At 36.1% G+C, this 72089-nt stretch overlaps 1 protein-coding gene and 1 pseudogene across 1 annotated transcript; both read left to right on the top strand.

Annotated features, from left to right (window-relative positions):
* Positions 1–29159: 29159 nt before the first annotated feature.
* Positions 29160–55694, top strand: LOC129889708 (peptide chain release factor PrfB1, chloroplastic). Its single transcript, XM_055965476.1, has 7 exons — positions 29160–29451; positions 29829–29900; positions 36177–36397; positions 36949–37152; positions 43024–43239; positions 54476–54662; positions 55270–55694. Exons 1-7 carry the CDS (start codon positions 29238–29240, stop codon positions 55572–55574), a joined length of 1419 nt encoding a protein of 472 aa, XP_055821451.1. The 5' UTR covers positions 29160–29237; the 3' UTR covers positions 55575–55694.
* A 12264-nt stretch (positions 55695–67958) lies between these two features.
* LOC129904263 (5S ribosomal RNA) lies at positions 67959–68078 on the top strand (annotated as a pseudogene).
* Positions 68079–72089: the final 4011 nt, after the last annotated feature.

Raw genomic sequence — 72089 nt, 5'->3', positions numbered from 1 at the left:
TTACGTGTCCTAAGATACAGGTACAGTAATTTGTTAATTGTTATACTTGTCCCCTACATCCCTATTTTAATTATGGTCTTAGTTATGATGTGTTATGTGTTACATACTCAGTAAATATATCATACTGACCCCCCTTTTCTCGGGGGCTGCATTTCATGCCTGCATGTACAGATGTTCATTTTGGAGATCCGTCAGCTTAGGAGTTCCTCTCAACTATGTTGGAAGTGCTCCACTCTTCTAGAGCCTAATTTCTGATATTGGTCATTTGATGTACATATTTATTTATTCAGGGGTACGGCGGAGGCCTTGTCCCATCATATGATGCGGTTATTACTCTTAGAGGTCTGTAGACATGTGTATGTGGGTTATTTGTAAGTTCGTTTCAGTTGTGCTCATATGACGTATTGCAAATGTTTTCGTAGTATGGCAGCCTTGTCTGCTCGCGTGCCCTTTCCTGTTATGATATAGGTAAATGAGGCTATAGGTTTATGAAAAAAGTTTTAAACCATTGAGGTTTTTATGTATAGTATCACATCACACACGGTTCAACTTAAGTGTAGTTGATTGGTACGTATAGGGGGGCAGGTCAGACCCCAGTCGCGACCTACGGGGTTGGGTAGTAATATTTTTACTCGGAATAACCTTGCAATCCTTATAAAGGCCTCTATACATGATGCCGTATACAATGATATGATGAAATAAAATGCATGATGATATGATTAGAGTGATACATTTGTGACCCCGAGCCCCGTAGTGAAATGGATGTAATACAATGACTATATGATAAAATTATACCGTATACGATGATATGATGCTGTATACGATGATATGATGAAATAAAATGCATGATGATATGCTGACATGTGAATATGAGTAAATGATTATGACACCGAGTTCACTAAAGGGTTGGGCACGACATATGATGATGTATATGATTACGTGTCCTAAGATACAGGTACAGTAATTTGTTAATTGTTATACTTGTCCCCTGCATCCCTATTTCAATTATGGTCTCAGTTATGATGTGTTATATTTTACATAGTCAGTACATATATCGTACTGACCTCCTTTTCTCGGGGGGCTGCATTTTATGCTCGCAGGTACAAATGTTCATTTTGGAGATCTGTCAGCTTAGGAGTTTCTCTCATCTATGTTGGAAGTGCTCCACTATTCTGGAGCCTAATTTTTGATATTGGTCATTTGATGTACATATTTGTTTATTCAGGGGTACGGTGGGGGCCCTGTCCCACCATATAATGTGGTTATTACTCTTAGAGGTCTGTAAACATGTGTATGTGGGTTATTTGTAAGTTCATTTCAGTTGTGCTCATATGAATTATTGCAAATGTTTTCGTAGTATGGCAGCCTTGTCGGCTCGCGTGCCCTTTCCTGTTGTGATACAGGTAAATGAGGCTATAGGTTTATGAAAAAAGTTTTAAACCATTGAGGTTTTTATGTATAGTATCACATCACACACGATTCAACTTAAGTGTAGCTGGTAGGTACGTATACGGGGGTCCAGGTCGGACCCCAGTCGCGGCCTATGGGGTTGAGTAGTAATATTTTCACTCGGAATAACCTTGCAATCCTTATAAAGGCCTCTATCACCCTTTCAGAGTAGCAAGTAACAATCTAATTCCTAGCTACCGGTCTATTAAAGGTGACCAATTTATTACCCCTCTTCAAAAAACACGAGTTAACAATAACCAACTCAAAAGCTTTAGTAAACTCTAGAAGCGATACCCTGCCGCTATTTCTTTCCCCAAAACCAAAGACTCCATGAACATCATAAAATTCATCAAAAGTTGTACCGATATGACCATTGAAATCTCCACCAATGAAAATCTTTTCGGTACTAGGTATACCTCTCACTCCTCATCTAAATCCTCCCAAAAAAATGTTTTGACTTCTTTATCTAGGCCCACATGGGGTGCATACGCAATAACAATGTTCACAATAAGCCTGCCTATGACTAGCTTAATAAATATCACTCTATCACGGATCCTCTTTACCTTCACCACATACTCTCTAAGGTCCGCATCGACTAGAATATCTACTCTATTACTATCTCTAGAGCCTCCTGAGTACGATAATTTAAATCCATCTACATTCCGAGCTTTGGAACCTACCCATCTAGTCTCCTAAATACAGTCTATATTAATCTTTCTTCACTTAAGACTCTTCACTAGCTCTATGGACTTCCCTGTAAGCAACCCTATGTTCCATGATCCTACTCTCAACTCATGAAAATCCATCTCCCTCTTGCCACTATTTCCCCTCGCCTTCAACTCCAATTAAGTACATGACCCTAGTCCACCATAAGTAATTAAAGCCACTAAAATAATTTGAACTACAAAGTAAAAAACTGATAACAAATAAATCCAAAAGATACAAGAAATGAGATAATAGTTGACAATATAGAATGTATAATAGAGAGACAACACACACTAGCTAATAGGAAAATCAAGAAAACTAAGCACTAAGTGAAGAAGGAAAATGAAGAACAATAACTAAACATTGATGGTAAGAACTAATAAAGAAGAATAATAATCAAACTATCAAAAAGTGGTACTAAAATATAAATGAGGGCACAAATAATCAGTTGAGGAGAGGAAAGATAGAACCTGGCCCAAAAAGGATATGACAAAGATTCTAAAACTCGCAGGGAAGTCACCAGAAAGTTCGACAAAAAGTTCATCGGGAGAGTCTCACCGGAAACCACTGGACATCATAGAAAATCAATAGATCTAGGTCATATCTGACCAGATCTGGAAGTATTTTACCAAAAAACGAGTAAAAACAAGAAAGAAAAAGAAAAAAGAGAATTTTGTTGTAGGTCTCGCCGGAAAAAGCCAAGGAAGAAAAAGAAGAAGAAAAAGAAAATGGCCTCCAACACCGGTTAATGCAGATCGCCGATGTTGTATGTCGACGAAAGTTCGCCGAAAGAAGTCCCACGGTCACTGGAGTAGCACAAAAATCGTGAAGCAGCTACCTCTTCAACAGGCAGAAATACTATTTCAAATTGGCGATGAGGAAGATGAACAGTCGGCAGCAGGCCGCGACAACAAATATTTCTCCAATTCTATGCTTTTCCGAATATATGTTCAGTAGATTGTTCTTAAGTTCACCATAAACTATGCTTCTAATATTCTACCATATGGTTTAAAATACTTCTCTATGTCTCTTGTCTAAGTATAAACTCTCACCATAACTGTTATCAAATTGCAAAAAATTGTCAAAGATTGATGCTCACAAATACTGAAAAAGGAAAATGGATTCAAAACTAATTCTTAGTTGAGAATTAGTTCTAGGAATCAAGAAAAGATAAATTAAGAATCAAGGAATTAAAACTAAGAATTAGATAAGATATCACCAAATAATACCTCACTTGCCGAATGAGGGACGTCAGTGATGATCTATTTGATAGTCCGTCAAATGTGTGACGGGCTATCAAACGCATCATCAAAAATGGCTCTGAAAATGGGGGGTTTACTGGATAAGGATGATGCCCAGTGTGATAGGTCATCTTTTGTGTGATAGGGCGTCACTTGCTCTGTCAAAAAGAGGGTTCCAATCACGAGTTTCTATTTAAGGATCATGCCCAAAGTGATGGGACGTCACCCTCTCCGTCACTCCTCTTCAGTGATTTTTGGACTCTTTATTTTATGCTAAAATTTGATTTTCTTGGGCCCACTTCTCTTAGGTCTTACCATTTTTGACTCAAAAACACCTTTCTTCAAAAGAAATTTAAGTGTTTTGGATCAAATTACATTTTCTTGCTTCTTCTTCACAAGAACTTTATGAAGATCACCAAGAACACCTCCTTAAAAATTACAACTCCTTCAAATCAACTCATATGAAGCTCAAATTTAAACCATAGATTCCTTTCAACGTAGACAACAAAGCCCACTAGAAATCGCAATCCAACCAATACTAAATCAAACAAACCCTTTCAAAATCTTCAAGTTCTTCAAGCTTTCTTGACCCAACAATGGTAGAACTCAAACGCATTACTCAAACTTGGTGAAATCTCGTATCTAGGCTATATTGCTACTAGATAATGCAAATTTAGTATTAGAAACATCAAACAAGACTCAAAAAAACAAAAACAAATTGGAATTTCTTCAAAAATGAGATTGACCTTTTGTTTTATTTTCTTTCAATACCACAACCCCAAGCCTAAAATCATAAATATGAATCTAAGCTTGACTCTCATACCAAATGATATGGTTCGGACTAGGAAAATAAGAACAAACACAGAATCAAAAATAAGAAACAAAAATGATATATAGATAGACATAAGGTAGGAAATCGAAAGCAATTAAAGGGTATATTAAACGTAATAACCTCAATCAAATTAATCCAACAAAGAACCTAACTCTTATGAAGACCTCAAAGGAATTAAATTCACCCTTCAACCTTCGTTTCTAAGCAAAAAGTCAATCAAAGCTTAACCAAACTCTCAATCTCTTGCTAGGGGTATTTTTCATCAATAGCAAAAGAAATCTACCTAAGAATGAAGACTAAGCTAACTATTTATAGTGTTCGGCTAGTTATTACAAAAATGGTCTGAAAGTGGCCCCAAAAGATTTACGAAAATGGCCATATTCTGGCCGATGCTCAAGTGACGCCCAAAATGACGGGCTGTCATTCATTTGACATTGCATCATTGCCTCCGTCGCCGCTAGGTAGTGTGATGATAACAACCTTCCAAACGATGCTTATATTGATGGGTCGTCACCCCTTTGATGCCCAAGTTAACGGTTGTCACGCCTAGTCAGTGAATAACTTGCCTTCTTTTCTACCTCTAATCCAACCGTCATGTTGTGGAACCCTTTGTATGGTCTCAAGATGGGCTCAAAGACGTCCAACATGGCCATCTTCACAAATATGCTTTGAAGAACTTATAGCTCTCACACTTGGATCCTTGTAAATGGATTAGAAATGACTTGGGTCACATCACTTATTAACTTGATCATCAACTAAAGCATCAAAAGGATTTTGAGAAATGACGCCCTCCTCTAGGCTACTACCTTTTTTAGTAATTTTCTCCCTTAGCGATATTTTACTAGTGGGATGCCACCTTTTGAAATGCCTACCCATCCTTATAATAGAACTCTACACCAAGGTTTTATTAGTAACTTCTTCCACCTGTTTCCCTTTTTTTATCATCCTTCAGTGGTTTTCTCAAATTTGGATGTAGAACCCAGAAATCATGCTCAGTATGTCCTTGTAGTAAGCATTATTTACAATATTTTGGTAGCATATCACATTGAATCTTTACATTTTCAATCCTAGATGTTTGTGTACTTTTATTAACCACTTTTAATTCCACAAACTTTGGAAAATTAGATAGCAAATCCACTTGTCAGGACCCAACCTAGGTCCTAGCCATAACACGATGATCAAAAATCTGAAGGACCCCAACCAAGCCTCTTAGCATAACATTCATGAGCATACACAAGGTAATAAGAAGTCAAGCTAAATAAAGATATGGAAGCAAAATCCTTAATAAGAACATCAGTCTCAAAAACATGGAAATAAGAGACAACATAGACTCTCACTATCTAACATGCCTCTATTACTAGATGGGGGCATGAGACAATATCTCAGCTCACCAATAGACAACATAAGGTAAATAAATTAAAAACAGTCTAAGTAGGAAACAAGTGTCATGCCCTCGAAGAGTAAGGACTCACAAATAGTAACAAGCTAACAACAACACTATAGCCAGGAGTGGGAGGAGGATGAACATGATTGCTGAACCCTACATTATAATATAATAGAGGCAAAAAGTATGTGTTAGTACGTTGGTGATCCCATCTTCCATGTATCAATGCTTCACAAGTACGTAAGTGATCCATCCCGAGTATATACTGTAGATGTTATCCAGGTCACTGAGGAGTTATCCTATGAAGAGCAACATATCATCATCTTGGATCAGTAGATTAGGAGACTGCGGGCTAAGGACGTAGCTTCCGTCAAGGTATTGTGGCGAAATTAGAATCGCAAAGAAATAACCTGGGAAGCGAAAGAGGAAATGAAACACAAGTATCCATACCTATTCTTTATGTCTACAGGTAATTCCAACTTCTGAAACTCTTAAGTTGATGAAAGTATGTGTTATTGCAATAGAAAGGAATTTTCCCTATAGTCTATGTAAGATTTTGAAGAAGGTTTTGTTTAACATTCGAGGACGAATGTTCTAAATAGGGGAAAGATGTTATACCTCATACTTTTGTACCTTGGAAGGTTCTTATGCTTCTTAATAGGCTCTTAAGTTTCTTGAAAGGTTCTTAAGTTTCTTAGAAGTCACCATGTGAGCCGGATACTCTACAACGGTACCAAACAACTCTAAGGAAGGGAGAATGGGATACCCCATAGTAGGGAAGATTGGAAATATGGTTATAAAAATCCAGAAAAAGTTGGAGGCCAAGAAATGAGTCGTAGGACTTGACTTACATACGTAAGCTACCTACTTGAAAATCTTACATACTCAAGCTACTTGAGTACATAACAAGCTTATGTATCAAGAATTATATAGGTTCGTAAAGTAAGATGAGATTACGAACCCACAAGGGGAAAAAAAGGTGACACGTGGAAGCATGGGAGAGTTCCACATGAAAGAAGCTGGAAGTGCCATATGGTAACAGCTGGAGCAAGAGGTGGGCCCCCACATGCCATATGGCAGCTCAAGGTTGGAGGAGGTGGGGTGTTGGCCCAATGAGGGCTTGACGCGTGAGACCACTTAGGGGTTGACACGTGTCACCCCCTAAAGTAGCCTATACATATAAGTTGTATGATCATCCTTATCCAACAATTCATTCTTATCTTCAAAATTCTATAAAACTCTAGAGAAAAAAAGAAAAGGAAACTCTAGCTAGAAGAGAAAGAGAGCCACGGTTTTGGGAGGAAACAAAAGGTAAGTTCTCCGATTTTGTTACGTGAATTAGTTATCTACGGTATACCATGAAGGTATGAAGGTGTTAGTAATATAAATTTATGATTTGGTGCAGCACCAAAAGAACAACAGGCAGCCACAAAGTTTTAGTCGCGCTAAAGGAACTTCTGAGGTGAGTTTTGGCGAGTTTGGCGAGTTTCGGGCAAGTTAAGGTTTTACCTTTCAAATTGGATATTATGATGATGTTATGAGGTATATTACATGTCATAAATAAAGTTGGAAGTGGAAAATTTGCATAAGGATGCTTGACGTTAGAAATAAACTAAATTGAAGTTGTTATAGTCAAATCGAAGTCGAGTAGTGTGTTGTGATTGTGGTGTTGCGGTTGTAGCTGGTTTGGTTGTGAGGTGCAGGGATGGATGGTGTTTTAAAAAATGTGTGGGTGCTTCTGTTTACAGAACATGACCCTCTGTTTCATATTGTTAAAGGTTTTATGAAATGAAGATTAAAAACTCTATTTTGATATCGTAGTTTTAAATGAGTTGTTTGGAGTTTGTATTGTGTAAAGTTGAAGTGATTTACTTATAAATATGCTGCTGGTTGTTTTTTCTGGTATGGTTGTTGATAGTTTGGCCGAGTTGAAATCTCGGAGATGTTTTAGTTATAAGGGAGATGTTGTCCAATTTTTGGTAACTTCAGAGCTAGTAATAAGCTAGTTAAGGGAAATGGATAAGAAAATGATTCCTATGGATACGTGGTTGTAGAGTTGGAAATTGGAAAGTGAAAGGTTATTAATCTTAATATTACTCTCATGTTAAATAGGTTCAAAAGACGACGAGGCGAACATGGTGAAGGGTAATCCATAAGAGGTATGTGAAGCTACCTTCTTTTTCTTGGCATGTTTTTGGCATAAGGATGTAGAGCTATCCTTCTTTTATTTTGGCATATCGTAGACGTAAGTTATGAATGATATGTATATGAAGCTTGGGTTAATTCTATTCATGAGCTCTAAACATGATGCATGACTCATAATTCTGGTTTACTTCTAAATGTTAAGGCTCTTAAGGTAGTTGAGTTATCACCCTCGAGTCTCCTTTATGATGAATACTAATTGAATGCATAAGCTCCTATTCCTAAGGGTCTCTACGATGATGAACATCTCTAATTCCATAAACTGATTAGCTTTGTCTCAATACACGTCTGCGATTCCTGAGACTCCAGTTGACATGATCCCTAACATGTTTAGAAGGTACTCAAGACGATTACTACTCTGGTCTTCAAGTGACGGTTAACTTGACTGTTTCATTAAGTCTTGGATAATGATTTAAATTGCATATGGTTTCTCACTACTCCACTCGTGTATGCTGTAACCCTTCTTTCTCTGCGTCCCATGATAGGCTAGAAATTATATTAGGCGCAGCTTTACTACTCCTTCACCGAGTCCCGGGATGGCTATATATATATGTATGAAGTATACAATGATAAAATATCATATATGATGAAGTAAAACATACGATGACGCCATATGTGATGAAGTTATTCACCGAGTCTCGGGCCGAATATATATATATACGATGATATGTTTTAAAATATGGATCAGACCATACGTTCCTCGGCACTATTTTTAAATTATGGATCAGGCCGAATGTTTCTCGGCATATTTTATTATATAAGGATTGGGCCGAAGTTCCTCGGCATATTTTACTATGTGATAATGGCATCGAGTCCCATAATGGGCTGGGTGCGGTACTACATGTACACTACTCTTTCACCGAGTCCCTCACTAAAGGGCCGGATACGATAGATAGGCATATATATGAAAACATAGTGATGTACTGATGATATCGTATATGATGGTATGATGCCGTATACAATGATATGGTAATACCGAGTCCCATAGAAGGTCGGGAGTGATATGTGAGGATGATATACATGACCTCTTTTCATAAGATGCAGGTATCGTAAATTATTAACTATTATACTTGTTTCCTGGATCCCTATTTTAGTTGTTGTTTCAGTTATGATATATTATGCTTTATATACTCAGTACATATATTGTACTGACCCCCCCTTTCTTCAGGAAGGCTGCATTTCATGCCCGCAGGTACAGATGTTCATTTCGGAGATCTGCCAGCTTAGGATTTCTGCTCAGCTATGTTGGAAGTGCTCCACTATTTTAAAGCCTAGATTTTTGGTATTGGTCCTCCTATATGTATATTTCTTTGTTCAGAGGTACGGCGGGAGCCCTGTCTCGCCTTATGTTACTGTTCTTACTCTTAGAGGTCTATCGACATGTATGTGGGTTGTATATGTATGCGTGTACAGTTGTTCTCATATTCTATGATAGCCTCATTGGCTTATATGTAATCTTGCCTGTTGATAAATTATAACTCAAACTGGGGATAGGTTTACTTATAGTTAGCAGGGGTATATACGAGTGTCCAGTTCGGGCACCCATCACGGCCTAAGAGGTTAGGCCATGACACATATACCTTGACCTTGATGAGCCCTAAATTGAAAAGAATGGAGGCTTGACCTTGAAGAACCCTTGAATTTCTTGTAGAAGAAGAACACCTTAGAGAGAAAACTCGGGAGATAAGGCTTTGGGGATTTGGGAGTTATATTGAAAATGAGAGGGTTAGAAGACTTTAAAGTAGTTAATAAGTAGGAATCTAGTCCCAAAAACTGTCTACATTCATTAATGAAATTATAAGGAATGATCAAAATACCCTTCATTTCACTGAAAACTGGGACTCCACGAAGGACCCACCATGATTCATGAATAACACCATAGCCCGTGATGGTGTCCGTGGTTCCTGCCTTTATCTTGGTAAAGAGAAAAATCTAGAGGGCCTCCTTCACAGCGACCATAACAGACCATAAAGGTAACCACAAACCATGGTGAGGGTCGTGGTGAGGAATCTGACATAAAAATCTACAGGGGTACCTACCACGGACCCCACCATGGTTCGTGAAGTGAAATATAGACCGTGTTGGTCAAGCGTGGTCCCTGCCTTGGAGAATTTTCTGACAGGGAAAGGGTCACCACGGAGGGCACCACAGCTTTTGGTCCATTCCTTGAAGGACTAAGTTTTAGAATCCTGACCACGGTAGCATACCACGAACCGTGGTGAAGAGCAAGGCGCGTGATGGCCCTCATGGTCATCACCTAGTGCCAAAAGTTGAGTGTTTCTCAAATTTCATCTTTTGCTCCTCGGTTTTCATCTTTCCAACTTCTAGGGTCTTACAATATCTATTTAATGGGAACATTCATTCTCGAATGGGACTCAAGCTAGCATGAATAGAATACGAGAGGAACATAACAGCCTAACATGAATGCAAAACATCTCGATAATGCATAAAATATGAAATCTTTAATCTCAAGATAAAACATGACTTTAAAAGTCATTTCATGAACATGAAGCATAAAAAACCATCATAACAACTAAAACATATGATTTGGGATGATTGAATCATGAATGAACTAAATATCTTGACTAGGAACGGAAGGAAAGAGATGAGGATATCGGGACATCATATCGGCTTTGTCTTCCCATGTATCACCCTCAACCTCTTGGTTCCTCCATAACACTTTAACTGAAGCTATTTATTTGTTCCTCAACTTTCTAACTTGTCGGTCTAAGATCTCAATCGGAACCTCTTCATAAGAAAGACTCTTTAACTTCAATTATTTCCAATGGCACAATGGAGCTAGGATCACCAATAAAATTCCTCAATAATGACACGTGGAACACCGGATGCACCAATGCCAAATATAAAGGAAAATCCAACTCATAAGCCACCTTACCAATCTACCTCAAAATCTGATATGGGCCAATATAGTGGGGACTTAACTTCCCTTTCTTACCAAAATACATCACACCCTTCATGCATGAACTTTCAAGTAAACCTAATCGTTAACCTCAAATTCAAGTGCCCTTCTTCTTACATTTGAATAGGACTTTTGTCTACTTTGAGTTGCCTTCAATCTCTCTCTAATGAGTCTAACCTTCTCCAAAGCGTCAAATACCAACTCGGGTCCTATCAAAGCAACTTCACCTTCCTCAAACCAACCGATAGGGGATATACACCACCTACCATACAAAGCCTTAAATGGAGCTATCTCAATGCTTGAGTGATAAGTATTATTATAAGCAAACTCTATTAATGGAAAACGATCATCCTAATTTCCTATAAAATCGATAACGCATGCTCTTAACATATCCTCTAATGTCTAAATAGTACACTCAAACTGACCATCTATCTGTGAGTGAAAAGTTGTACTAAGTTTCACTTGAGTACCAAGACCCTTTTGGAAGAATCTCCAAAACTGAGATATAAGTTGAGTACCTCGATTTGAGATGATAGACTATAGAACACCATGAAGCTTAACCAACTCTCAAATATGCATATAGTATAATCCTTGACTAAATATAAAGTATTAACATGAAGAAAATGAGACGACTTAGTCATTCGAAACACACAATCGGCCTTGATATATCAAAACACCATCTCCCCTTGGGCGAAAGCCTCAATGGCTTTTCTAGAAACTGTTTTCTTTATTTCAACCAAAGCAGGATCACTGTCTTCTTTTGCCTTTACATTTTCCATAAGAGATGATTTGGAATGATTTTTCAAAACAACACCACCATTTTTAGAATTAACCAATCAAACACCCAAATAGGCTAATCAATGCACATCCTGAACTAGCTCTTTCTTCTCATCCTCAATATGAACAATACTATTCATGGACAACCTACTAAGAGCGTCGGCAATTATATTTGCCTTACCCGAATGATATATCACGCTCATGTCATAATTCTTCAATAGCTCAAGTGATCTCCTTTGTTGAATGTTCATGTCCTTTTGAGTGATCACATATTGCAAACTCTTATGATCAGTGAAAATATCCACATGGACACCATAGAGATAGTGTCTCCATAATTTCAAAGCAAAAACCAGCGCTGCCAACTCCAGGTCATGAGTTGGATAATTTTTCTCGTGTGCCTTGAGTTTCCTTGAAGCATAAGATATCATCCTACCATTTTGTGTTAGAACACAACCAACACAAATTCGTGAAGCATCAAAATACATGATAAACCCATAGAAACATTCCGGTAAAGTCAATACCAGAGTAGAGGCAAACTTATCCTTAACTCTTGGAAGTTTTTCTTACATACCTCGAACTATTGGAATTTTAACTTCTTTTGAGTCAAAGTAGTCAAGAGTGATGCAATGGGAGAGAAATCTTCCACAAACCATCTATAATAACCGGCTAAGCCCAAGAAACTTTGAATATCAAAAAGAGTCAATAGTCTAGCCCAATCTTAACCACCTCGGTCTTCTTTGGATCAACCATAATTCCTTCTCCAGAAACAATGTGACCTAGAAACGCAACTGATCTTAACCAAAATTCACATTTACAGAACTTTGAACAGAAACTGATGGTCCTTGAGAATTTAAAACACAATCCTTAAATGATCGTCATGCTCTTCCTCATTCCGAGAGTATATCAAAATATCATCAATGAAGACAACCAAAAATATATTCAATTATTGCTTGAACACCCTATTCATCAAATTCATAAAAGTTGCAGGGGCATTTTTTAGTCCAAAAGAAATAACCAAAAATTCAAAGTGACCATACCAAGTTCTAAAAGTCGTCTTCGGAATGTCACACTCCCTTACTCGGAGTTGATGATAACTCGATCGAAGATCAATCTTTGAAAAGTAACTTGTTCCTTGTAGTTGATCAAATAAGTCATCAATCCTTGGAATAAGAAACTTATTCTTAATTGTGACCTTGTTCAATTGCCTATAGTCAATATACATAAGGAGAGAACCATCCTTCTTTAGGACAAAAAGAACCGGAGCACCCCATGGAGAGATATTCGGTCTAATGAAACTCTTATCTAATAAATCTTTCAACCAATCATTTAACTCTTTTAATTCTGTCGGAGCCATTCGGTAAAAAAGAATAGAGATAGGCTGATTATCGAGGTAAGATCGATACCAAATTTTATTTCTGTTTCGGGAGGAATACCTGAAAGATCATCGGGGAAAACTTTCGGAAACTCATTAACAACCGAAATTGACTCAAGAGTAGGAGTTTTGGAGTAGTATATCTAACTCGAATTAGATTATAGATGCAACCTTTGGAAATCATATTCTGAGCTTTAAGGCATGAGATGAATCTACCCTTAAACACGGAATTGCTACCTTTCCATTCTATTACTGGCTCATTAGGAAACTAAAATTTAATCACATATGTTATATAACATAGAGAGCCATAACATGCAATTCATACCAAGAATTATATCAAAATTGGTCATATCAAGCTCTACAAGATCAACGGAGGTAACTTTATGAAGAACAGAAACTAGAAAATTTCTATAGACCCTCTTTGCCACAACTAGATCACTAATCAGAGCATAGACCGAAAAAGGCTCTAGCAAGATATCAGGACTAACAATGGATCTCATAGCAAGATAAGAATTAACAAATAATAAAGTAGCACCCAAATCTAATAATTCATAAACATCAAAGTCAAAGACTTTCAACATACCTGAGACCACATCGGAAGATTCCTCCACTTCTTGCCTAGACTGAAGGGCATAGAACCTATTTTGGCATGGCCCGCCACCTTGTGGAATTTTTCCACCTTGAGTAATTTGTCCTTGAGGATGCCCCTCCCTTCCTTTGTTATGACATTCAGAGATCTTGTGCCCCATTTTACCACATCCAAAGCATACACCTATTCCAACCAAATATTTACCTCCATGATTTCTCTCACATTCAGTATATTTAGGAAGAGTAAGTCCACCAACACCACCTTGTGCCTTAGGATTTGGAACTTTATCCTTCTCAAATTTTAGAGTCGAATTGTTTCAAGAACCTTGGCCTTGAAACTTTTGTCCTTGTTAGAAATGATCATTTCCACAACCAGAGTTGTTGTGAAAAAACTCACCTTCGTACCTAGCCCTCTTAGACTCGCTTGCATTTCTCTCCTAAAGCTTCTCCCCTACGATTTTCTCAGCATAAGTCATAAGCCTAGAGATATCCATCTCCTTGATGAGAACAGCGGTTCGGCATTCTTTCATAAACCAAGTCTGACACTCCTGAAATAAACTTGCTCATTTGGGCTCAAGAGTCGGCTACCAAGGATGGAGCATACTTGGATAATTTCGTGAACTTGAGGGAATACTACCTCATATTCATGTTCCCTTTCTTAAGTTTGATAAATTCCAACACCTTCGCCTCTCTTAGCTCAAGTGGGAAGAAGTGATCAAGAAATGCAACTTTGAACTTTTCCCAACCTATGGGACCATCCTCAACCCTTTCAGCTTTCCATTGACTGTACCAAACTTAAGCAACACCCTTGTGTTAGTAGGCCGCCAACTCCGCATTTTCCTCTAAAGACACTCCCATAATCTCAACAATCTTGTACAATTCATCAATGAAGTCTTAGGTATCTTCATCAACCTTGGATATATGAAACTCAAAAGGGTTCATCCTTGTGAAATCTCTAACCCTTGAAGTCGGAATTGACACATTGGGAGGAGCATCTACCTCTCGATTCATTTGAGTAGAATAGCTTAGGCAAGCATTTGGAAAGCGGCTCTAAACTCCAAATTAGTTAATTGATCATTCAAAGGAGAATTTGGAGCTTGTGGCTTCTCTTCAATATTTCTTCAAACGGGAGCTCTTCGTGGAGGCATGATTCTGTAGTCGCAAAGAGAAAGTTTTAGAGGAGGAAACCTTAGAGGTCATATTTATAGCATGATGAGATCATGAAAGAAGTGAAGTTTTTCCTAAGATGTCTTATAGCCTCCTATCCATAGATGTGGTGCTCTTAACACCGATGAACAAGACTCTACTTGATGAGGCATGTTAGACTCCCTAAGACACTTAAACCTTGTACTCTGATACTAAGTTTGTTACGACCTGACCTAGGGCATAGACGTAACACAGCGATCGAGAAGCCGAGGGACCCCAACTAAGCCTCTTTGCATAACATTCATGAGCATACACAAGGTAATAAGAAGTCAAGCTAAATCATGATACGAAAGCAAAATCCTCAATAAGAACATAAGTCTCAAAAATACAAAAATAAGAGACAACATAGACTCTTACTATCTAACATAACTCTAATACTAGATGTGGGTGTGAGACAATCTCCCAGCTCACCCAATAGACAACATAGCGTAAATGAATTAAAAATTGTCTAAGTATGAAGCAAGTGTCATGTCCTCGAACTATAAGAACTCACCAATAGTAACAAGCTAATAGCAACACTCTAGCCACGAATAAGAGAAGGATAAATATGATTGTCTAACCCTACATTATGATATAATATAGAAAACATATATGCGTTAGTACATGGAATACACTAAGTAGGAAAAAATATGCATGAACAATAAACATGGGACATAATCAATATGAATCAAGGGGTGTAAGACCAATATCTTAAAACATGAGTAAATTCACGAAAAACATTAAAACATGTATATCATTGGTCAATGCATCGAAACTTTATAATCATCATAAGAACTTACATATGTGGGAGATAACCGTAACCAATATTAAGATCATGTAAGCTATTACAAGGAACTTGATGATCCCCACATCGAGAAGGGGGAGGCTACTTGCCAAGGTAAGATCCGTCCAATTCATATCATCATGTCTTATATGTGGATCCACTAGCTAGTCCATATTGGCAAACCTACGGTGGCAACTTAGTTTAAGAGACTAGAGGTTGCTACTCGGGCTTAGGTCAAGCCCCCATCTCAAAGTCCAATTGGTGCTAAGTACATCATACTACAGAATACATATCATGTCACAATCATAAATCATACTTGTATTAATCATAAAATTTTCATAATCATAATTCATAAACTTGTTCATAGAAATAACTCATTATTATGTGATTCACGTAATGTGGATGTAGGCCTTCCATCATTATGAATCTCTTTCATTAAACATAATTAGAGTCTTAAGTCACCTTCTTCATCAAGGATATTAAGTCACTCTTTCATTAACTTACTTGAAACATTATTAAAGCACTATTCATAAACTTCCTTGCAGAAAGCATCTTACAACGCATTCATAAAGTTTTCATGAAATTAACTTGAAAATCATGATCAAATCTCATAAATCATAATTGAAACTAGAATATAGCATGGGTCATTAAAATTCAACTTGAAATCATGCAACATGAAGTGAATTATGCATAACTAGAAAAATAACATAGATACATACCATAATTATAAAAATCCAATGCAAATTATGAAATTAGGGCTTTTAATTTAAGAAATCATAAGAGAATTGAGAAGAATTCTTTAGGATTATGTGGGTGAAAGGTACACATGAATGAAGAACCACATACCTTGACCTTGATGAGCCCTAAATTGAAAAAAAATGTTTGACCTTGAAGAACCCTAGAATTGCTTGTAGCAGAAGAAGACCTTAGAGAGAAACCTTGGGAGAAAAGGCTTTGGGGTATAGGGAATTATGTTAAGAATGAGAGGGTTAGAAGATTTTAGGGTAGTTAATAAGTAGAAATCTATTCCCAAAAACCATCCATATTCATTAATGAAATTATAGGGAATGTCTGAAATACCCTTGCCATGACCTAAGCCTAGGGCCTAGACGTTACATGGCGATCGAGAACCCAAAGTATCCAACAAAGCCATCTTAGCATACATTGCATACATAAGTTAAAGGAACATGATAATATAAGCGGAAAAATCCATTCAATAAGAAGTCAAAGTAAACTCCCACCATATGTCCAAAATGGACTTACATCAACTTGAACATCTAAACATGCCTTTGATCTAGACTTGATGGGAGTTAGGACAAGATCCTAGCTTACCCAAATCATAAGAGAAAGTCAAGGTAATAACATGAAAGAAAATTCATGTCCTCGATGAATAAGGACTCACCAACTTTTGAAAACTAAACCAACTCTAGCCACGAATGTGAGGAGCGTAAGTATCATCCGTCCCTACATTATGAGATAATATAGGTAAAATATATATTAGTAAATAAAAGGTACTAAGTATGTGATATATACATGAATGAGTAAAGGAGCGTGAGCAATATGACATAAGATGAACAACCAACATAACGAACATGAATAAAGCTTAAAGCACTTGAAAACATATGAAAACTTTTGATCAATACATCATAAACTTCATATTAAAACATATATCTGTGCATTCAACTTTTGTGAACCGATATCGCGAGCTATAACATAGAATCCAGTGTAACTCCCACATCGAGAAGAGAAAGGCTACTTGCCAAGGTAGACTCCTTGAGAATAACTTTAACTTTGTGAGTTATATGTGGATCCACTAGCTAAGTCATAATTCAACCTCTAAGAGCATCATAGTTTGGGACTTCAGGTTGCTACTAGGATTTCCTTGGGTAACTACCTACTTTACCAGACCAAACCCCACCTACAAGTCCTCTCGGTGCTTAGTCAATATCCCAATGGAAATCATTAAATCATAGAAACATCATCATTATTAACTTCATCATGAAATTAACCTTTAGAATAGCTTGTTAACTTTAGTGATTCATAGGAATCCATAAACTTTGATGAGAATTGTCCTTATCACCATCTTAAACATGATTTGTGAGAGAATTGTTTTTATCACACCATAATAATTTTCTTGGATCATCATTGATCATCATTATAACTTTCATCATTAAATCATGAATCTCAACTTTATTCATAAAAGCTTTTCTTTGAAAATCATAGAACTTCATAATCAAAATTCATATAAACTCATCTTTGAGCTTCATAATCATGATTGAAATAACTTAATGCATAAGCATTCATAATTCAACTTGAAATCATGAAATTAATGTAGAATCATGTTCATAATGATCATTGATACAACTAAAATGTAGCTTAAACAACCCAATGTAATTCATCAAAACTAGGGTTAAAAAGTAATTGAAATTCAAATGATATTTTGAGGAAAACTTGGGACTACATGAGTGAAAAGAACCCATGGATCAATCCCCACATATCTTGGTGAAATCAACCCAAAATTGAAGAAGAGACTTGATGGAATTTGAAACCCTAGCTTGAAATTTGGAGAAGATCTTGAGAGAACCTTGAGGGAATTTGATTGATCTTGCCTTAGAGATTTTTAGATGAATAAATTGCAATAGAGGGAATTTTGAAGGGTTGGGTAGTTATAGTATTGAATTTGGTCATAATAGTGTCTAGGTTCATTGAATTGAACTTGGGAAAAGACACAAATACCCTTTATTAAATATGAAACTAGACCGTACAAGTTTACTCCTATGAGTCATAGATCCATTGACAAACCGTCATCTTGATTCGTCCTACAGGGTATGAAAAATCACTGAAGTCTTGAGTCTCTAAATTTATATCTATGAGTCATTTCTATGACTCATCATAATGATTACGGGTCATCGACTCGACTCATCCTGCAGGTCCAAAAACCTACAAATTTGAAGGTCTTTGAAGATTTATTATAAGTCATCCTTACGACTCGTCGATAGGACTAAATGTCATAATATTGAGTCTAGGAATTCTCCTGATTTTTCATCCTAGACAGGTTCAAGAGCTTTCTCTATGACTCATCCCTATGAGTCGTAGAAAGTGCTACGAGTGGTAGAGTGACTCGTACGCTTAAGGCCAGTCAACATTTTGAGGAATTCTCTTGGGTTCCAACTTACCAACTTCTAGGGTCTTACAATATATCACCTTCGAAACATTCTTCCTCGAATAAGATTAACTTAGCATAGAAAGGAAACGGAAAGAGGACTAGCAACCCAACATAAATTCAATGACACTTTAAAATGCATCAAACATGAGATTTTTAAAATTAACATAAAACATGACTTAAAAATCAACTTTCATGAACATGCATGCATATGAATGACATCGGGGGAATTGAATACCTAGGGATTCAATAGATTTGATTAAGAACAACTTGCTACTATAGGCTTGACAGGGAAAGAGATGCGGGTATCATTTCATTATATCCACCTCCGTATCCCAAGTAGCACTCTCCACTTGTTGATTTCTCCACAATACTTTGACGGACGTAACCTTTTTGTTTCGTAGCTTCTTCACTTTTTGGTCATAGATTTCCACTGGAACCTCTTCATATGTCAAATTCTATTCAAAACTCACATCTTCCAATGATACAATGGAATTTGGATCACCCACAAACTTCCTTAATATAAATATATGAAACACCGAGTGAACCATAGCCAACTCCAATGACACATCTAACTCATAATCCACCTTTCCAATACACCTCAATATCTTATAAGGTCCAATATATCTAGGACTCAATTTCCTTTTCTTACCAAAATGCATCACACCCTTCATGGGTGAAACCTTCAAATAAACCCAATCTTCCTCATTAAATTCAAGTTGTCTTTTTCTAACATCTGAATAGGACTTTTGACGATTTTGAGCCATCTTTAGCCTCTGTCTTATGAGTCTCACCTTCTCCATAGCCTCTATTATCAAATTTGTATCAATCAAGGCCATGTCACCTACTTCAAACCATCCCACTGGGTACCTAGATCTTCTTTCATACAATGCTTTAAAAAGAGCCATTTAGATGCTAGAGTGCTAGCTATTATTATAGACAAACTCAATCAATGGTAAATGCTTATCCCAACTTCCTTTAATGTCAATAGCACATGCCCTCAACATATTCTTTAAAGTTTGGATCGTTCTTTTGGCTTGACCATCGGTTTAAGGATTCAAAGCGGTACTTGACTTTCGTACCAAGACCTTTTTGAATCGACTTCCAAAAGTGAAAAGTGAATTGAGTACCTCGATCCGATATAATAGACAGGGGAACACCATGCAGCCTAACCAACTTACGAATATACAACTTAGCATAATCTTCAGCACTATAAGAAATCTTAAATGGTAAAAAATAAGCCAACTTAGTCATTCGATCCACAACAACCCAAATAGAATCATAATATTTCTTAGTACAAGTCAAACCCATTACAAAGTCCATATTCACATCTTCCCACTTCCAAGTAGGAATTTTAATGTCTTTAGCTAAACCTCCCAGTTTTTTATGCTAAACTTTAACTTGTTGGTCATTTGGACACCTAGCCACGAACTCTGTTATATCTTTCTTTATTCCATTCCATCAATACACTTCTGTCAAATCGCAATACATCTTGGTGGATCCTGAATGAATTGAATATCGTGAACTCTGGTCCTCTTCTAATATCAATTCTCTCAAACCATCAATATTATGCACACATAATCGGCCTTGATAATGAACCACACCATTTTCCCCTTAGGAGAAAGCCTCAATGGCTTTTTCAGCAACATATTTTGGTAATTCAACAACACCAGATCATGTCTTACTTAGCCTTGAAATTCGCTACAAGAGATAATTCTGAACCATTTTGAATAAGCGTAGCTCCATCATTGGAGTCAATCAAACGAATACCTAATCGAGCCAACCTATGTCTATCCTTAACCAATTCTTTCTTGCCTTTCTCAATATGTGCAACACTATTCATGAAAAGGCTACTTAGTGCATCGTCAACCATGTTAGCTTTATCCAAATGGTACAACACACTCATATCATAGTATTTCAATAATTCAAGCCATCTTCTTTGCCGAAGGTTCAAGTCCTTTTGCTTAAAAATATATTATAGACTCTAGTGGTCGGTGAACACATTCACATGGACACTATAAAGATAGTAAGACCCCAGAATTTGAAAAGTCAGAAAATGAGGAACAAAATATGAAATTTCTTAAACCTGTAATTTTTGGCATCAATGATGACCACAAAAGGCCATCACGGGTCGTGGTATGCACCACACCTCATGGTGAGCCACCGTGGTAGTGATTTAGGAACTCAGTCCTACAGGGTAAGGTCCATGATAAGAGACCAAGGACCGTGGTATGCATTACGGGCCATAAAACCCTCTGTGGTAACCCCTCCCCTAAGACCATAGAAAAGGATTACCAAGTCTAAGATCAACCACCACGGGCCGTGTAGCTCTTCACATACCATGGTAAGTTTCGTAGTGGTCACTCCTGCAGGACACCCTGTAGAGCCTATACAATGATCATGGTCCATGGACTGTGGTGCATTCCACGGACCATGGAGGATTCTATGGAGGAAGTTCATAAACTTTCCTCTGCAACTACCAGATTTCAAGACCAAGGCTAACATCACGGATACCACCACAGGCCGTGGTGAGCATCATGGACCGTGATGGGTCCTCTGTGGTTAGTCCCATTTCTAATTAAATAAGAGGTAATCTGGTTATTTTCTTATTCTTTCATTAATATATATGGACGTTTTCGAAACTAGATTCATTACAAAAATATCTTAAATACTTCTAAACCTATTCTTTTCCCTCATTAATTTTTAATCAACTTTAAGACTTCTCTCTCAAGGTTCATTCAAGGGTTCATCTTCTACATTAAGTTTGACTAGGGTTTCTTCAAGAACAAGTCTCCTTTTTTAATTATATGGTAAATTTCAATCAAGGTATGTAGGGATTGATCTATGAGTCCCTATCACCCATGGAGTCCCAAGGTTTTCTTTCAAAATCTCATCAATTTCAATTTGGGTTTGTAACCCTAATTTGATGAAGTGCATTGGGCTTTTTAATTATGTTTCTTAATCATTATACATGAGCATTATAAGTATATTTCTACATGAATTACATAATTTTAAGTTTAATTATGATTGCCCATGCATGAATCTATTTTCAATGATGATATTATGAAGTATGAATATAAATTCAATGATTTCAAGGTATTATAATGATTTTCATTCAAATTGACTATGTATATGGGTTTTACTCTACATTTAAGTATGAATTATTATTATGAATTACAATTATGTTCAAGTTATGATTTTTATGCAAATTATGGAGAAAGGTGACTTAGGGTCCTATGTGGTGACCTAGGAACCTAATGACATGAATTATGCAAGTATAATTTGTAATAATAAAAGGACAATACTCACATTGCAATTATGTTATGAAATGAGCTATTCTATGAATTATGAAGTTTATGAACAAGTTATGATATATGCTAAGCATGATTACTATGTTATGTATTCTGTGGGATTTGATTAGCACCGAGTGGACTTTGAGGTGAGATACCTATCAAAAGCCTTAGTAGCAACCTCAAGTCTCTTAAACTATGTGCCACCGTAGGTTGCCTTCATGTCTTAGCTAGTGGATCTAGATATAGCGTATGTACATGACCTGCCTAGCGGGATAGAGTCTACCTTCATTTATATTACATGAGACCAAGAGAAAATGGTACTCTGAGATCTAGAGCGAGGTTTAGTAAAGCATACATTCTGAGATTGGAAGGATATGAATGATATACATCTAAGAAGAACCAGGAGATGAATTAGATATTACATAGCTCGCTAGATTTTACATGCAATACATTGAATGATATCATGAATACAAATTGTCTGTTGAGTTACATATCATGGGGAACACAATCCTAGCTAAATTTTCATATTGTTCACAACGTAATTGTTAGTTACTTTGTCAAAACATCATTAAGTGATTACTAAATTAAACAACAAAACCCCCCATTTTACTTTATACATCTTTATTTTATGGAAGTAGCAACTATGACTGAATAGTGATAGCGAATAGAACTTGTTTCAACCTATTCCATGTGGGTTCGACCCCGACTCTTAGTTGGATAAAATATACTGCTAATAATCATCTATCTCTTTCGAGAGGTGTAATTGAGCACTATCAGGATTCACGGTCCGTTGTGCTCACCACAGCCCGTGGTAAATAACATGGGGAAATATTTTTGGAGTTTGTAGGAAAGTCTTTGAACTTCCTCCACGGAGACCTTCACGTCCGTGGAGGGAATCACGGTTCATGAACCGTGGACATGGTGCTAGACCTATAGAAGGACCTATATGAATGACCATCACAGAACACACCATGGTCTGTGAAGAGCTCCACGGTCCGTGGTGATCACTGTGGCCCTTGCTATGAAAAGTTTTCTGAGGTTTTAGGGGAAGAGTCACCACAGAAGTCACTACGTCCCCTGGTGCTCACCATGGCCCGTAGTCCCTTGATGTGGTCCCTTTCCTATAGGGTTGGGTTTCTGAACTGCCACCACGGTGGCTCACCACGAGGCTTGGTGCGTACTACGGCCCATGATGGCCTTCTGTGGTCACTATTTGGTGCCAATTTTCTGCATTTCTGTAGAATTTCATTCTTTGTTCCTCGTATTAAGGCTTTCTAACTTTCGGGGTCTTACATATCTCCCCTTTGGGAATATTCATCCTCGAATGAGAATTATTAGCATAGAAAAGGAAATGGCACGAGGACTAGCAACCTAACATGAAAAATACAATGACACTTGAAATGCATAGAACATGAGATATTTAAACTTAGCATAAAACATGACTTTAAACTCAACTTGACGAATATGTATGCATATGAAGACTTAAGAAAACTGAAACGTAAGAGCCTTTAACGATTCATGAATAGCTTAGTACCTTAGGCTAGAGTAGAATGAAAGAGATGAGGGTAACATTTCATCATATCTGCTTCCGCTTCCCATGTAGCGCTTTCAACTTGTTGATTTCTTCAAAGGACTTTATTGGATGCAATTTCTTTATTTCTTAAACTCTCAACTTGTTGGTCCAAAATTTCAATCGGTACCTCTTCATAGGTCAAGTTTTCTAAAACATTCACTACTTCCAATGGAATAATAGAACTAGGATCACCCACATATTTTCTCAACATAGACACTTGAAACATTGGATGAACCATGGTCATTTCCAAAGGCAACTCCAACTCATAAGAAACCTTGCCAACACATCTCAAAATTCTATAAGGCCCTACATACCTCGGGCTCAATTTCCCTTTCTAATCAAATTGAACTACACTCTTCATGGGTGAAATCTTCAAGTACACCCAATCATTCTTATTAAACTCAAGATCCCTTTTCCTTATATCGAAATAGGACTTTTGGCGAATTTGAGTCGTCTTAAACCTTTCTCTAATGAATCGCACCTTCTCCAAAGCATCAAGCACCATATCAAGACCCAACAAGGTCATCTCACCTACTTCAAACCAACCAACTGGAGATCTATATCGTCTCCCATACAAGGCTTATAATGGTGCCATCTCAATGCTAAAGAGGTAGCTATTGTTGTAGGCGAACTCAAGGAGCATTAGATGATCATCCCAAGGTGTCTTCCATGAGGTGTAGTGCATACAACGGTCCGTAATGGCCTTCTATGGTCACCATCTAGCACTAGTTTTCTACATTTCTCTTGAATTTCATCCTTTGTTCATTATATTAGGGCTTTCCAACTTTTGGGGTCTTACATAAGATAAGCGAAAGAATCCATTCAACAAGAAGTCAAATTAAAGTAAACTCCCAACATATGTCCAAAATGGACTTATATCAACTTGAACGTCTAAACATGCCTCTATTCTAGACTTGATGAGAGCTTAGGAAAAACTCCTAGCTCACCTGAATTATAAGAGAAAGTCAAGGTAATAACATGAAACAAAATTCATTTTCTCGATGAATGAGGACTCACCAACTATTAAAAACTAAACCAATTTTACCCACGAATATGAGGAGCGTAAGTATCGTCCGTCCCTACATTATGAGAGTATGTAGGCAAAATATATGTTAGTACATAGAAGGTACTAAATATGTGAGATATGCATGAACAAGTAAAGGAATATGAGTAATGTGACATAAGATGCATAACCAACATAATAAACATGGATAAAGCTTAAAGCACTTGAAAACATATGAAAACTTTTGGTCAATACATCATAAAATTCATAGTAAAACGTATATCTTTGCATTCAACTTGTGTGGGATAAGAACTTTAACCGACATCTTAAGACTATGCCATCTATAATATGGAATTGATGTAACTCCCACATCGACAAGAGAGAGGCTACTTCCAAGGTAGATTCTGTGAGAACAACTTTAACTTTGTGAGCTATATGTGGATCCACAAGCTAAGCCATAAGGCAACCTCTAGGGGCATCATAATTTGGGACTTTAGGTTGCTACTAGGATTTCCTTGAATAACTAACTAAATTATTGGATCGAACTTCACCTATAAGTCCTCTCGGTGCTTAGTCAATATCCCAATGGAAATTACTAAATCATAGAAACATCATTATTAACTTCATCATGAAAATAACCATTAGAATAGCTTATTAACTTTAGTGATTCATAGAAATTCATAAACTTTGGTGAGAATTGTCCTTATCACCATATTAAACATGATTTGTGTGTGAATTGTCCTTATCACACCATAATAACTTTCTTGGATCATCATAGACCATCATTATAACTTTCATCATTAAATCATGAATCTCAACTTTATTCATAAAAGCTTTTCTTTGAAAATCATAGAATTTCAAAATCAAAATTCATATAAACTCATCTTTGAACTTCATAATCATGATTGAAATAGCTTAATGCACGGGCATTCATAATACAACTTAAAGTCATGCAATTAATATAGAATCATGCTCATAGTGATCATTGATAACAACTAAAAACATAATTTAAATAGCCCAATGCAATTCATCAAAACTAGGGTTAAAAAGTAATTGAAATTCAAAAGATCTTTGAGGAAAACTTAGGACTCCATGGGTGAAAAGAACCCATGGATCAATCCCCACATACCTTGGTGAAATCAACCCAAAATTGAAGAAAAACCTTGATGGAATTTGAAACCCTAGCTTGAAATTTGGAGAAGAGCTTGAGAGAACCTTGAGGGAATTTGATTGATCTTGACTTAGAGATATTTAGAAGAATGAATTAGAATAGATGGAATTTTGAAGGGTTGGGTAGTTATAGGCTTGAACTTGGCCATAATAGTGTCTAAGTTCACTGAACCGAACATGGAAAAACACACGAATACCCTTCATTAAATTTGAAACTTGACCCTATGAGTTTACTCCTACAAGTCGTAGATCTATTGATGAATCGTCATCTTGATTCGTCCTGCAGGGTATGAAAAATCACTGAAGTCTTAAGTCTCTGAAGTTGCATCTACAAGTCATTTCTATGACTCATCATCGTGATTATAGGTCATCGACTCAACTTGCCCTGTAGGTCTGAAAACCTACAAATTTGAGGTCTTTGAAGTTTTGTTATGAGTTGTCTTTATGACTCATCAGTAGGACCACGAGTCGTAATGCTGAGTCGTAGGACTTCTCCTAAGTTTTGGTCTTAGACAGTTTCAAGATCTACCTCCACGATTTATCCCTATGAGTCGTAGAAAGTGCTATGAGTCGTAGAGTGACTCATAGGCTTAAGGCCTGTCAACATTTTGAGGAATTCTCTTGGGTTCCAACTTTCCAACTTCCGAGGTCTTACAAACCTTCATTTAACTAAAAATTGGGACTCCACGGAGGACCCATCATGGTGTGTTAACAATACCACGGCCCGTGCTGTGTTCGTGGTTCTTGCCTTGATCTTGGTAAAGAGGGAAATCTAGAGGGCCTCCTTTATGGCGACCATAACAGACCGTGAAGGTCATCACGACCGTGGTGAGGATCGTGACGAGGAACCTAACATAAAGGTATGCAGGGGTGCCTACCACAGAACCTACCACGGTCCCTGAAGGGCAACACTACCCGTGGTGGTCAAGCGTGGTCCCTGCCTTGGAGAATTTTCTGAGGATCTCAGGGGAGGGGTCACCACAGAGGGCACCATGACTCGTGGTGCTCACCACGGCTCGTGGTTCCTTGTTGTGGTCCCTTTCATGCAGGACTGAGTTTCAAAATCCTGACAACGATAGCATACTACGAACCATGGTGAAGAGCACGACCCGTGATGGCCCTTGTGGTCATCACCTGGTACCAAAAGCTGAGTTTTTCTAAGATTTCATCTATTGTTCCTCGTTTTCCTTCTTTCCAACTTGTAGGTTCTTACACCACTTGAACCTTAACCTAGCACAATTCGGTCTAGTTTTGTTGATAGTAGCCATGTCTAGATGAAGGTGCTTCCCTACTGCAGATGCCAGTGAAAAAATGGATTCCTTACTAAAATATAATCCGGAAAGGAGATCCAATCCATAGCCTGAGTAGTCTCTTCTTCAACTTTGAACTTAACATCATAAATGAGGGGCTTCATCATATACGAATATCCATCCTTAGTCAAAATATAGTAATTAGGTTTAGACATAATATTAATGAAATATTCATCTCGAGTGAATCTCATAAGAAGATGTCTGTTTCGCAGTAACCTAATTTTACAATCACCTTTAATATTACATTTCTTAGGAATTCGAATTCGAAGCTCCTCTAATTCCGGCCATCCATAAGAGAATTTTCCAACCACAACATATTGGAGATTCTCTGTAGTATTCATACGTTCTACTTCCTCTTCAGTCCATATTACTCTAGAAACAGCATTGTTATAACATAATTTCTTAACTGGGATAGGCTCTACATCAGGCTTAACTAAAATAGGAATGTTGTGTCCCTTAAGAACATTCACATATTTATTCAAAGCAGGAGCAACATCACTCTCCAACTTTTCGGTAGGCAATTGTGTAGGCACGGTAGGCAATTGTGTAGGCACGATAGGCAAACTAAGGTTTCCATTCAAGCTCGTGTTGGGGTGTAGCAGGGGCGAAAAATCAGAAAGACTAGTCTGGTCAGCCGCGAAGAGGACTGACCAATGGCCATCAATGACGTCGTTGAGGCCAATATTCTAGGTCAACATTCTAGGTTAGAAAGGGTCGTCTGTCCTCACGTTTCACACAGTTAGTTAGATATTAGTTTTTCAGCTTTATGATATGTTTGGGTGAACTTCATTGAGTATATATTTTTATGATTCATACTTCATATACCTATGACGCTTAACTTCCGTATTAGTTATTTTTAGTGTTGATTATGCAAATCTTAGTTCCAGGCTAGACCATGGATCACTTGTGGCTCTAAGCACCATGTTACGATTATGACGTAGTTTCGAATTGTGGCAATATTCTATTTAATAACTTATAAACCTGACATCATCAACATTGTACAATATATTGTTGGAGTAATTTGCAGAATGTGAATTTGTATATATCCACATATTGAATTTGATTATAAATATTGTTGTTGCTAATAATAATATTTTTATCAATCTTAGTAAGTTTATTAGCTGTCAATATTTATATTTTTATTTTATAATAAATATTAATTCATCTATTATTATTTATATGGTGTATTTGATTGGATATAAAGTTTGGATGCAACGTTTAAAGAATAAAAGGAAAATGTCAAAATTTGTAATCATAAATATTTGTGTTGTTATAAATTATTTCACTAAGCGTAAAATGAGAAGTTTAAAGTTAAATAGAGTAGTGTTATAGTGTGTTAAATATCTTTTTTTTAAACTAACACTTTTCAAAATTTGTAATTTTAAATATGTTATAATATTTAAATAATGGTAATTTTTTATATATTACTTTACTTTACTACTTTCTTTATTCTATATTAACTAAATTTGTGAGGTAATGCACACTTATTAAGTAAAATATTCAAGTACATAATTTAAATCATACTTTACATATAATTTTGTAAGTAGTGTAATTTATCTTTTAAAAATATCAAACTTCATTAAAGAAAAGGACAAATATAAAAAAAATTCAAACATCTATTTTGAATTTTGAATAATTTAATTATTTTAAACATTAAAAAAAATTAAAAATTTAATTAATACAAAATAGAGGGAGTATACTACATTACATATAGGAGGTTACAAGTGCTTGCAGCCAAGGTGCTTTTTCTAGAAATGCGTGCGGCCCACTTTTGTACTTTTCCAATCACAATTTTTTTTAATTTGTTATATATTTGAAACAACAGCAATCCAGTAGAATTTCATAATGTGAAATCAGCAATCCAGTAAAATTTCATAATGTGAAATCTGAGAACAGTAAATTATACACAAACTCCTATCAAGGTATGTTATATATTTGAAAATCATGTTAAAAATATTATAAATTATTAATAATTTAAAATGTTTGATTATATTTTTAAAAATATTGTAAAACTTATTATAAATTATAATAAATAATAATTTATAATACTAAAAAATATTTTATAAATTTTAATTAACTCTTAAAAATTTATTAGTACCATAACATATATTATTTAAAAATTAATAAAAAATATCATGCATTACAATAATTAATAATTTAAAACTTATATAAAAAATTTGGCAACTCTTTCACCCTTGTTTTGGGAATTATGGATTAGTCGGCAAATTGTTCCATACACTCTTTATCCCTTTGCAAGGCAGAGACAGCTTCTCTCTTTCTCCAGCCATGGAGATTGTGGTTCAAAGTTCAGTTGGTCAGTATTCGAAGCCCTTCCACAGCTTAGCCAGAAAACCAAGAACGGCAGCAGCAGTTCCAATTCCAAGAATAACAGCAATGCATAGGAGAAGACAGAGAATTTCACAAATCAGTTCTCATTCTTTTTTTCCTGCAATTAGGAGAATGAGAGCAATGCATAGGAATATCAGTTCTTCTTCAACGGGTATCTACTTTTTTATTCCTGCAATTACTTGGTCGTATTTTCCTCTTTTCCTCCCTATTTAGCACTCCCTCGTCTTATAGAGATTTGGTTACTTTACCTTTATCGATTGTAAACTATATTTAACTTTTATTTTCAAAATTCCACTATTTAATATAGAAATATTATATTAACACGATGAGTTTATGTACGTCAAATTCTATTCTTAAAATTGGTGTAAATTGGGATGGAAGGAGTAATTCTGAGTCTTGAATTATAAATTGTCACCTAGCTTCCTAGCTTCTCACAAATATCGCTGTTTGGGCCTTTAATTTCCTAGTATTTGTACTTATCAGAAAAAAATAATTTGCTTACTATGTGGTTCATTAATTCCATTGAAGGTGACACAGCTTCTTTTGCAACACCTGAGGTGGGAGTAAGCAATACTGAAACGCGTGAATGGGCCATGCAAGGTAAATTTATACCATGCCAAAATGTTGTCTTTATGATGAAGGCTTGAGTTTTTCTTTTAATAATTTTGATAAGAAATTTTGGTTATATTGGATCGTTGTAATCATTTAACGACCAGGTGCATTCTGAACTTTCTTTAAGCTTTTCTTGCATTTTGTATTATGTTTTCTTTTGGATAATGGTGGTGTCTGGGCAGCTTGTGTGCACCTCGACTAATTTCACGTGATACCTGCATTTTGTCTTATATGTCTTGTCTGGATTTTGATAGAGCTTTTAAGTTGAGACATAATGTTTGGACCATCAAAACAAAACAATGTGTTATGGTGAAGTATTTATGCTTAGCTGCATCTAGGTTGTTTACTTCAGCAGTATTTACATGTATGTTCTTCATTTGTAGTGGTTGTGTGGCTGTGCTTTTGTAACGTTGTGAGAATATGGCGTAGATGATTAATATGCTCTCCTGAAGTTACCTGTGGCGAAAAATCCTTCCGAGTACCTGAATAAACATTTTTCAGTAATGCCAACCAGTGGAGTATATTCTACCGCCAACCCAAATAATAATCTTATAACTACAACAACAACATATCCACAATAGTCCCATTGAAATGGTAGAGTGTACGCAAACCTTACCCCTACCTCAGAGGTAGAAAGACTGTTTTTCGATAGACCATCGACTCAAGGGAAAAATAGTCCAAAGTAGTATAGAAAAAGAAGTGACCGAAATACAAGAAATAACTGATAATAACAAAAAAAACACACACTAACAACAAAATATTAACTAAAAAAATAATACTATGATAATTGAAGTACAAGAAACAATAAATAGTAACAGAAACCGAAGGACAAGAAACTACAGGAACAATACTACAACTACTAGTATGGATGGATAACAAGACAACAGAATACTACCTACTAACCTTCTATAATCCATATACTTCACATCCTCCTATCTATAAATAGGAACAAGAATGTATATACAATTCTTCTAGAATAGGAATAGGAATAAAAATAGTATATAAAATCCTTCTTGGAAAAGGATTATATTGTAGTGTCCTAGTTGGAAAAGCAGTCTAATGTAGTGTCTATAAATGAGGTCTCAATATAATAATGTAGATACACAATTCAATAATGAATTTCTCCAATATTTCTCATAGTAATATTGCACTAGCAAAATTTTAGCTATCACTCCACCAAAATTTTTGTACTTATAATCTGAAAGAAACGTAAAATTTATTACAAAGTTGACAATAGAACTGTTCATTTCCTTAAAGTTGATCTTTCGGTACAGGTTTCATGGGCTTACAGTTCCCTTCATACTCCGTAGAATATTCAACTAGTTGTTTAAACAAAGACTTCTGAATGTGCAACCTTCTAAAAGGTGTGGATGGAGAACCACATATACGGTCTTATTGCCCCTTATTTACTTTTGTTAGTAAGTAGTTATAAGATTATTATGGGGATAGTTATAAGATTATTATAACTATGTTGTATGAGGCGCAACTTTGGCCAGTCAAGAAGCCTCACATTCAGATGCTGAAAATTGTGGAAATGAAAATGTTGCGATGGATATTTGGGCATACTAGGAGAGATAGGATTAGAAATGAGGATATACGAGATAAGGTGGGGGTGGCTTCGGTGGAAGACAAGATGCGAAAAACGAAACTGAGATGGTTCGGACATGTGAAGAAGAGAGGTACGGATGTCCTAGTGCAGAGGTGTGAGAGGTTGGCTATGTATGATTTCAGGAAAGATAGAGGTAGACCAAAGAAGTATTGAGGAGAGGCGATTAGACAAGATATGGGCGCAATTTCAACTTACCAAAGATATGACCTTCTACATTCCCCCTAAAGCTGGTGCATATAAGTCATATTTATGTAGCTTGTTACAATTGTAATTGATCTGAGGATCGGTGAGGGGTTTTGGTGAAGATATCTGCAAGTTGATCACTTGACTTCACAAAATTAACAGTCAATCTCAATGTGCTTAGTCCTCTTAAGAAATGCTGGATTTGATGCAGAATGCCAGTCAATCGCAATGTGCTTGGTCTTCTCATGAAATACTGGACTTGATGCATAATGTCGATAAAACACAAAGTGATACATTCCTGAATTATAGTGTTGAACTTCCCAAACCAAGCTTGAGAAGACTGTTGTAGACCATAGAGTGACTTACTCAATCAACATATAAGGCTACCAGACTCCCCTTGAGCAACAAAATCGAGTGGTTGCTCCATATAAACTTCTTCCTCGAGATCACAGAAAAACATTATTAATGTCCAACTGATTAAAAGGCCAATGAAGAACGACAACCATATATAGAAAAAGGCGAACATATGCTATTTTAGCCACGGGAGAGAAAATATCACTATAATCCAGTCCAAATATCTGAGTGAACCTTTTTTTTGGCAAAAGTAAATTTGAAACAGAAAGAAAACAATGCATGAAAACTTAGATGTGTCGGAAACAATGCAATTATCGCTGGAAAGTTCTCAAAATTTGGTATAAAATATATGGATCGTCTCAAAATCAAGAGATGAGTAGATCTTAAACAAGAAAGTCACTATAAAACTGGCCGGAACATGCTGAAGTGCCAGATTATTAGATTTGATGGCTGAAAGTGTCACAATTTTAGAAATAAAATTATATGGGTAGGGTCTGAATGATGACACGACCCTAATGAGAAAGAGAATCATATGGGTAGGTCGGAATGATGGCATGACCCTACTGAAAAAGAGAATTATATGAGTAGGGTTGAAATGATGGCCCGACCCTAGGCAAATCAGATTTGATGAGTCATCGAAAAGACGAATGGAACTACATAAATCAAAGCTGAGAAGTCACTGAAAAGATACACGATGCTATGCAACTCAAACACGAGAAAGTAGTTCGGAAAAATCCACGGTACTACTCAAATTAAATATGAGAAGTAGTCCGGAGAGATGCACGGTGCTATACAAATCAAATATGAGAAAGTAGTCATCAGAAAGATGCACGGTGCTATGCAAATTAGATATGAGAAAGTAGTCACCACATTGATGACATGGTGCTATGCAAATCGAATATAAGAAAGTAGTCATTGGAAAGATGGCACGGTGCTATGCAAATTAAATATGAGAAAGTAGTTATTGGAAAGATGGCACGGTGCTTCACAAATTACACATGAGAAAATAGTCACCGGAAAGCTACACGGTCACCCAACTTTTGCTAATATAATCATTGGCAAAACAGGCTGCATATATGGTTAATAGCCGCCTGCCGGCAGGGAAGCTCTTTTATTCTCTACTAAGATCATAGAGGCTCTGATACCATGTGAGAAATATTGGAGAAAAATATTATTGAATTGTGTATCTACATTATTATATTAAGGCCCTATTTATAGACACTACAGTAGACTCCTTTTTCAACTACGACACTACATTATAATTCTTTTCAAAGTAGGATTCTATATACTATTTCTATTTCTATTCCTATTCTAAGTAGGATTATATGTACTATTCTTCTTCCTATTTATATTCTAACAATTACCTGACAACTATTGCCATAATCTCAGGCAACCTTCATAGGAAAAAAGGGAATTGCCAGCTATTTGAAAGTAATGGAATGCATGGGACCTTAAGAAAATAACATGATGTTGGTGGCTTAGGGGATGTTTAAGCTAATATGTTAGGGCTCCTTATAACAGAGAAGATGTCAAACATTAATGTTATAAAGGTTGTTGTTGGGAGGGGGTAGGGTCACGATTGATGAGGATGGCAAAACAGATGTGTTTGGGTGGAGGTGTGATGTTGAAAGAACGGTATTTGAGGAAATGGAGATGAACAACGGTGAGGCAAATCTGTGATTTCCTTGTTTTTGATAGGTCGATGTAGGGGTGGCAAAATGGGTGAAATATATGGTTATCCGTTAATATGGGTAACTCAGAGTTATCCACCAAATTACACTCTCCTTAAAGTATGTAACAATGTAAAACCTATGTGTTTGGTCTGAAGAAAAAATATTTTATGAATAATAATTTTCAATTTTCTCATGTTTGATTGACTTAAATGTTTTGAAAAATATTTTTCAGACTTAATTTTCTTGAATTCAAGAAAAATGATTTTCATACATAAAGTAAGGGAAAAAATTCAAAACTTTCCTTAAATGAAGAAATAATTTTTCAAAACTTTTCTTAAACCTCACCACTCGAAACTGGTCCAGACTGAGATCGGACTTCCAACCCCGACTCGAGACCCAAATTTTGACCTCCCAACCTCGATTTAGGACCCCTCATTTTCCAAAAAAATATTTTCTAGAAAAACATGAAAAAATATTTTCCTTCATACCAAACACACCCTAAAAGGAGAAAAAGAATAAGAAAAAAATCTTGTAATTTGAAAGTACTTATTTCTTTACATAATAAGAAGCAATTGGGTTTACCCATTTATCAAATACTAGTTCTGGGGACGTGCTTTGCACGTTTATCCCAAAATATTTCATGTAAATTTTGTATTGCAAATGACATATTTTATCCCATTCAAATGTATTGTATTCAATAAAAAATATCCATCAATTTTTGATTGAAAGTACATATATCTTCCTAATAAAAAGAATACATCCTTAATTATAAAATTGACTAAAAGTGCATAAAGTATAAATAACTAACTATAGTACAAATACAATTTTCAAATGAGGATACAAAAATACCACATGCCAGGCTAATCTATACAAAGCAACAAACCAAGGTAAATTCTCAATAATAATAATAACAAAATAATAGAAAGTTGTACAATAACAACAAACAACAAACATAAACACTAAACAAAACAAATTAAAAGAGACGAGAAGAGAGCATAGTGATTTTTTCATTTTTTTCAACTGTGTATATAATGTTGTGTCAAATGTTGCTATTTATAGAATAGGATTGAGGAACACAAATAGTTGTCATGAATATGTCATTAATCTATTTGAGATCATGGATGAGGATGAGATGTGTGATTAAAAATCATAATGAATATAATTAGTGGGGGTTACATATATTCAGATAATGGAGAGTTAGTGGTAATAAAATTTATGTAATATACTTCACATTAATACATATATATATATATATATATATATATATATATATATATATATATATATATATAATATAGGTTTGTATGATTTTTTTCCTATTGTGAATGGCAAACATAACCATTCATATTTTCAATTGGAAGATGAACAAAATAAAAAATTCATGAATTTACTCAAACATAAAATTAATACAAAGAATGCATATTCAAGAGACTTTATGGTGGTTGATTCATGTACTAATATGATGATTTACTATTTAATAAATTAAATAGTTTATAACATTTAAATTTAATGTAGGGGTAAAACCATAATCTAACTTTTGTCTAAAATTCTTCCCACTTTTAATATAATATGATGGGTCGAGTCGGATATTTTATTTATTTTGACCTAACTCATTTTAGACCAACCCATATCCGACTCTATCCTCCCATTTGCCACCTCTAGTCGGATGTCTGTAGTTTGGCATATGGATGTACCTTACTTGTTATATTGTAGTTCTTTTTGTTAATTCCAAGTGAGCCATCCATATTTTTGTTAGTAAGGAGTTATACGATTATTTTATTTTATTTTATCTTAATAAATGAAATTAACTTTTTGTTACCTTTCTCAGAAAACAAAAAATTTCCAAGGGATTTTTTCATAGGTGAAACAATGTGCTTCAACGAAGTGTGCGCTTCACACGAAAAGCAATTGGTTCTTTGAGTCTCAACTGGAGTTGGATCATATAGGCATTATTTTACATTTGGATGTTGAAATAATTTATATTGATTATAATTTGATTATTGTAATACTAAATTTATATATGTTTTTGTATTTTTTTAATTTTTTAATATTTGTGCTCTTGTCTTCCTTGTGGGATTACACTGTGTTTGTTGTTGTTGTGCGCTTGTCTTCAAAGAAGCATGCCCTTCACTTCTTGATTTTCGCTTCTAACTGCATGGACCTTATCACTTAATTGAGCTTTTCAATTTTAATAGACTGCTTCTGAAATCATGTGTAGGGAAGGGACTCTTTTCATTCATCTTTGAATGAAATTCACTTTTCTAGAAAATCAAAAATTAAAGTTGTGGATGGCAAGTAGCTTCTACAGTCACAATTCTCTGGGTAGCACTTAATCTCTGTGCAATCTTTTGCTGGATTTTTCATGTTTTGTGGAGTATTTGGCTCTTTATGTATTGTTTACAATGTATGAAGTTGGAGTGTTCTTACTGTTTTATATGTCCACAGATTTCTATACTTTAAGGAAGGATGTAGAGACTGTCTTTGAGCGTGTTGAGGAGATCAGAGCTGCTGCTGGTCTAAAGCAATTACAGGAAGATCTTGCTGCTTTAGAAGCAGCAGCAGCTGATAGCTCTCTCTGGGATAATCGTGCTAAAGCTCAGGAAACACTTCAGGCCTTGACTGATTGCAAAGACAAATTAAAGCTTCTCTGTGAATTCAAGACAAAGGTACCTACACTTTCCTTCAAAGAGAGATGGAGAGCAGAAAACACTGGTACTAAGTTGTTTCTTGTTAACATCAAAACACATTTTCCATTTTTGCTGAAGCATCTTTGTACTATATTAGTCTTGCACTGGAGGTCCTATTTTATCTTGCAAGGCGCATGTTACCTTTAACTTTGATTTGTCTTTGCAGTAAATGGTTAATGGTTCAAGAACATTTAAGAATCCAGTGGTTACCAATCTTATTCTTCTGGAGACTTTCCTTCATTTCCCGTAAATACCTCCTCCTGTCCAAAGTTTGGAATATAAATTAAAAATTAAAGAGGAAGATAATATAGTGGACAGATGTCCATTTGAAAGATTAAAAAAAATCAAAACATTTTTTTCCCTTTGATGCGCAGATAAAAAAAATTGCAAAGCTTTATCTGGTTGTGGCTTTTTTAGAATTTTCTTCTGGTCCTTGAAAACATCTCAGGTATCTCACCACTTGTTTGGATATTTATTCATAAATCAATGTCAGTACGACAGTGACAATACAGTAATTCACACTTCCACAGGCTGATGATGCAGAAACAATTATTAAGCTCACTGAGGAGATGGACTCAATTGATTCAGTGTTTCTTCAAGAGGCCTCTGGTATCATAAAGGAATTGAACAAGGCACTGGATCGTTTTGAGTTGACTCAACTTCTTTCTGGCCCCTATGATAAAGAAGCTGCAGTGATTACTATCACAGCTGGAGCGGGTGGCACTGATGCACAGGTAATGCTGGATCTGTAGGTAGGGGCTAGGTCTATCAGTTTGTTTTGATAACCTCGGTGTCTGGATCAGTTTTCGTGCGTCTCAACTAATTCAACAGGATACCTGCCACGAGATACTAGGTCATTCTGCCACCAAGGCTAGGGCTAGTGTTGTTTAATTGAGTGAAAATCAGAAAAAGAACAAAAAAAACTTATGAATATGAAGGAATAAAATAGTAAAAGGGAATGAAGAACTAAAAAATAGAGAGCTTATGAATAGAAGTGGAGAAGTGCATTTTATTTCACTGCAATTAAGACTTGCATTTATAATAAAACATTGACTTTAAATACCTAAATATCAGCACAAAATCTGCTGAAAATAACAAACTCTTAAAGACTAGAAAAAGAAGTTATCTCAAGAAAACTAATTTACTGCAGTAAATAAATAAAGTTGCAGTCCTAAAACATAGCAACTAACACTTCTCCTTGCTTTAGCTATAAATTCCTAGTTTCTTTCTGAAAAACTCAAACTTGCTGAGGGGAAGGGGCTTGGTGAAAATGTCAGCAACCTGCTCATCACTTTTGCAGTAAAGAAGCTTCACATCTCCATCTTTCTGCACGTCTCTCAAGAAAAACAACTTAACATTGAAATGCTTATTTCTCCCATTAAAAATTGGATTATTAGTGTTAGAATAGGAATAGAAACAAGAATAGTATATACAATCCTACTTAGAATAGGAATAGGAATTAGCATAGTACATAGAATCCTACTTGGAAAAGGATTATAATGTAGTGTTCTAATTAGGAAAGGAGTCTAATATAGTGTGTATAAATAGGGTCTTAATGTAATAATATAGACACAATTCAATAATATTCTTCTCCAATATTTCTCACATGGTATTAGAGTCTCTACAATCTAGGTAGAAAATCAAAGAGTTTTCGTTGTCGGCGAGTGGCTATTACCCATATATGCGGCTCGTCTGGCCAACGATTACGTTAGTAAAAGTGAGGTCACTGTGTATCTTTCCGGTGAATATTTTCTCATATCTAATTTGCATAGCTCTGTGATCTTTCCGGTAACTATTTTCTCATATTAATTTGCGTAGTACCGTGCATTTTTTCAAACTACTTTCTCATAGCTGATTTGTATAGCATTGTGCATCATTTCGATAACTACTTTCTCATATTCGATTTGTGTAGCACTGTGTCATCTTTCCGGTGACAATTTTTTCATATCCGATTTGCGTAGAACGGTGCCATTTTTTCAGTGACTACTTTCTTATTTGTGTAGGATCGTGTCATCATTCCCACCCTACCCATGAAATTTCTCTTTTTCAGTAGGGTCATGCCGTCAATCTGACCCTACCTATATAATTTCTATTTTCTAGTTGGGTTGTGCCATCATTCCAACCCTACCCATATAATTCTCTTTCTCAATAGGGTCGTGCCATCATTCCGATCCTACCTATATAATTTTATTTCTCAGATTGTGACCACTTTCAACCATCAAATCTAATACTCCGATGCATGATCATGGTCCGGTCAGTTTTTCGATGACTTTCTATTTAATATCGACTCGTCTATTGATTCCAAGACAATCCACATTTTTTATACCAGATTTTGAGCACTTTCTGACGATCGCTGCACTGTGAAGAAGTCTATAAGAAGCAAACACCTAGTTTTGTTGCTCAGGGGAATTTAGTAGCCTTGTATGTCGATTACGCAGGTCACTCTATGGACTAAAATAGTCTTCTCGAGCTTGGTTCGGAAAGTTCATCACAGTAATTTAGGACTGCATGATTCATAATGGAGCTGTTCATTATGTGTTTTATCACATTCTGCATCAAATCCAGTATTTAATGAGAAGACCAAGCTCATTGAGATTGCGTGTCAATTTTGTGAAGTCGAGTGATCAACTTGCAAATATCTTCACCAAGCCTCTCACAGGTCCTCGTATTAATTACATTTGTAATAAGCTAGGTACATATGAATTATATGCACTAGCTTGAGGGGGAGTGTTAGAATAGGAATAGGAACAAGGATAATATATTGACATGACCCAATCTACTCAGGCCATGACCGGCGCTCAGTAAGCCTAAGCCTAAGCCTACCGAGCAGGCCTGGACCATGTTCAAGCTAACAATTCGGCAGAGTTTCCTTTGTACATGGAACAATCCATAAATTTAAACCTGTCAGGAGTCAATAAATAACAACCCAACCTACTATAATAACAACATATTAAGTCTAAGAGACTATCATACTCAAAAGTAAGTGACTTCCACAAAACTTTAGAAGTTCCAAGTCATCTCTCCACCAACACAAACCAAAACCAAATTTACAAGACTGACTCAAGGAGCAAGACTCTAGGATTTGAATACACTAATATACTAATTTAGTCTAAACAAAATGATGGCCCACGTGAAGCAAGTGCGGGGCTTACTGGATCCGATGTCAACTCTGTCTATCACTATGTCCGAGTGAAGTTTCACCTCCAGCTGAATTATCTGAAAGGAAAAAAGAAAGAAGGAGTGGGATCATTCACACCGACAGAGTCAGTAATAACATCAACCATAGCGTTTTACCTGAGACAAGCAAATACATAGGAAATCATGCAATTTATAAATAATCATCCATAGCTTGCTTCAGTCAAGTTGGATATTCATGAAAGAAATTGTGTTCTAGTTATTTAAATAATCACATCCCTTAGTTATTCGGAGGATCCAATGCCAGTATCAAATATACCTTCTGACTACAGATTTACCATAGCCGTCTGACTACCCAGTCAGCTAGGTTCCCTTCTAGAGGGTGTTTGTACCATATTAGTTTTCCTACAAGGTGCACTAGGTCTAACGATCCCGACGTTAGATAACGGCGAACTGGCAAAGTAAACTTCCTGAGATAACTTCGTTATAATTCACATAAATTCATATCATTTGTGTCAAATTCGAATATAATAGTAGGTATTAACTCGAAAATAGCATAAGTTCAAAAAACATGTAACCTCATGGTATCAATGATTCATATTGACCATACTATTGCTTGTCCGCGTGCAATAAATTAATTTTTAGATAAATCATTTTAGTGAAAAAAATACGAATTTAAAACATGCTATAGTTGGAAATCAACTATGGAGGAATTATCACTCACAGTACTTCCGTCGAAATAGCTCCAACCTTGCTTCCAGGGATTATGCCACACAAATGTCAATAATCTAAAATCACAACATGATGTTTAGATATTATTAACTCTTAAATATTTCTAGATATAATATCTATAGTTTATGAGCACTTCTAACTATAAGCAAGCTGCCCATCTCTTTAAAAAACACAACAACTTTTGTTTTGACTTAACTTCTCTATCCGAAGAACATGATTTTAACAATCTCTATTAGCAGATTATAATGCGGAGCTTTGTAGTTACAAGCAAGTAATATACACCTAGTTTTAATATTAAAATCAGATTTTTAGCTTTTTCCCAAAGGTAAAGGTTTTAAAAGAACGTCTCACATTATTAGATCCTAAATTCCAGATGTTATTGCTATCTATGTTAACAAAAGGGTGAGTTTAGAGGTGAATAGTATATTGACCACTTACTTGCAAAGTCAAGAATGTAGAACAACAATGGGGGCTTCTACAATATTCCTTGTTTTAGGTCTAAGAGATGAAAACCTTTACTTGGTGCTGGGTATCTTTCTCTTTACCTTTCTTCTTTCTTCTGCTATTTTTCCTCTTCTCTGCTTCGTCTCTCTTCTCTGTTTTCCTTTTGTTTTTTTTCCTTTCTCCAGAGGTTTGCGTTGGACAGCTTTTGAGCTGAAACAACCGTAGCTGTTTTAAGTCCCTTTTCACCGCCTCTTTCTATCCTTATTTACTAATTAATTTATTAAGGAGGTGGGTTAAACCTGAGACTTAACTAGTTAATGGGCTGGGTTAGGTAATTTAATTAGTTACTTAACTTAAATGGGCTTGGACCAAACCTTTAAGTCATTACATAAATACAATCCAACTTAGAACAGGAATATAAATAGGGATAGTACATAGAATCCTACTTGGGAAGAAGTATAATGTAGTGTCCTAATTGGGAAAGGAGTCTAATATATTGTCTATAAATAGGGTCTCAATGCAATAATGTAGACACAATTCAATAATATTCTTCTCCAATATTTCTCACAATTAGCAATAGAAATTGCAACTTGGTTATCAGTATAAACCTCCGTCCCTTCTTTTTGTTCCATATTCAGATCACACATGATTTTACTCAACCATTGTGCTTGATTTACAGCTGTTGCTGTAGCAATGAATTCTGCCTCAGCTGTTGATTGCGCTACTGTATCTTGTTTCTTGGAACACCAAGAGAAAGCTCCTGATCCAAGATTGAAACGAAAACCCGAAGTACTCCTCATATCAAATGAACCAGCTCAATCACTATGGGAAAATCCGATAAGTCTAAAATTCTGACTTTTGTGGAACTTAACACCATAGTTGACAGTTCACGTGATGTATCTGACAATTTTTAGCTGCTCTCAAGTTTAAATCACTTGCACAATGCATGAACCGAGACAAAAGACTTACTGCATACAGGATATCAGGCCTGGTTGCAGTCAAATACATTAAGCAACCAATAAGACTTCTATAATATGCCTCATCCACCTTTTTGGTTCCATCATCTTTGGACAACTTTTTCTTTTGGTTCATTGGAGTACTCATAACTTTACGATCTTCCATATGAAACTTCTTTAGGATATCTTGAGCATACTTTTTCTGGCAAATGAACATATTGTCTTCATTGTGTTTGATCTCCATTCCAAGAAAGTATGCCATCAGTCCAAGGTCTGTCATTTCAAAGACCATCATTTCCAACTTGAAATCCTCAATAAGACAAGCCTTACTTCCTGTGACAAAAGAGATCGTCAACATATAGAGAAATAATAAGTATGTCCGCACCTGAACACTTAATGTAAAGTGTAGACTCAGATAGGCTCTTCTTGAATCCTACACTGTGTAAATGATCATCAATCTTGCTATACCAAGCTCTTGGTCCTTGCTTAAACCCATAGAGAGCTTTCTTTAGCAAATAAACCTTATTTTCTTGCCCCTTGACAACAAAACCATCTGGTTGCTCAACGTAAATCTCCTCCTGGAGAAGACCATTGAGAAAGGCAACTTAACATCAAGTTGATAAACTTTCCAACTTTTTTCCGCTGCAATGGCTAGTAGCAGTTTGATTGTGTCAAGTCAAGCAACTGGTGTGAATGTTTGTGCATATGGACCCGGATGATTAAAATTTCATAATCGTTCACATTTTTCATGAATATCATCATGGGTGTTCACCTGAGGCAGTGAGATAGTTTTCAATACATTCTGCCAAGTGGCAGTGTTATTTCATATTAGCTGATCATGATAATGCTGTTACGGATTTTATAGAGCCAGAAAAGTCTTAGGTGCCTTACTACAGTGTAGAAATTCATTCTTTGCTGTGAGCATTAACTATCATTGTCCATATAGATTTCAACTCAGTATGTCTTTTTCTTCTTAAAAGCTATTTTATATGATCGAAAAGATAATTTAAATGTTTTTGAGCTTACAGTTTGATCATGAGGGAGATCTCAAAATAAAAAATGATATGAAATATTATTTTTTATTATTCATCTCTTATAAAAAAATTAGATTAAAAAAAAAGGATATGATGTGGAGTAGACATGATTGAAGCTCTCTAACAATTTGTATATTTTGCTTTGAAACCTTATCTTGCTTTTTCTCATTACAGGTTTGGTCCATGTATTCTCTACTAGTCCTGTTTCATTAGAAAGTTTTCAAGTCTTCAAAAACTTGCAAAATCAGTGTCACAATTTTCATTACCTCTTTTACATAGAATATTTTGATTAATTCCAGTGCAGGATTGGGCAGATATGCTTCTCAGGATGTATGTGAGATGGGGAGAAAAGCATCGCTATAAAACAAAAGTTGTTGAGAAGTCTGTGGGAGATGAAGCTGGGATCAAGTCAGCCACTATTGAAATTGATGGCCGGTATGCATATGGCTACCTGTCTGGGGAGAAAGGAACCCACAGGATTGTTCGACAGTCTCCCTTCAACGCTAAAGGCCTTCGTCAGGTTATATATCTCTATGTGATAACACTCTTTTGGGCCTCCTTATATTCTGTATTTTCTAGATACTCACGCATTCATGAAAGACATCGTATGAGTTTGAGTGGGCTACTTCACAACAAAAGTACCTAAGCATGATAATCATAGCGTGTGAGCTTGCTTACATTGTCGGTCCCAAGCCGAATAGAGGGTGAGAGCTAGCGTAAAAAGCCAGTTCATGATGAATCCTCACAATAGTATCATTGGGACATACTCATCAAGGAACGGATTACATTGCCACCTGGATTTGATGAAAAATAAGCTAGTGGTTCTGTCACATTACCACTTGGATGTGACTGAGTATGAGCTACAGCTCTCTCATCAGTTGTAGCCTGGTGGGTATGAGTAAAGAGGTTCGTACTGCCACATCAACACCTTGATGTGGTGCAACATAGGAAAGGGTCCCACATCATGGACAAATGTAGGTAAAGAAGCTCGTATCGCCACATCCTGGATATGGTACAAAATAGGGAAGGGTTCCCGCATCATCAACTGATGAGGGTAGGAAAGCTAGTCCAAGAGAGTTGAATTTGAGTAGATAGCTGGAACATAGGCTTTTTGATTGGAAAGTCGATGGAGTTAGTAGATAGCTTATAAAGGAGGGGAGATATATTGCATAACTACATGAAACTAAATGGCCGGGGTAAAAGGTTAGAGAGATGACAACATGAGCGATAAATTATGGTATTGTGGGATAGAGAAAAATAGTAATGCAATGGGAACTATTGTAGAACCAAAACTTAAGGATTAAGGTCGTTGGGATACAATTATTTCATTAAGACTTGCATGCATAAATGAGAACATTTAATGTCATTAGTGCCTATGCTCTGCCAATAGGATTAGATGCAGAAGCTAAAACTAATTTTTTTTTTCAAGATATGGATACCTTGGTTCAAGTGAATCCAAGTAACATATAATGGTAAAGATTGTGGCGGTTCTGAACATGTACAATTGTACAAGGGGGGTATGGTTATGGTACTAGGGGTGATGAAGGAAAGGATACTCCTGAGTTCACCCTAGCTTATGGTTAAGTTGTAGCTAACACGTTTTAAAAAGGGATATTCTCGCCTGATAGCATTTAATAGTAGGGTAATCATAGTCAAATAAACTTTATCCTTGCTAGAAGACGTGATAGAATCACATGTCCGAGGGTTGGAATTAAAGACTGCTAACCAATTAGCGTTTCAAGAAAAACTATAGGAGGAGGAAACATTTATTTCTAGGGGGACACTGACATCCAGTGGAAATCCGATTGTAGTAAGAAAGTAGCAAATGATGTGTTAGGTGAGTCTAAAGTTGGACTTCGACCACAAGAATCCTAGTGTTAGTATAAGGAGATACTAAGAGTTATTAGAGCTAAAAGAAAGTGTTATAGGAAGTTATCAGATGAAAAAGTGGAAGAAGTTGTTGAATAGTATAAGAGAGCTAAGAGGTAGGAAAGTTATTAGTAAAAATCAAGGGAAAGCCTAGATGGATTGTACCAAATGTTAAGGTCACAAGAATGAGAGAATGAAATGTTTAAACTATCATGGTTGAGAGAGGAAGAGTAAGGACTTAAACTAGGTGAAGTGTATTAAAGACGATTCTAAACAAGTGTACATAAGGAGATCAATCGAGAGATGCTATATTGATCAATTGTTCAACTCGAACCACGATAATAACATTTCAGATCTCTATATATTTGTGCAAGATATAAACTTTAGCCACGCTCATAGAATTAGGCCATAGAGGTAAAAGATGCATTGAAAAATATTAGAACTAGAAAAGTCTGGTCCGATGATGTCCCTATAGAGGTTTGTGAGTCGCTCGGAGAGGTTGGAGTAGGATAGCTAACCAAGCATTTTTAATGTTGTATGAGGAAGTGATAGAGTAACTTGATTATATTTTATAATAACAGAGGAGATATTTGAAGTTTTACGAACTATCGTGACATTAAAAATATGAGTCATATGATGGAACTTTGTAAAGGAGTGATAGAGTGGCATATTGACACTGCAAGAGTGAAAAACAATTAATTTGGGTTTATGCCTAGTAGATCTATAATGGAAATTATATTCTTGTTAAGAAGACAATGACAACGACAACAACAACAACAATAACAACAAACCCCGTGTAAACCACATGTTAGGTCTGGGGAGGGTTGTGTGTATGAAGCCATATTACCCCTACTTACCTTTTTGAAGGTAGAGAGGTTGTTTCCGATAGACCATCGGCTCAACAACAAATTCTTTCTTAGATTAATGGAAATTTATTTAGAAAGGCAAAAAGATCCACTTGATATGTTTATTGACATGAAGAAGGGATATGATTGGGCACCACAAAGGTCTTCTAGTGAGTGCTGGGTGTTGGAGAAGGAAAGATTCATGTTTTGTTTTTGCTAACTGATACAACCATTGACGAATAAAAAATTCATGTTAAAAATGTAAGTACTATTAAAATATATGTATGAAGTGTTCACTAGTGTGAGGACAATAGTGGGAGATACAAAGGAGTTTTCCATAATTATGGTCCACGGTTCACACCAGGGATTGACATTAAGAATGTACTTGTTTACCCTAGTTATGGATAACCTAACCAACACAATACTCGATGAAGTCCCATGTGTATCTTATTTGTTGATGATATTTTGCTAATTGATGAAACCTACTAGGAGATCAACCAAAGGCTTTAATTATGGAGAAACACTTCAAAGAATAAGGGGTCGTTTGGTGTGATGGATAAGAGGAGTTAATTCCGGAATAATTTTTGAGTGACCTTTAATCCCTTGTTTGGTTGCAAAGATTGGGATAACTTATTCCAGGATTAACAATTAGTATGGGGATAAGTTATCCCTCCCAGGAGATGGAATAGTAATCTCATGATAACTTATCCTGGGATAAAGATGTAAAATAACAAAAATACCCTCTTAAACTCGCTTTTATACACCACTTTTACATTCATGTATATTAAAATAATTTTTAACAATATTTATTATAACATTCATAACTTCAATCAATCGTTGTCTTTATGATAATATATTTTTCTATTAAAAAATTGCATTTTATAAATACAATTTCTATTTATGAATATATTATAAGTTGAATTTATTTGTCTAATTCTTATGTTTATTTATATTTTGATTTCTCTTAAAATGTTCACTCCACTACTAAATTACATATTTTTAATTAAATAGTCTATTACTAACTTAAAAAATATATTTTATATATCAATCAAAATATAGTTAATTTTAATAATAAAATTTCCTTTACTTTAATAAACTTAAAATGAAAGTTTTATTTTTAAGCTAATAAGATGGAAGTTTTATTTTTAAGCTAAATAAGATGAAAGTTTTATTTGAAAGTTAAATAAGATGAAAATTTTATTTAAAGCTAAAAAAATGAAAGTCTTATTTTAAAGTTAAATAAGATGAAAGTTTAATTTTAAAAACACATGACACAAGCATGAAAATGCATAAATAAAAATAGTTAACTTAAAATGAAAATTTGGTTGGTCATATTCGAATAACTAAAGCTTGCAAAGAAAATGTAAAAATAAATAAATTAAATAAGGTAGACAGTATTTTTGTAAACAAACAATTTATTCTTAGAAATTATGCAATAAATATAATTTCGAATATGACCAACCAAACAAGCAATAAAAACTTCTCTTAGCATAACTAATTCCAGTATAACTTATTATTTCATAAATTATCCCAACATAACTTGTATCCAAACCAAACAACCCCTAAGGGTTTTAGGAAAAATAAAAAGTAAGACTAAATATATATGTTGTGAGTTTAGTCAGCATAAGAAGAGTGAGGTTGAGGTGAGATTATTGGGGATTGTGATAGCTAAGTGTAAACAATTCAAATATTTAGGCTTGTACCTAGAAAATGGAATGATGCAAAGGTGTTCCACAGAGAATAAAATTGGATGGTTGAAATGGACAAAGTGCTACCAACGTGTTAGAACAACATACGTGGTGTAATCCTACAAGTGGAGTCTGGAGAGGGTGGTGTGTACGTAGCCTTACCTCTACCTTGTGAGAGAGGTTGTTTCTGATAGACCCTCGATTCCAGTAAAACATATCAAAATTAGTAAGAAAAGGAAATACAATAGTGAAAAAAACCATGTACAAATTATAATGGAGAAAAAAACGATGACAACAAATAATACGATAACCCAAAAGAAAGGAATTAACATGAAATAATAAATTCAAAAAATAGATAGTAGGAGAGTAATGATAATAATGATGATAAGAAAAACTAGCAACGCTCGATACCTACTAACATTCTATCCTAATCCTCAGCCTCCATATCCTTCTATCTAGGATACTATCCTCGATAAGCTGCGAACGTGTCATGTCTTATCTAATCACCTCTCCCCAATATTTCTTCGGCCGACATCTATCTCTCCTCCGACCAACCATAGCTATCGTCTCATACATCCTCACTGGGACATTTGTGCATCTGCTCTTCACATGCCCAATTCATCTCAGCCTCGACTCCCTCATCTTGTCTACCACATAGGCCACTTCCATCTTGTCCCATATATCTTGGTTCCTAATCCTAACGCTCCTATTGTGCCCACTCATCTATCTCAACATCCTCATTTCTGTTATTCTCATTTTCTGGAAGTGCTAGTTCTTGACCTATCAACTCTTCGCCCCAAACAATATAGCTGGTCTAACCACTTTATAAAACTTACCTTTAAGTCTTAATGGCTCATTCTTATCGCATAATGTGAGTCTCTATTTCATCCATCCCGCTCTAATATGATGTGTAACATCATCGTCAATCTCTCCATTTCCTTAGATTATTGACCTAAGGTACTTGAAACTTCCTCTCTTGGGGACGACTTCTGTATCAATCCTTACCTCCATATCTGCCGTGTGAGTTACGTCATTGAATTTGCACTCCAAGTACTCTGTCTTAGTCCTATTGTCTCCAAACCTTCAGCCTATCGTTAACTCCGCCTAAGTGCTAATAGGGTATTATTATGTGATAAAATGATGCCTATGAAAATGAAAGGTAAGTGCTATAAACCCTTTATAATACCAACAATAGATCCCGTGAAATTAGTCAAGGTGCGCCAAAGCTGGTACGGACACTATAATCATTAAAAAAAAATACCAACGATATATGGCAGTAAATGTTGGTCTGCTAAAGTCCAACATATCCACAAGATGAGTGTTGCAGAGATGAAGATGCTATGATGAATATGTGGTCATACAACATTAGACAAGATTAAAAATCATGTTCACAAGAAGGTGCAAGTAGCATATATTACGGATAAAATGAGATAAGTTCGCTTAGATTGTCTGGTCATATCTTGTATTGACCTCATGATACACTGATCTAGAAGTGTGAAACTATAGTCAATGAAGGTGTTGGAAGTAGACGAGGTAGATCTAAAATTACATGAGGACTTGCCTTAAAAACCTACAATCTTTTGTAATCCATGCAAACTTAGTAGAAAATAAGTCACAATTGAAGAAAAAGATTTATATAGCTGATACCAATTAATGTGGAGTATATTTTAGTCATGTTAGCACATCTACTTTAGGTCTTCCGCTTTCTAAGGGTCTTTGATATGAACCAGCCTAGGAAGGCAAGAACAAAACAAGAAATCGAAACACAAGAAAATAAAGATAGATAGATAGACACAAAATAGGAAATTGAAAGCAACTAAAGTGTATATTAAACCCTAAAACCTCAATCGTATTAATCCTAAGAAGCACCTAACTCTTATGAAGACCTCGAAGGAATTGAATTCACCTCGCAACCCACGTTTCTAAGCAATGTTCAACACAAGCTTGTACCAAGCTCACAACACTCTTTCAAGAGTTTCATCATATCAATATTCAAAACAATCTACCTAAGAATGAAGACTAAGCTAGCTATTTATAGTGTTTGGCTAGTTATTACAAAAATGGCCCAAAAGTGGCCCCAAAAGCTTTATGAAAGTGGCCATATTTTGGCCGATGCTGAAGTGACGACCAACGTGACGGGCCGTCACCCACTTCACGAGGCATCACTGCCTTCTTCGCCTCTAGGCAGTGAGCTGCCAACAACCTTCCAAGCGACGCCCATGTTGACGGGCTGTCACCCCTTTAACGCCCAAGTTGACGGTTGTCATGCCTAGGCAGTGAACATCTTGCCTTCTCTTCCACCTCTAATCCAACCATCATGTGGTGGAACCCTGTGTATGGTGTCAAGATGTGCTCAAAGATGTCCAACACGGCCATATGCTTTGCAGAACTTGTAGCTCTCGCACTTGGCTCCTTGTAAATGGATTAGAGGCGACTTGGGTCGCATCAGTCTTTTATCCCTTCCACAAAATTTTTATGCTATTAAAAAATAGGTGAAATACATCAACGACCCCTTTAATTTGCTAGTTAATTTCATTTTGACACTCGAACTGTGAGTTGTTCCAATTGAGTACCCGAACACATGATAAAGTGTTTATATTAGACATTTCTGACTCAAAGTTTTGGAAAAGCTTATGCGCATGTTCTCACGCTCCCATTATGAAATTAACTTTACCACTTAAAATATGTCACCTCCTTTAGTTATACGCATTAGCCTTCATAAGTCGTTAAACCTTAGGCTTGTTTCAATTGATGATGATGTGTATAGTTAAAGGAGGAGAGATATTTTATGTAACTAGTTTCTTGGCGCACTCTTTGCGCATGTCCCTACATATATGAGTATACTATTTTTACAAAGTACATATTAGTAAAAGATGTCTTTGAGATGTAAAACAAAAGAGAAAAGGTGTTTTGTAAAAGAATGGTTTGTCATTCCTCTTTTGGCTGGTGGTTTGTAATTTTGTTTGTTTATGATAAAATATCATATTTAACCCAAAAAAGGTGTTTTATTGTTATTTTTGTTTCGCCTTCAATTACCACTATTATCGTTTCTTTGAAATTAGTCGGTACAATATAACAAACACAAAGAAATTATATAATAAGGTTGGGGTAATATTCTATTAATCACATGTAAAATTAGATTATATGAATTTTGGTGTGCAATTATTAAGATATTAAAACTTGATGTTCACAGTGATGATACATATTGGGTGTAGATATAGATATAGATATTGTATTATAATATCATATGCAAACACTATTCAAGTAAGATATATTTTATATCTAAAAAATATCCAATGTTGTTTTGTAAAATAATAATTTATTTATAATATGTTAACTTTATATTATTACTCCTTCAGGTCTATTTTACTTGTCGTCCTTACTAAAAATAGATGATCCAAAATAATTGTCATTTTAATAAGCTAAGGTATAATTAGTTGTTTATTTCCACCTTTACCCTTAGTCGTAAATATGGAGAGATACTAATATGGTGCAAACAAGAGAAGTATTAAATAGAGAGGAGTTATAAATAAGGATAATTTAGAGCCCGTTTGGATTGGCTTTAAGTTGGTCAAAACCAACTTAAAGCCCCTTTTTAGCTTTTGGACGTGTTTGCCTAATGCTGACTTTAAGCCATAAAGTTCTTAAAGTCAGTCAAAAATGAAAAGTTAGGATTCCTAATTTTTTTTTCCAAAGTGCTTAAAGTCATTTTCTTTGACCATGGAAATTACTTTTATATCCCTTATATTTTAACTAAATTCCCAAACTATATTTTTTTATTCTTTTAACCCTAAAATTCACATCATAAGCACTTTTATCCAAACACTCAACTGCTTATTTATAAAAATAACTTTCAGCACTTCAAAGTTCTAAAAGCACTTCATACATAAAAGTTACTTTTTTTAAGCCCATCCAAACGGGCTCTTAGTCAAATTACTCTCTAGTTAATATTTTTCTTAAGTGATGTGCAAAACAAAATATGACAAGTAAAATGGACCGGAGAGAGTATAACTTACATGATTTAATAAATACATTTAAATTGTTATTCTAAACCCAAAATTCCGCATATTGCAAACATTGCTTATACCATACATCTATACGGTATTAATATTTTATAAAGATATGACATATATACAAAAATCTAATTCACAGAAATGTCAAAGAAACAGACACAGACGCTCTGTGATAATAACTTGAAGTTCATTGCTCATCAATTGAAGCTTTATTTGAAGATACAAACTCATTTCCAGGAAGCATAAACAAACAAAACTTTGCATAAATGAAAATGCTAAATAGTGGGAGAAGTTCTCATATCCAGCAAACATGCCTTGCGCTTTCTTTCTCTCACTCTATCTATTTCTCTTTAAAGAAAAGATCTATAAAATATGTTGGCTAGGAAAAAAGTTGAAGTCAATACACTCAAAATTAAGTTGCAATTGCTGATATTTGGAATGTCATTCGAAAATGAAGACCCACACCAAAAGCAAAATAATTGTGGAGATGAAACCAAATGATTGCTCTTTTCTGTCCATATCCAAGGCAGGTGCACTTGAGATTTAAATGTTCGACTCATATTCTTTCATATATGAACTCTTTTCCATTAGAGGCATATTTAAATATTTAGGAATTGAAAGAGGCCTCTGGCCTTTATCTACATTTTGTATGGGAATGAAAAGACAGGAGTTTAGGAAAATGAACAATCTTGAAAAATGAAAGGGGTTGAAAACGGAAAGACTTAATTTTCTTAAATGCATTTTAATTGAGCAATGAATATAGACGCTTGCAGATTTTTTCCGCAAAATAAGAGAAAAATACAAAAAAAGATAAATATCAGTGCAAGGGTATTTTCGTAATCTAACTTTTAACTTGGGGGGCTTCCCACTTTTTATAATATATGATTAAGTTATTTGTGTACTGGGCACTTGAGTACCCTATTGTACGGGGTGGAGTGTTGGCCAATCAAGAAACTTCATGTCCAGAAGATGAGAGTCGCGGAAATGCGAATGCTGCGGTGGATGTGTGGGCACACTAGGATGGATAGAATTAGGAATGAAGATATCCGAGACAAGGTAGGAGTGGCATCGGTGGAGGACAAGATGCGGGAAGCGAGACTGAGATGGTTTGGGCATGTCAAGAGGAGAGACACAGATGCTCCAGTGCGGAGGTGCGAGAGGTTGGCTATGGACGGTTTCAGGAGGGGCAAAGGGAGGCCGAAGAAATATTGGGAAGAGGTCATTAGACATGATATGGCACAGTTGCAGCTCTCCGAGGACATGACCTTAGATAGGAGGCTATGGAGGACTCAGACTAAGATAGTGGGCTAGGTGGCCGATCGGTTCTCCATAGTAGTCGTAGTCGCGCTCATTTGTCTTAACATAGGATTTTGCATGGGATTACTGCTTATATTAGTTGGCCCAGTCTACTTTGGGTATCCTATTTTATCTATAGTAGTTAATGCCCCTTTATCCCCGATCTTTCCTACCCTGACTTTATCGCTTTATCGCTCTCATTATTTATATCTTTATATTGTCTGTTATATGCCTGGCTTTACTGACCTATGTCTTGTTTTTCCTTGTTTTTCCTTGTTTCTCCTCCCTTGTTCTTCTCTCTTAAGCCGAGGGTCTTTCGGAAACAGCCGCCCTACCTTTTAAGGTGGGGGTTAGGTCTGCGTACACTCTACCCTCCCCAGACCCCACATGGTGGGATCACACTGGGTTCGTTGTTGTTGTTGTTGTTGTAGGTGTAGTTGTTGTTGGTTATTGTATACTTAATTGTAGCACCAAGTGAGCAATTTACTATTAGAAGCAACGTGGCCCAACAGTCCAAGCTTATTTCTCTTGTGCTCCCATTGTTGTTTGCTACATGTTTGAGTAGTTTCTTTTTCCTAAAATTAAGCAACAATTTGCCAAGTGGATACATTCTGAGATAAATTCAAATGGTTGATTTATTTTCCTTCCATGAGTTTGTTGTGAAACAAGGGAACATTACATCTAAGTTTATAACTTGAATAATTTAATAAATTTGAATTCTTCAAATTTATACGATAATAGAATGATGCCAAACATTTAGGAAGTACCAAAATTAAAAAAAGAAGAAGATGGTCATGTAAATAGAATTGGAAAGAGTATATTAAGAGTAAATTCTCTGCATAATCTTGAGCAACATTGCTGCAAATGAAAATTAGGAAGCTATCTCTGATGGGACAAAATGGTTATGCTTGCTTCTTTATGGTACAAGTTACCTGATTGTATAATAAGAAGGAAGTTGTGTACATAACTTGAAAAATAAATTCAGAGTACGACAAAAATAAGTAATCTAGGGAGAAAAGGTTTTGTTTGCTTCTTTATTGTCCAATGAGCAAGAAAATGTATCAGGTTATTGGGAGGGAAAAAAGGCGATCTCTGATACATCTGGAGGGGGAGCAAAGATTTTTGTCCTTCTTTATGGTCCAAGAAGCAAGAGCATGTATGGGTTTATTGTGTTGATTGATCTAAAGTGCAAAATAGAAAGTATTGGTGGTTGATCGATTTGTTTCACGAGTATTTCAGTTTCTATTATTTTATTTTCTTTGGGCATCATCTCCCTGTAATTGCTGTAACCTAATGGTCATTCCATGGGGACTTTTGAGATTTGCCCCCTTCCCCTCGCTTGTCTGGTGAGGTTCATTGCTGAAAGAGGCAAGTTGTGTAGAATACCTTGTCTTTACCTTAAATGGTCACATAATGATACATATTTTTTCCTGATGTAGTTCAATAAATGAGCTTTGATTTTATTCAAAATAGGCTAATTTTGATTAAAAAGTACTCCATTCTCCCATTTTGTTCAACTGGACATGGATTTCATGAATAAAATATGTATAGTCCAGTAAATTAGAATTCTTGCAAGTGTGAAAGTTGCATCAAATGGTTTTATTAGTGAGTGGTGTCAAACATGTTTACAGTTCTTTTGTTTTTTCTTCATTAGCGCTTTTCTTTGCTCAAGCTCATGCTTTAATTGCGTTTGTGCTTAAAACTTAAACAGATTTTGGCACTTTTAAGCATTGCGCTTTGAGAACTCTCTTTTCAATCTGTCCCAATAAGAATTTTGCCTCTCTATATTTTGAAACAAAGTGCCAATTAAGCGAGATGAAGCGCAGAAGCTGGTTTTCATCAAGTTTCAGGGTTTAAGTGTGCTTTAAACTAGTCTTTAAGAACACTAGTGACAAATGAGCAATATATCATTGTTTCATTAACCACTTCATTCGGATACCGTGCATCTTAGCATGATATATCTGTTTTTCTATCTTCATAGCAAAAAAATCTTGTCATTTTCATACATGGACAATATGTAAATCTTTGAAGTGGCCACTGTGCAGACAAGCTTCTCAGGCATTGAGGTTATGCCTCTTCTTCCTGAAGACTCAACAGATGTTGAAATTCCCGAAGAAGACTTGGATATCAGCTTTACAAGAGCAGGTGGAAAGGGAGGTCAAAATGTTAACAAGGTTGAGACTGCTGTTCGCATCACTCATATTCCCTCTGGTGTAGCTGTTCGCTGTACAGGTTCTTCTTTGAAACCTTTTTTTCTTTATTATATTATGTGCAAATCTGTAGCGAAGAAGTTTGTTCCGACTTTGAGACAGAGTGGCCTTTTTGGGTCTGGTGGATAAGTGTTTGATCTTTCTGACATAGATTGACATATGGACTCAAGAGAGATTAGAGTTGTTAAGTTGTTATAAGCCCAAAAAACTAGCATACCTTTGCTCTTAGCTCATTATGTTTTTGTTCACTTCCCATCCTTTGCTTCTGTATCTTGTAAGATTTTGAACTGTGGTTAAAGGATAATTTTTCTTGTCTGAAATTCTTGCCGTAAAGTAGTTTCTGATGTGCTATTAATTGCCAAATCTATTACAATATTCTTGCTGCAACTGAAGTAGACATGGAATCTTAGTCGAAGAACAATACAAATCTTGAGACATCTGATACAAACAAACAAGATCGAATGTACGGGATAGACCAAAAATCTTCTTCCCCCCCCCCCCCCCCCCAGATGTATAGCTTATACTACTGGCCTAAGGTGTGCTTAAATGGAGAGACCTTGTCGCTTATTTGGAATTGAGGTGTAATACTAATAATATAGCTTACACTGATTTTTATGTCACAATTGCAGAGGAGAGGACACAGCTAGCAAATAAGATTAAAGCTCTAAGCAGATTGAAGGCTAAATTGTTGGTGATTGCTGAGGAACAAAGGGCATCTGAAATAAAGCAAATAAGAGGAGATGCAGTGAAGGCTGAATGGGGCCAGCAAATAAGAAACTATGTCTTCCATCCTTACAAGCTAGTAAAAGATGTAAGGACTGCTTATGAAACTTCTGATATCACTTCTGTGATGGATGGTGAATTAGATCCTTTTATCAAAGCCTACCTTAAGCACAAGTACAGTTTGGCAGCAAACCCTAGTGGACTCATTTGATTATTTGTATTCTAAAGTTGGAAACAAAATTATGTAAATGAATCACTATAACATCTTTAATGTTATACCTTGTATTTGTGATTGGTTTGTGTCTGAATTATCATAAACTCGTTTTTTATTTCGTTTTTTGGTTTAACCCTGTGGTATAGAAATGAGGCCAAGTAGCCACTCGTAGTACAAGTTTCTGCACAGATTGTCCCCATTTTCGGGGTGGTTTTTAACGTTTGCTCCTCAAATTGGTGGTCATTAACTTTTTCCCCTGCTCCTAATTCTTATTTGATGAAGATTGGTGGGTCGAAGTACCCTTAACTATGACAGGCTTAGAGAACTTTGGCCTTGTCTGATTTTAAAAAGTGTAATATCTAATTCACATGACATGAGTTTAGAGGAATAAGTGTATGCCTTTTAAGGGATTACGTTGTGGTTTTTTAAGGGATTACTTTGTGGTTTTTAAAATTCAACTTATGCCTATTGCCATAAGCTATGTAGGAATTAAGTATAAGCTTTGAAAACATGTGAGTTATGAGCTTCTTAAGGCATAATATTCTGAAATTGAATTTATGTTTTGCAGATTTTTTTACCCAGTAAGATATAACTTATGCCTTCAGTTTTTTTTTAATTTTTTTTTATGTCAGAGCTATTTTCGGTTACTTTTTTATTATTTAAAGTGTTAAAAGACAAATATCAAAAACCATCAATTTGACGGACAAAAATTATAGAGCACCTCCAAATAGGGGCATTCATGTGAATGACCCCTCGTAGTATCCCTATTGAAATATATATATATATATATATATAGTTTGTAAGTATAGCCAGTTTTGGCAAATTTCAAATTGAACCTCCTACTGTTGATACTCCTTAAAAGTTTGGAGTTGGCATATGCTGATTTTTTTTTTTAATTGAAATTGGGCCTTGGCCTTTTTATGATATTAAAAAGCAAAAAATAGCGGTCCAACAAGAAAGAAATGCAAGAGACAAAAATGCAACAAATAAACAAAAATTGGTTAAGCCTATTTCTAGGACATGTAAATATTTCATTTTCATTTTGGTAAGACCCTGAAATGTTGCTGAAGGAAGTGAATTTCTTAATTTCATTCAACTTAGTCAATATATACAAATTAAAAGATATGCTAAATATAAAGATTGATACTAATAGTTAAAATCAAGGAACCTAGATATATGCTTGCTATAAATACAAAAATACAATATTAATTAGAATATATTCAAAATATATTATTAAAGGCATAATATATTTTAACATATTCTAACACCCCCTCAGTCGAAGCGGGAGGTTCACGTATGCTTAGACTGTCCCAAAAATCATTAAATAAAATGTGCGGAAGCCCTTTTGTGAAAATATTAGCAATTTGATAATAGGACGGCACATGTAGCACACGTACTTCGCCACGAGCCACTTTCTCACGAACGAAGTGAATATCCATCTCAATGTGTTTAGTGCGTTGATGTTGAACTGGGTTGCCGGATAAGTATATCGCATTCACATTGTCACAATAAACTAGGGTAGCCTTTTGAATGGGACAATGCAACTCTAGTAGTAGGTTTCGGATCCAGCATGAATCAGAAATAATATTAGCAACACCTCTGTACTCCGCCTCTGCACTATTATGGGAGAGAGTAGGTTGCCATTTGGAAGACCAAGAGACCAGATTATCCCCAAGAAAAATACAATACCCAAAAGTGGAACGACGGGTGTCAGGACACCTACCCCAATCAACATTTGTATAAGAGATAAGTCAATTAACGGAGAATTTGTACAAATGCAAACCATGGGTTAAAGTACCCTGAAGATAGCGTATAATACGCTTGAGGGCACGCATGTGTTCATTAGTCGGAGCGTGCATATGAAGACAGACCTGCTGCACAACATATGAAATGTGAGATACTGAAGAGCACCTGCAAGACTACGATACGTAGTCGGATCATCATATGGAGTATCTACGGTTGCAATAAGTTTGGACTTAGTGTCAACATGAGTAGGAAAGGGACTGCAGTTAGACATTCTAGCACGTTCAATAATTTTTGTAGCATATTGGGTCTGAGATAAGAAGACACCGTGGGTGTTACCGGTGACAACAATATCCAAGAAGAAACTCAGATGAACAAGATCTTTCATAGCAAATTCAGAAGACAAGAGAGCCATAATATGCTTACGAAGATGGTCAGAAGAAGCTGTAAGAATAATGCCATCCACATATAACAGTATATAAGCAATAGCAGAACCATTCTTGTAAATGACTAAAGAATGATCTGACATACTATGAGAGAACCCAATGGTATCCACAAAATCAGCAAATCTTTGGTACCAAGCCCGAGGAGCTTGTTTTAACCCGTACAAAGACTTATTCAAAAGGCAAACATAGTCTGGAAATTGTTTGCTACGGAAACCCATGGGTTGATGCATATAAACTGTTTTATTGAGACGACTATGTAAGAAAGCATTTTTGACATCCATTTGATGAATGGACCAAGATTTAGAGAGAGCAATACTGAGATCTGCTCTAATGGTAGCCGGTTTAACCACGGGGCTAAATATTTCATCACAATCAATGTCCTGCTGTTGTGTATTTCTGTTACCAACAAGACGAGCTTTATAACGCTTAAAAAAATCGTCAGAATTATGTTTATGACGAAAAATCCACATAGACCGAATAACATTCACATTAGGTGGCCTAGGCACTAATTCCCAAGTCTTATTTTCAATTAAAGCATTAAATTCATCTAACATTGTACTTTCCAATTATAATCATGAAGCGCACTAACAAAAATTTTTGGGAAAGGAGAAATATCAGTAGTGATCGTAGTGTGGTAGTTGGAAGGGTATTTGGGGTTGGGCTTAAAAATGCCGTTAGATGCACGAGTGGTCATGCGGTATGAAATGGGGTTAGTAGGCCTAGAAGTGGTGTGAGGAGGGGTCAAGATAGCTGGGCTGGGTGTAGGAGATGATAGGCCATGGATACCACTACTTGAGATAGTGGCGTTAGAAAGAGGAAGAGAGGGACTGGGCTGCTGTAGCTTCTAGGATAAAGGAGAAGCAGCATGAGGTGAGGTGTGATCTGGGCTCGTGTGAGACTGCGACCCAGATTGAGGAAGAAAGGCCGAATTTGTTTTGGGTTGCACAGGTTGGTCCGGTTGATTAGGTCGGTTAGTTTGCAATGTAGGTTGAGTGGAATTTTATGACAAATGATATATTAAATGAGAATTAATAGTGTCACTAAAAATATCATAATCTGAATGTTTTATTTTGTGAAGTTTGAAGAATGTAAATTCAGTTTCAACAAAATGAACATGACAACAGATTATGATTTTACCACTTGACATGTCATAGCATTTTAAACCACGATGATTAGGAGCCGGACCTAAATAAGCACAAAGAGTGGACCTTTCTTGTAATTTATGAATAGTAGATGAGGGGAATAATGGAAAATATAAGCAACCAAAAACACGCAAATCCGAATAATCTGAATCACTTTGATATAAGATTCGAGCGAATGATTGGTTATTCAATACCTTGGAAGGAAGGATGTTGAGAGGATATGTGGCCATGGAGAGTGCATAATGCCAAAAGGATAGTGGCATGGATGCATGAGCAAGAAGAGTTCAAATGATATTATTGATGGATTTTATGTGTCTTTCGGCCTTGCCATTTTGAGGAGATGTATAAGGGCATGAAAGATGGAAAAGCATGTCATGTTTCTTAAATAATTCCATAAAAGTTCCATTTATGTACTCCGTACCATTGTCACACTGAAATGTCTTAATATTACGTTCAAATTTAGTTTTGACTAAAGCATGAAAAATTAAGAAAAGGTGTTTGACTTGAGATTTCTTGGCAATAGGAAATGTCCACAGAAACTTAGTATAGTCATCAAGAAAAAGAACATAATAACAATGGCCGGAAGTACTAACAATGGGAGAAACCCAAAGATCACAATGAATAATATCGAACAGAAGAAAAGTATATGAAACAGATTCATAAAAAGGTAGCTTAGAATGTTTCCCAAGAGGACAAGAAGAACAAAAAGTTCTACAAGCCTTATTACAATCAATAAACTTTTTACTACAAAGAGACTTAAGTATATTATCGCTAGGGTGACCTAGACGATTGTGCCAAATATCCAAAGACAAAGCAGTAAAAGCAGATTGATTGGTATAAGAAATGGCTTGAGAGTTGGAGAAAAATGGATATAAGTCTCCGGTGCTATCACATCTCATTAGTCTGTTCCCCATCTGTAAGTCATTAACAAAGAAACCAAAAGGGTCAAATGATATAGAAACCATATTATCTGTGGTAAACTTATGAACTGAGACTAGATTTTTGATAAGTTTTGGAGCATGTAACACATTGTTTAAGATAAATGGTGGATAGCGTGGGGGAAAAATAGTGCGACTGTGACCAATAATTAGAATTAAATGACCACTACCGACAACAATGTTATATGCTTATTGCTTGAATTAAAATAAGAAGAGAGAATACCTGCATCCGCTGTCATGTGAGATGTAGCACCGGTATCCATGTAGTAGTTCCCATCGGGTTGAAAAAATGAAAGAGCATGCATAACGACCTCAATATCGGTGGGTGTGTAGCTAGGAGCAGTAGGTGCAAGAGCATTAAAAGATTGAGGTCTGGTCCCAAGTACGCCTGGCCCAGAGGTTGAAGGGCGTTGGGCCCCTGGATTGGGCCTTGGCTGCCACTGGAATGTAGGAAACGGACAAGGAGGCATTATCCAACCTCCCTAAATAAGCTGCCACCTTGGCTGCCACTGTGGTAGTGGGCCCTGATGATGTGGCTACCACTGGTGCTACTGATGTGGCGACTGACTTAGACTAGGTCCACTTGGGTTTTGTTGAGCTGCCTTTTTCTTGCTATTTGATTTTGAATTGTTCCTGTTTTTATTATTGTTGTTTCTTTTGTTTCTAGCAGAGGAGTCATTCGAAGAGGAAGAAGGTGCGGCAACCATGGAAGCGCTATCGGCCCGATTTCTGGACACACCATTTTCATGAGCTTGACGAGCCTTTATGGTGAGCTCAGCCATTTTCAACATGGAATGACAACTTTCAAAGGAGGGAAATGACTTTTAATTTTGTATAAAATCGCTCTTACCACTATACGCCTCCGGTAAGGAGCCGGTAAGACGTAAAACCAGATGACTATTAGTCACCAGAGCATCAACATCAGCCAACCTGTCCTCCATAGATTATAAATAATTATAACTATCTATTGAGGTGAAACCTTCAAAAATAGCATTCGTAAAGTCCTCCTCGAGATGGGTGGCTTGGAAGGCTTTGTTGTCTTGAAAAAGAGATTCAAGATGATTCCACACTCCCTCTGCCATGTCATTGTGTTTAAGGATAGCTAGAAGAAGATCAAGAGCAATGGTAGTATAAATCCATTGCAATATAACAACGTCCAAATGCTTCCAAAGAGATGGATCAGCCGACTTGGTCGTAGTGTAGGCAGCCAGAGCTGATGCTTTCGTGGGTGGAACCAAATGATCGTAAAGATCATAAACCCTAGCAATATTGATGAACAGAGTAGCCCAAGAATGATACAAGCCTTGCTCATTTTCTAATATTACGGGTAAGAGAGACTTAATATTAGTGATGGTGAGAGCGGGATGAAATTTGGGCGAATCTGCCATGAGAAGAGATGAAAGGAGATAGGAAGAAGAAGAGATGAGGCTAGGATTAGGAGATCATAATAGTCTGATAACATGAAGGAAGTGAATTTATTAATTTCATTGAACTTGGTCAATATATACAAATTACAAGATATGCTAAATACAAAGATTGATACTAATAGTTAAAACTACGGAACCTAAATATATACTTGCTATAAATACAAAAATACAATATTAATTAGAATATATTCAAAATATATTATTAAAGGCATAATATCTTTTAACATATTCTAACAGTTGTAGAAGTTGAGTAGTGCTTTGTCTCCTTAGATCTTCATAATCTTCGTCTTCCAAGTAAGAGCTTTCTAAACTCTGTGTTCTGCTCCTGCTCTCCTTCAAGCTATCATATCTCCATTTTATCTGAACGTTCCTCCAAGTGTAGATTAATAAGTGGTGAATTTTTCACTTATTCATGTCTTGTTTCTAATAGTTTTGTGTCGTCTATCCATAAAATGAGATTACTTATATTGTGATTTATGAGTATTTTAGGTGGGGAGCTGCAAAAGATGTTTTGAAAGGAAAGGAGTTCAAATGGAGCAAAAAGAGTTGTTGTAATAAAGCTACTGTCAGGCCTCTCATACCTGCGAGGAGAAACCCGCAATAGTAGACCCCCACCTATAAGATAAGAGTCGCCCCAGCGATTAGTGCACTTTTCTACTAGACTTTCTCCTGCAATGAATTGGTGCAGTTGTGATCATACAGTAGCAAAAGAAGAGCCTCTCCAGCGAGGCTGAGGAAATAGTACCAAGACCCCTATTATGAAGAAGAGTTCTGCTACATCGGTATTGCATCTGCGGTGAATCTTTTGCTGGTGCGACCAACGGGCTACATTTCTGCCCAATTAAGTCATTTTACATCTTTGGAAACCCTAATCTGTATAAAATATCTCTCAACAATTTGGAAATATATCTCTGTCCTATCTTTGATACCTTTGGCCTATCTTGATCCATCACTTAACTTGTACAGAAAGTTTCAACATCCTATACCGTTAGAGTGAAGATTGTGAAAATCTTTAATGCTTCTTCAACTCTATGCTTTGTATTGAATATTTGTAGGTGTAATTGTTAATTTCGGATTTGGATAGTGTTAGACATACACAATTTTTAAGTTTTGATTTATATCTTGTGCTTTTGTATCTTGTTGAATACTATCTCATTTATAAGTTGGATCTTTGATTATCAAGTTAATCGCATGCTTTGATTGTTTTTCAAGGGAAGTGATCAACCCTAGTACATGCCCATTTACTTTGATTAAGATTGAAAAAGTTAATTGAGGTTTGAAAAGAATAACTAGCATGATTTGAGAATTGATTAAAGGATTGCAGCTAGAGATAGTCTAAATCCTATCTAACCTTCATCTAATTAAGGATTCGAAATAGAGATAGAAGATTTCTAGTGTTGCCTAAAATTGGAATGTATATGTAGATACTTAGCTAGATTTGGAAGAATTAGCTGAGAAATACTTGTCTATGATCAAGAGATATAGGTGGGTAATTGAAATTTCAAGGCATATTAATTTTCTCCATCATTATTTAGATAGTAATCAATTATTTGCAATGGATTGTATGGATATTGATTAAATTCTCATTCCCAAATTCCCTTGTTATCATCAATTGAGAAGGTCATTGATCAATCTATCATTTATCTAGTTATTTTTATCCTTGTGTTATTTTCTATTGGAACCTCCCAAAAAATACTTGTATCAGTTATTCGAATTTAAATTAGTGGCTTGTAATTTCATATTTCTTCAATCGCATGTGCATTATCTCTTGTGAGATTCGACTCTGACTCAAAGTTGTGTATTATTTTGCATACAATCGCCTATATTTTAATTGAGAGGTATAGTTGAGTGTTACAAAAATGACACATTTGTCAGGGAATAATTAGGCGTATTGAGTTAATTTGGATTTTGAGTTTACTTGTTCTTATCCAAATTGTGTATATGTGTTTGTGTTTTCTTTACTTCTTGTGTTAGATAGATTTATGTTGATTTATTTTAATTTTAATTCTTTTGAGGATGAGGATGTCATGCATGGAGTAACATTGAAAATAAAGAGATTTTGATTGCATTTCAACCATCTTTCGATATTGTATTTAGTTAAGAGAATGAGAATTGATATAACCGAACCTATGGAGAATGTGGGAGGAGTGTCAAATCTTGACATTTTCAAGTTGTACATGTATGAAAGGCAAAATGACATTCCTCACTTGAAGGCAAAATGTCACGATCCCACCTAGGACCTAGTCGTAACACATAGATTAGAATCCTGAAGGACCCCAATAAAGCCTCATAGCATAACATTCATGAGCATACATAAGGTTAAAGAAGTAAATAAATAAGAATCTATGATACGGAAGCATAGTCTCAAATAAAACATAAGTTTCAAAATGCGGAATAAGAGACAATATAGACTTCAATGAACATTTAACATGCCTCTACTAGTCAAGATGGGGGTGTAAGACAATCTCCTAGCTTACCCAATATAAAGGTAAAAGAGGTCATGAACTCATAATAAATAAAATATCTCTTCCTCGAAACTCGGAATACGAGGACTCACCAACAGTACACAAGTGCTAACTCTAGCCATGAGCGGGAGGAGGATGAACGTGATCACCGGTCACTACATTATGATACAATGTAAGCAAAAAGTATGCATTAGTACATGGAATGCACTAAGTCCGTGAGAAGTTGCATGAACAATAAAGATAGGACATAGACAATATGAATCATGGATGCAAGAATAACATATTTAAAAGCATGAATAGAGTCATAAAAGCATTAAACCATTTATGTCATTGGTCAATGCATCAAAACATCATAATCATCATAAGAACTTACATATATGGGAGAAATCTATAACAATATTAAAACCATGTGAGCTATTATATGAAATCTGATGATCCTCACATCGAGAAATGGGGAGACTACTTGCCAAGGTAGGCTCCGTCCAATTATTATCATTGTCATGTGCTATATGTGGATCCACTAGCTAGGACATATTGGCAAACCTACGGTGGTAACGTAGTTTAAGAGACTAGAAGTTGCTACTAGGGCTTAGGTCGAGCCCCCACCTCAAAGTCCACTCGGTGCTAAGTCAATCATCCTATAAAATATATATCATGTCATAATCATAAATCATACTTGTAATAATCATAAGCTTTTCATAGTCATAATTCATAGAAACTTGTTCATAGAAATAGCTTCTTATTATGTAATTCATGTAATGTGGGTGTAAGCCTTCCACAAAACATCTTTAGGGTCTTATTTCACCCTTCCATTAGAGTCTTAAGTCACCTTTTAGGATATTAAGTGACCCTTTCATTAGAGTCTTAAGTCCCCTTCAAGGATCTTAAGTTACCCTTTCTCATAACTTGCTTAAAACATCATTAAGGCATTATTCACAAACTTCTTTGCATAAAGCATCTTTAATCTCATTCATAAAGCTTGCATTGAAATATCATTGAAAATCATGATCATATCTCATAAATCATACTTGAAACAAGCATATAACATGGGTCATTAAAATTAATCTTGAAATCATGCAATATGATGTGACTTATGCATAATTAGGCTAATAGCATAATTCATGTTTTGTGGGTGTAAGCCTTCCACAAAACATCTTTAAGGTCTTATGTCACCCTTCCATTAGAGTCTTAAGTCACCTTTTAGGATCTTAAGTGACCCTTTCATTAGAGTCTTAAGTCACCTTCAAGGATCTTAAGTCACCCTTTTATTAGAATCTTAAGTCACCTTCAAGGATCTTAGGTCATTTCATAAAAACCTTTTAATGGCTTTAAAGACTTCTTGCATGCATGATAGTGATGGAAAATCATAAAATACACATTCTTAAAACAACCCACCATATATGTCTTAAAACTTCTTTCAAGCCTTAATATAGGAAATTTAATAACATCATAACTTAATGAAATCAAGAGTCAATATTCATCAATATACGTAAGGAAACTTCAAATATATCATAATCTATGCATTTAAAGTCATCATACAAAAGCACATAAAATTTCATCATTTTGAATTAAAAAGCTAGTTCGAGAAAATATCTGGGCTCCATAGGTGGAAGGACCCATAGATGAAAACCCACATACCTTACTTTAATTTACTAGGAATTGAGGAAGAACCTTAAAGAAATTGGAAATACTAGCTTGAATTTGGAGAGAAACCTTGAGGGACCTTGTGAGTTCTTGCCCTTGAAAATTTTGAGAGAATGAATTGAATAGGAGGGGGTCTTGAAGAGAAGATTGACTAAAGGCTTTGAAATTGGTCATAAAAGTGTCTAGGTTTATTGAACCAAACTTTGGAAAAAATATAATTGCCCTTCATTAAATCTGGAAAATTGGCCCTACAAAACACTTCTATGGGTAATCTGTCATGACCCATCCCAGTAGGCCATAACTGGGGTCCAACCTGGACCCCCGTATACATATCTATCAGCTGTGGTCAAGTCGAACTATAGACATGCAATGCATATAAATCAAGTGTAGTCAAACCGAACTACAAACAACACAACGCCATACATCAGAGCCCTATTGGGAGATAATCTTTTTATAAACCTGTAGCCTCTTCCATTTGTTTCACCTCATGAAAGGGCACGCAAGACAACAAGACTGCCAGAACATAATAACATATATCATACATCATGTAGACCCAGCTGAATCAAACTGTCATACACAACCCACATATACATATCTACAGACCTCTAAAATATTAGCGATAACATATGGCAGGACAAGGCCCCCGCCGTACCCCTAAAGGTGGGGATGCCATGTGGTTTTGGGGACCACATACCCCAAGCAGGTGGGTCACCTATTTGCTTGAGGTGCTGCCACATGTCACGCCTTCATTGGCTGCCATGTGTCATCTTCTTCTCCTCCTCGTGGGTTCATAATCTCGTCTTATTTTAAGAACTCGTGTAATCCTTACCACGTAAACTTGGTATGTCCTCAAGAAGATCAAGTATTTAAGAATTCTAAGTTAGTAGCTTCCATAGGTAAATCGAGTCCTATGACTCATTACTTGGTCTCCAATTCCTTCTGGATTCTTATATCTCTATTTCCAACCTTCTCTACTATGAGGTATCACATTCTCCCCTCCTTAGAGTCGTTTGATAGTGTCTAGACAGTAGGGGTCTCATGGCCACTTTCAGGAAGACTAGGAATATATTTCAAGGTTCAAAAGTGCGGGGTGGTATATCCTTCTCCCCTTTAGAACATTCATCCCCGAATGTTAAACAAAACTTCCCTTAGAACTTTATACAGAGTATAGGGAGATTCTTTGCTATTTCCATAACATATAATCCCATCTAAGTACTTAATATATGAGTTTCAAGAGTTGGGGTTACCTGTAGACATCGGGAATAGGTGCAAATATTTGTGTTTTATGTTCTCTTCAGCTTTCCTGGTCATCCTCTTTTTAGTTCTTGCTTTGCCACAATGCTTTGATGGACGTCCTTATTCGCAACCTTCTAATTTACCATTCTAAGATGGTTATAGGTTATTCATCACAAGATTCCATTTCATGTAGATCATCTATGGGACACACTCTGAGTGGATCACCAGTACATTATGAAGTATCCGTATCAGACGTATTGGGCATATAGTTTTGTAATCAGGTGGTAAGTTCAACTTATAGGCAACTTTTCCCATCTTACAAGTAACTTGATAAGGTTCGATGTACTTTGAGATAATTTTCCTTTTCTCACTGAATCTTATTACTCCCTTCCTGGGTGACCCTATCACAAACACTTAACTATTAATTTAAACTCTGACTGTCGATGTTGATTATTTGCATATTACTTCTGCCGACTCTAGACTGCTAACCAATAGCTTGCCCAATCATGTTGGGGCCTTTTAGTCTTTTCCCTAATAGGGGGACTTGCACTCTGCCATACAATGTCTTATATGGGGCCATCTGGATACTGGAATGGTAGCCATTCTTGTAGGCAAGCTCAATAAGTGGTGGATGATCGTCCCAGTTACTCTTAAGGCCAACCATATAAGCTCACAATATATCTTTTAGCGTTTGATAGTATGCTTAGATTGTTCAGCAGCTCGAGGGAAAAATGCGGTACAAAGACCTGTCTGTGCTCCTGATCTTTTCTTGTACTGATCTCCAGATATTATTTATAATTGAAGTCCCTCTATCTGAGATAATAATTGGGGAAACCTTCTGGAGTCTTACTACCTCCTTGACCTATAACTTCACCTAGTTTCAGCTGCATAGGTGATCTTGATTGAAAGCAAATGAACTGATTCATTAACCTACTCACAATAACCGATATAGTACCCTACTCTCGCAGAGTATAAAGTAAGTCTATAATGACATTGATAATTTGGGAATCCTTAGCCTCGTATAGTCCTTCTCGACTCCTTTCAAAACTTTAACTGGCACCCTACCCTTTTGTTTTTTTTTCTTTGGCCCTTTAGAGTTGGCTGTCAATTGGTGTTGAAATTCCCTCGCCCACTGGCCCTTATAGCCATTCTGTGGTTTGCCTACCATTAACTAGTACTATGTTGAAGAACTATGATATTCAATTGCATCGTCAGTTAGCAATTAGCTAATCCTTCTTGTCTTGCTTAATTTTTCTTTACAATACTCTCAACATAACTTATAGTACTCTAGGTACATAATATCATGTCGTTTCTCCATTGCTAGTTCAGATTCTTCCATCTCGCACGATCATACCAGCACTAATGCTCTAAATTCCACCAGAATTTAGAAGTTAAGTGTGCTTGGGCGAGAGTAATACTAGGATGGGTGACCTTCCTAGGAAGTCTTCGTGTTGCGCTTCATTGTAATCCTTGAAATAACGTGCGGGGCACTCAACTTAGCCTAAGATTTACCTTAGCGTCATCTCGCTAGTCTTCATGTTTTGCCTTGCCCTTTCCTCTGTTATCTTGCAACCGATATAAGGGTAGATGTTTGGTCCAACAGTGGTCTTGTTTTACTTTGTCCGTAGCACTAATTCCATTCCTATAGTTTGGCTTAACCTATCCCTATATCTCTCGGTAGGGTATCCAAAATATCATAATGGTATTATCATTATTGAGACCCTATATCTTTTATCCTATACTTACTCACTTAACCTGATGTTTATATATCTATATTCATAGGTTGCACGACCATTCTGATGTAACCTGTAGGAGGTAGACGTAGTCCTTCCGTCTCCTAGTTTATTCTACTATACACATCTTGCTCATATTGAAACTTGCTTGTCCCATCTTGCTATACTTTTATCTTATTCCTTATTCACTCTTTGCTCTTCTCGTCCCCTATCATAGGAGGTTTCGTGTTCCTTTTTTCCTTGGTTATTTATCTACCGCTATATAATTTGCGACCAACTCTATGGCCAACATCTTGGCTTTTGACCCAGCATGATTTCATTATCCTTCGTAGTGCCTCTTGAGTTATTTGATATCCTTTTATTGCTATACCCTTTTCTTTTCATACGCATTCACCTTCTAGTGTTACTTCATTCAAGGTCTTGTTGAAAACTTCTTAACACTATCTTGAATAGCTTTCTGACTTCTATACAATTATTGATGACTTCCAGATCTTCCTAACTTGGTTCAACAAAGGATCTTATTGAAGTTTAAGCATCCATCTCAAATATGTTGCCATATCAATTGCCTCCATCTTACCCTTGCAGTTTTCTCACTTGCTTCCCCCCTTTAGAGGGTACTTATACCTTTATCCGCTTATACATTGCTCTATGTCTTTATGCCCAGTTTCAAATTCGTCCAGTCTCCTTCCCCAGTCTACTTGGTACTGTATCATGTCCCCGTCTTTCTGTATTTTTTTGCCAACCTGATTATCCATGTATGGAACCTTGGCTAAATCACGAGGCGACATGAGCCTTCCCACATATAGTGTGACACCTTATCTATTAATCTGTACTTGAGTAATTTGACCCATGGAACAGCTCATCTGAGACCACATTCTACTTATCTTTATAAAAAGTTAATATACACTTGTAGCCATTCCAAATTTTCTTTTAACTAGGCAACATTTGTATTCCGACATTCATTGTCCAAGGTTCTCTTGGATTAGTGGCTTTCCCAACCTATATCCTTTGTTTCTTGGGATGAATTGAAGCTGCGCCATTTATTCCTTAAATTTGTCGTCTTTGTCTCTTAAGAGTTCCGTTATTTTTGGGGCGACGTTGTGTACGCGTATTACTCCTTTATACCTTATAGCCCTTAACCCAACACAGGCTTTTAACTTAGTCAACATATACCAAGTACGCCTTACTAGTGGTCCTACTTTATCCTTATATAATTGTATCACACCGTTCAATTCAGACTTACATATCCCCCTTTAGTTCATACTCATATTCAGTTCCTGACATCTCCTTGAGGTGCTTCTGTTCGAAGCTCTTTCCCCAATCAGTCGGTGGAGGACTATAAACTGTTATCGTAAACCATTTTCCAACCATTGTTGGAAGAAACTAGAATCTCTTAAACATCACGGTACTTCTTTTAATACTCGACCTACCTAGTCTCTTTCTGAGTTTATCCTCGAGTTATGAACAACTTATCTAATTTACAATTACGAGTTGGGGGCTTGGTACTTTCAAAATGATTGAAGCTCAATTACTGGACATCTTACCCTTTAACCCAAGCTTCTCTTTTTTTTTCTACCGCACAATTATGGCTGGAGATACTATGGTCTGAACTGTATTGCTCAGACAGACTTTTGTTTCTCCGAAATAAACTTTCCCAAGTAAAAAGGGTATCCCTTATTGAAGACATGAAGAGTACCTCTTACAGTTTTAATTTGGCATAATATGGGTACTCGGTATCAATTTCCAAGACATGTTATAAAGCTATGTTTTATTCCCTTTTTCTTGTTTGGGGAAATTTTGGTAGAGTTTCCTCTACACTTCTTACTATTCCACAACCTGCACGCAGAAAATACCAACAATGCCTCACAGGGCCAACACACACACACACATATATATTCGTATTATATGACAGCCACACAAGGCTTTCAATATCATCTCATATCGTAGATACACAGGGCTTTCAACGTTAATAATAATATAAAAATACTGGACTTACCTCGTATGTCCAACTTCAAGCTGCATCTGTTGCATTTTCCCATCTACTTTTCCCTTCAGTTTTCGACTTTACATTTCAATCACAAGTCAATACCTTACCCAATAGATATTTTTCGTGCCTTTACTTTACTTACCTACGTGCTTCGTAACTTCCCATGTCGTTAATTACTTCCTTCTATTGGTGTCGTCCTTCTGTTAAGATCCAAGGTTAGTATAAGAAATTTTCCTATGACTCGGATCTAAAGCACGATCTCAGATTTGAAATAAAGGTAATATCCTAAATTTCCTATAGCTTCCTGTTTATGGATGTGTTGCATAACACATCGATAATCAAGACTCTACTAGACACGGTCTGCAGACAATCCAAGGACGAACTTCTTTGATACCACTTTTGTCATGACCCAACCCCGTAGGCCGTGACTGGGGTCCGACCTGGACCCTCGTATACATATCTATCACTATGGTCAAGTCGAACTATAGACATGCAATGCATATAAATCAAGTGTAGTCAAACCAGACTATAAACAACACAACGCCATGCATCAGAGCCCTATTGGGCAATAACATTTTTATAAATCTGTAGCCTCTTCCATTTATATCACCTTATGAAAGGGAACGCAAACCGACAACGCTGCCAGAATATAATAACATATATCATACATCATGTAGACCCAGCTGAATCAAACTGACATACACAACCCACATATACATGTCTGCAGACCTCTAAAATATTAACGACAACATATGGCAGGACAGGGCCCCCGCCGTACCCCTGAATAGATAAAACAATTTTATACATCAGTGGTCAGTACCAAAAAACTAGGCTCCGATACAATGGAGCCTCTTCCAGCTGAGCTGAGCGGAATCCTAAGCTGACGGACTCCCAAAACCTATATCTGTACCTACGGTCATGAAACGTAGCCCCCTGAAGAAAGAAGGTTAGTACGACATATGTACTTAGTATGTAAAACATAACATAGCACAATTGGAAGCATATCTGAAATAGAGAAGTAGGGGATAAAATATCAAATTGACCCCAACGATACTATTGTTCCGTACCATTATGGAAGAAGATCCGGGCAAGATATGCACCTCTTCAGGAATGAAAAAAATTAGAAATATGTACCTGTACTCTGTAAATTACAAAAGCATGTATGTTCAAATTATACCATATAGCTGGACCAATCAGGGATCCAGTGAATACATCTGTAAAACCATCATAGGCCCCATGCCATCACCACCTTATTACAACACATCATCATATATATACATACGTAACCCGACCCTCTAGTGAGGGGCGGTGGACAATACAGTGAATTGCACGAATCTGATAACAGGCCCGGGACTCGACAAAGAAGTTTTGCCGTATACACGAATAGAGTAGTGAGTAACTATATGCAATTTAAATCATATCAGAGACTCGACAGAATAAGAAAGTTAAGCTTTTGCCTGAGGACCCGAGTAATGGTGTAGTCATATCGAGTGTCCTCTAAATGCCATTATGGGCAGCCTCAATTGTAATCTCGGGGACCCTAGACATGTGTTAACATAAGGCCAAATCATTTATGGAATCAAAACACTTGGTGTCATATAGTCTGTAAGACTTGGAACCCGTACTTTCATTATCTCCTTAATACATAGAAGTTTCCAGGGAACTAGTTCAACTATTACAAGAGTTCAATATTCAAAAGTAAATAGGAGATATTTAAGAATAGAGTTACCCCGGAGCTCGTATCATATTTC

Source organism: Solanum dulcamara, chromosome 1 (genome assembly GCF_947179165.1).
Source record: "Solanum dulcamara chromosome 1, daSolDulc1.2, whole genome shotgun sequence".
NCBI lineage: Eukaryota > Viridiplantae > Streptophyta > Magnoliopsida > Solanales > Solanaceae > Solanum > Solanum dulcamara.
This window is presented reverse-complemented; position numbering and strand designations above follow the sequence as displayed.

Bases quoted from the DNA above. Each gene is read 5' to 3' on its own strand.
- LOC129889708 (XM_055965476.1), top strand. From the start codon at position 29,238: ATGGAGATTGTGGTTCAAAGTTCAGTTGGTCAGTATTCGAAGCCCTTC. The intron at 29,901-36,176 runs GTAAATTTATAC...ATATGTCCACAG, and splicing joins GCGTGAATGGGCCATGCAAG to ATTTCTATACTTTAAGGAAG. The intron at 37,153-43,023 runs GTAATGCTGGAT...ATTCCAGTGCAG, and splicing joins CGGGTGGCACTGATGCACAG to GATTGGGCAGATATGCTTCT.